The 53284-nt window shown below is 40.7% G+C and overlaps 7 protein-coding genes across 17 annotated transcripts; 5 read left to right on the top strand and 2 right to left on the bottom strand.

Moving 5' to 3' along the window:
- Positions 1 to 3029: 3029 nt before the first annotated feature.
- LOC120739052 lies at positions 3030 to 6103 on the top strand. Of its 3 annotated transcripts, XM_040040703.1 has the most exons (6): positions 3030 to 3613; positions 3684 to 3755; positions 4799 to 5131; positions 5271 to 5381; positions 5530 to 5564; positions 5660 to 6103. In XM_040040703.1, exons 2-6 carry the CDS (start codon positions 3734 to 3736, stop codon positions 5780 to 5782), a joined length of 624 nt encoding a protein of 207 aa, XP_039896637.1. In that variant the 5' UTR covers positions 3030 to 3613; positions 3684 to 3733; the 3' UTR covers positions 5783 to 6103. The 3 variants fall into 3 exon arrangements, with proteins under 3 accessions (XP_039896637.1, XP_039896638.1, XP_039896635.1); XM_040040704.1 differs by lacking the exon at positions 3030 to 3613 and having other exon boundaries at positions 3628 to 3755; XM_040040701.1 differs by lacking the exons at positions 3030 to 3613; positions 3684 to 3755 and adding an exon at positions 4536 to 4696.
- Positions 6104 to 13843: 7740 nt separating this feature from the next.
- On the top strand, positions 13844 to 16957 carry LOC120739055. Its single transcript, XM_040040706.1, has 5 exons — positions 13844 to 14174; positions 14277 to 14609; positions 14749 to 14859; positions 14987 to 15018; positions 15114 to 16957. The coding sequence occupies exons 1-5, from the start codon at positions 14129 to 14131 to the stop codon at positions 15225 to 15227; spliced, it is 636 nt and encodes a 211-aa protein (XP_039896640.1). The 5' UTR covers positions 13844 to 14128; the 3' UTR covers positions 15228 to 16957.
- A 6125-nt stretch (positions 16958 to 23082) lies between these two features.
- Positions 23083 to 29800, top strand: LOC120739060. Of its 2 annotated transcripts, none has more exons than XM_040040715.1 (5): positions 23083 to 23614; positions 27515 to 27859; positions 28046 to 28156; positions 28300 to 28334; positions 28427 to 29800. In XM_040040715.1, the coding sequence occupies exons 1-5, from the start codon at positions 23569 to 23571 to the stop codon at positions 28544 to 28546; spliced, it is 657 nt and encodes a 218-aa protein (XP_039896649.1). In that variant the 5' UTR covers positions 23083 to 23568; the 3' UTR covers positions 28547 to 29800. The 2 variants fall into 2 exon arrangements, with proteins under 2 accessions (XP_039896649.1, XP_039896648.1); XM_040040714.1 differs by lacking the exon at positions 23083 to 23614 and adding an exon at positions 27069 to 27381.
- A 2519-nt stretch (positions 29801 to 32319) lies between these two features.
- LOC120739063 (TRAF-interacting protein with FHA domain-containing protein A-like) lies at positions 32320 to 33551 on the top strand. The gene has a single exon (XM_040040718.1). It carries the CDS (start codon positions 32558 to 32560, stop codon positions 33029 to 33031), a length of 474 nt encoding a protein of 157 aa, XP_039896652.1. The 5' UTR covers positions 32320 to 32557; the 3' UTR covers positions 33032 to 33551.
- Positions 33552 to 37322: 3771 nt separating this feature from the next.
- Positions 37323 to 40332, bottom strand: LOC120739059 (RNA-binding protein 4B-like). The gene is made up of 4 exons (XM_040040713.1): positions 40202 to 40332; positions 39332 to 39750; positions 38590 to 39219; positions 37323 to 38263 (listed from the first exon to the last, which is right to left on the bottom strand). The coding sequence occupies exons 2-3, from the start codon at positions 39738 to 39740 to the stop codon at positions 38612 to 38614; spliced, it is 1017 nt and encodes a 338-aa protein (XP_039896647.1). The 5' UTR covers positions 39741 to 39750; positions 40202 to 40332; the 3' UTR covers positions 37323 to 38263; positions 38590 to 38611.
- A 1225-nt stretch (positions 40333 to 41557) lies between these two features.
- On the top strand, positions 41558 to 42863 carry LOC120739062 (TRAF-interacting protein with FHA domain-containing protein A-like). Of its 2 annotated transcripts, none has more exons than XM_040040717.1 (2): positions 41558 to 41849; positions 42015 to 42863. In XM_040040717.1, the coding sequence occupies exon 2, from the start codon at positions 42028 to 42030 to the stop codon at positions 42631 to 42633; it is 606 nt and encodes a 201-aa protein (XP_039896651.1). In that variant the 5' UTR covers positions 41558 to 41849; positions 42015 to 42027; the 3' UTR covers positions 42634 to 42863. The 2 variants fall into 2 exon arrangements, with proteins under 2 accessions (XP_039896651.1, XP_039896650.1); XM_040040716.1 differs by having other exon boundaries at positions 41600 to 41849; positions 41991 to 42863.
- Positions 42864 to 46512: 3649 nt separating this feature from the next.
- Positions 46513 to 52925, bottom strand: LOC120739058 (RNA-binding protein 4-like). 7 transcript variants are annotated; one of them, XR_005697105.1, is made up of 5 exons: positions 52796 to 52925; positions 49597 to 50024; positions 48865 to 49509; positions 47106 to 47180; positions 46513 to 46790 (listed from the first exon to the last, which is right to left on the bottom strand). XR_005697105.1 is itself a non-coding variant. In XM_040040710.1 (4 exons), the coding sequence occupies exons 2-3, from the start codon at positions 50003 to 50005 to the stop codon at positions 48887 to 48889; spliced, it is 1032 nt and encodes a 343-aa protein (XP_039896644.1). In that variant the 5' UTR covers positions 50006 to 50024; positions 52796 to 52925; the 3' UTR covers positions 47002 to 47180; positions 48865 to 48886. The 7 variants fall into 7 exon arrangements, 4 of the variants coding, with proteins under 4 accessions (XP_039896645.1, XP_039896644.1, XP_039896646.1 ...); XR_005697107.1 differs by lacking the exon at positions 48865 to 49509 and having other exon boundaries at positions 52796 to 52924; XR_005697106.1 differs by lacking the exons at positions 47106 to 47180; positions 48865 to 49509 and having other exon boundaries at positions 46513 to 46634; positions 46699 to 46790; positions 52796 to 52924.
- Positions 52926 to 53284: the final 359 nt, after the last annotated feature.

Below are 53284 nucleotides of genomic sequence, written 5' to 3'. Positions count from 1 at the left end.
AAAAAAAAAATTCCTATGTATTCGTAAGACTTATACGAGTAATATGGATAACATTTAAAGACTGAATTGCTAACCTTAACCCTGGCTCAACAGAAGACAATTCCTGAACTGTCAGCATTAGTAAATTTTGTGAAGGTGAGCAGCTTCGATCATCGTTTCAAAACTTGTCCTCTGGGTTTTAACTTTGAGGTCGAGGTTATTGTGTTCATTTATGTTTTTTGAGCAGTGTAAAAAAAAAAAAAAAAAAAATCATAAATAAACACCAAATTAAAGATGTCCTTTGTTTTAAACAGCATTCTATTTGTAAAGCTTCTCTCATACCTGTTTGCATCCATCCTATACATCACTGACATCTTGTGGCCCCAGTTGGCCACTGTCACTGGAATAGTTTCTGCTTGTCTTATTGTAAAAGTCACCACACACCACCGCAGCCACCAATCAAATCTAATCATTGAAATCTCTCCAGGGTAGTTGAATTAAACTGATTCTACAAAAAAATTTAAACTCAGGAAGGGGGCCAAAGACACATAAACACTGTTTACAACAGTATACCTTGAACTGGAAGCTAATGTTAAAGCTGAACTCATATGAAGGTCTTCAGAAATCTTCCTAATGAAGAAGTACATGCGATTAGTTTGTTTCTGCCACCAAAAACGAAACATTGCTATCCATAACTCTAAATATGTGACTTCTTTATTGCAGTAAGAGAAATAAGCTTCAATAGCAGGTTGATGCCATGAAGCAAAATAGAAAAAAAATCAGGATTATGAACATTTGAATAACTAAAAACCAAGATACATGTAACTGAAGGCAGAAAAAGATTCCTCTGCGTTAGTGCATTTGGTGAGATCTGTAGTTACAGGCAACAGCTCACTGTATCAATATATAATTTGTTTTAAATAGAAAGAATAAGAAAAACAAAAACCTTCACCCACATCGACTGTTAGCTTTGTCGTAATTCAGGGGCTGCACCTTCTGAAGGTGCCTTTGAAGGCTGATTGCGTCACAGCGAGGTGATGAGCCTTGGGAGAGCCTCCTTTTCCCCAGATTTGAAGGACAGTTAGGTGTATGCTTCATGGCCCAAACTATCCCAACTTTCATAGTGCGATGGTGGGTAATTTAAAATGATGGACAGCTCAAGGCCCTTTTACATTGGATGCAGCAGTCACCACAAATTTTGGGTCAGCACAGCGCATGCTGTGTCCTATGTGAAAAGGCCTCGAGGAATAATCGCGAAGAAATGCGATGAGCAGAATGTTTGTTGATTTTACGCTGCTTGTGTCAGGGCAGAGTCCGTGACCCAGCATTTTAAGTTCATTTTGTATTTTGTGATTTCTTACATTATATTGAATATATGCTTAGTTCTTGTGTTGACATTATTAGTTAGGGGTTGTTTCTCCTATAATTCCTGATTCATTATTAGTTTCTTGTCTTCTGTGTCAATATGTCATGTGTTCCTTGTCTGCGTGCTTCATGTTGTCAAGCTTGTGTGCCATGTCTAAGTCTCTAATTGTTTCCTGTTTTATTTTGAAAGTCTGGTGTTTCTGTTAAATGTGCTTATTTTTACTCTTCCTCTGTGGTGTCATTGGCTGTGTCTCAATTCAGTGACTACATCCTTCGGAGGCCGCATTTGAAGGTCGAATACGTTACAGCAACGCCTGTGTATAATTAGTCTGTGTGTGTCATTCAGTCTTTGTCAGATCGTCTGCTATCCTGCCACTTCATGCCATGTCCCAGGTCTTCATGTATTTATGCCAGGTAGCCACGTTTAAGGGTTTTTCATGTTTAAGATGTGTCATGTTTCCTGTGTAGTTTTCCCAGTTTTGGTTATTGTTTAGCTTCACCTTTTGTTTTGTAATGTTTTACCAGCCTTATTAAACTTGGGTCCTCTTCTTCACTCCACACAGTCAACTTTGCAGCCAGACTGTGACAGCTTGTTTCTAACTGTTAAATTCAAACCCGGTAAAACAATCCTACACACACACACACACACACACACACACACACACACACACACACACACACACACACACACACACACACAGTCATTAGAACCCAGCCTCACTGGATTTCATCCATTTATCATTTATTTATCTATATTGTCTACAGAGCTAGACTCACTGTGAAACTAAGGAAACAGGAGATATTCGAAGCAACATCTCAACTCAAAAATATCTTCCTTAAAAATTTGATTTATGTGACTCTGGCATATATTGTGACTGTAAACTTAACATATTTAAAGGTTCAAGAATGGTGTAACTTGTCATATAACAACACTAACAAAGATGATCGGATATATATCGTATTTTATCATAGATGGGTTATAAGACCGTATTGGGTCACATTTGATGAATTTTTACACAATATATAATTCATCAAATGTCAAGAAGCTGGTGGAACAACAAACTGGAAAAACTCTGATCCTGAGTGGTGTTCTAAGGTCATCTTTTCACTTGATGTCAAAATGAGGCTCCAGACAGTGACTGCTCAAGGACTCTCTCCTCTGTCTTTGTTTCTTTTCCTCTTTAAAGTTCATGAGTATGTCAATAACCAGCATGAGTTAAATTTAAAGGCAATAGAGGGGCTCTGATGACATGATTAGCAGTGACCTTCTGTCAAAGAGTGAAAACAGAAGTGTCACAGAGAGCTGATTCTACCACCACAGTGACTGACCTCTCCACTAGTGTCCCATTCAAGCCATTTGATATTCATTGTCTCACATTAATGAACAGATGCAATTTGTAGCAACACACTACTCTCTACAGTACAATACTGTTAAACTGAAGCTCACAGTTTAACTTCTATGTAGACAGAGGGGGGTTGTAAGTAATCCAGAAAAGGGTTTGATTATAAAAGTTGCTTACAGCTTTGTTAATTCTCTTTTGTTTTCTATTCTGTTCATTCATTCTTGTCGCTGCTTCGGTTTTGTCTCTCTGTGGGTGTCTTTCACGTTTCCCCATTTAGTTATCGGTTAATCAGTTTCATCTCTCCATTCAGTTATGTCTCACTGTTTTATTTTACTGACTGTTGCCCTGTGTTAGTTTGTGTTTAGTTTTACTTCCCCTTGAGTCATTATGCTAGCTTCCCTCAGCTGTGCTCCCACCTGTTTCCCCTTGTTATCTCGTGAGTGCTTATTGTCTGTGTCTCTTTCTGTCCTTTTAAGTTTATGTTCAGCCTCTTAAATTCTGCATTCAGGTCCAATTCCTGCCTGCCAGACTGCTGAATATTGGCATATTGTTCATGATAATGTGGATTTATTGTGATAACTGGGTCTGAGGATGATCTGTACTGTCAGAATGAGGTTACTGTAATAGTGTGCCTTTATAAATCTTCTGTAGATTCCAGTCATTTCACATTCTGAGTTTTTATGATGAAGTCTCAGATTTTTACTACCCTGACTTTGGGACCAGTCAGATGACTTCCTGATACTGTGAGAGACGAGGTTTGCAGTGGGACTGTATGCAGTCCAAAAAAAATCCTCTGTTCTATACGTGCTGTGCTATTTGGAAACCGAATTTCCCATAGGAAGAGGGAAGTGGCTTGAATAAATTTATTACCAAACAGGAATGAAACAAAGAGCTCCTCCAGAGAAGAGATGTTACGAATGGTCAAGGTGAGTTCAAAAAGTTCTTGAAATATTTGTGATTTGGTTCTGAGGCCTTACTTGTTTGCTTTTTAATCAGAGAATCTGGAGTAACTGGCGAGCAGACGAAATGCCGCTGCTCAGAGTGCAATGCAGAAGAATGGGCAAGCAGGTAAATTACTGGGAAGTACTTTCCTTTTCAGGTTCAGAAATCAGCTGGAAGGTTTAGTTAAGAATAGCTAGCAGTGGTTGTGAAAATCCTCAGGAGCACCAGGAGGCTAACAAAGTTACTGGCAAACAGCACTAGCATTAGCATGTTTCAGATGGGGCCTGCTTGCCACCATGGTGAGAAATAACAACCTTCAGAAAAAGGAACAAGGAATGATTGCCCACAGCTCCACCCGAGAATCCACACCAGGTCGATGCAGCCTGCAGCTAATGCAGCGTGTTCAGTGCTGTCCACACTTCATGTGCATTTTTGGCTACTTCTTCACTGCAGTTTTTGAATATAGCAGTGACAGAGTAACACCCCTAAAATAAACTGAAAGTTGGGAGCCAGGAGAGGAAAAGTGGCAGCATTTTATTTTTTTCTATTGACTGGTATAAAATGCCAGGAAACAATCACAAAATAATTAACACATAGCCAGCATAAGGTCAGCCACAAAGATCCTCCAGAAATATGTAGATCAGGCCTTAGAGAAATGGCTTTCAGAGGGAGAGGGAGACAGACAAAACCTCAAGCCTGTCAGGATCGCTTTGGTTGCTGTGTCCTTCAAGGTCATCTGTAACCCCAGTTCCAAGAGCGTTAATGTGGAGTTGTACTGGGACTCTCTGAGAGGTTTGTTTTTAATGAGCAGATAAACTACTTCAACAGTGGTTTGAGAGTCTACATGCGAACAATCACAATCTTTGTCTCTTGGTTCACTGTTAGGGTTAAACTTTTCTGGGGGGCGTGATTATTCTTTCACAGATGTATTGTACAGCACATACAGATACTAAAAACCACACCTCTTCAGACCACCCTATAAGAACTTGTAGAGCACCATTTCAGGGACATCGTGTGCACAATGAGGAACTTTGACTCTCTAACAGTTTTACTTGTCTGCAGCCTCAGTAAGTACAGCAACTCATTTACTCCACAGAACCAGCTGATTCTGTTGATCAAGATTCTGTTGCTTTAATGTTTGTGTTTGTTTATTTTCTTTTGTTTTTCAGGTTGGATCCCTGTATCACAACCTTTGGAGATTCAGTCTGGAAAAGAAGTCACGCTGCTGTGCTCCAACTTTTCCAGTTCTCCCACACAGATACTCTGGTTCAGAGTGACCAAGAGAGCCAAACTCACCTGTATCGCCTCCATGTTCGAACCTCATGAACCTGCTTCATTCTGCGCTGGATTTCAAAATGGAAAATTTGAAATGAGCACTAATTTATCCACTGTGTTTCTCAAAATTAAACAAGTGGATTTATTGGACTCTGGACTTTATTTCTGTGGATTTAAAATACACAGCAATCCGGTTATTGTTGAAACAACAGATTTAGTGGTCCAAGGTAAGAATGACCTCTTCATTTGGTTTTATTGAATTTCATGGAAATAAGAGTCAAAGTTTAAGATGTTAGATTCTGAACCACACATTTAATAAACTGCAGCTGCTGTCATTTCATTTATTATAATCTGTCTTTGTCACAGACACTTTTATCGGATTACCAAATATGATGAGTGTGATCCTCGGTGTTCTGACTGTTTTCCTCATCACAGTCATCGTTTGTCTGGCTGTTAAAATCAAAAAGCTTCAGAAAGGTATTTTTATTGTAAGAGATTTTTACATGTCTTTTATGATTACACTTAAAAAGGAACAACAACTATTTTCTATTTTAAAAATCCCCCAACAGGAATATTTTTAATATTATAATTCAACCAACCTCATAAATTGTACTTTTTGCTGTAGTTCACACTGAAGGAAAGAATCTACAACAAGAAGAGGTGAAGTGTTTCATTTTGTGTCCTTCACACTCTTTATCAGTTAATGTTAGTAGTTTTTTACTCAGCCGTGAGACTGACAGTTCTCTTATTCACAGAGGCAGAGCTCAGAGCACCTGCACTATGCAGCTGTGACATTTCATCCAAAAACAGAAAGTCCTCACAGGCCTGCATCAGCCACAGAAGTGGACCCAGATGTTATTTATTCATCTACTCGATAGACTCAGAAAGTGACCGAGCACTTCATGGAACCGAGGCGTCATTATTGATCTGCTGATGTTTGTTTGGTGGATATCGCCATGCTGTGAAATCACAAGTGAAAATGTACATGAATCCTATTGGTGTCTACAATTTGTAAAACAGTTTGTACAGCCTACAGAAAAAAACAGCAAAGTCATTGTGATATATAGATGTATCCTGTTTTTACACTTTTAGTGAAATGAAACTGTAAAAATGTAGGTCAAATTTTATGTAGGTCAAAACGTTAAGTTTATATGTAGGAATCCGGGGGGAATAAACTACTACATCACTGGAATCTTTATTGTGTTTTTTGTCCTATCTTCCTCCCCTCACCCCAACTGGTTGTGGCAGATGCCTTTTCCTCTTTGGAGGTTTCTTCTTGCTAAAAGGGAGTTTTTCCTTCCCACTGTTGCCGAGTACTTGGGATCGTGTCATTGTTGGGGTTTTCTCTGTATTATTGTAGGGTCTTTACCTTACAGCAGAAAGCACCTCGAGGCAACTGCTGTTGAGATGTGCGGCTGTATGAATTGAATTGATATTAGTGTCAGCCACTAATCAAAAACGTATCAATCACTCAGAATTATCAGTGCAAGAGGAAATAATTTGAACAAAGGTAACAGGAATGAATGTATTTCTGTCTGCTTCATATTATGCAATATAATATCAAGAGGTTATGAAGGTATTTTGTCGAGCCATATGTTTTTTGTAAGTATGGTTTTTAGTGTTTGTTGGAGCTTAGACAGTTTAGCCAACATTTTGCTGTGATCTTTAATTTGAGTTTCTAGTTATAATTTTCATTATTTTATGTTATAGTGTAATATACTGTGCTCCATAAATTGATCCTGCTTTGTTAGTCTTTTGTGTTGTTGTAAAGTGTTGGTAGGTGTCGTAAAGGGGGTGTGTTAAGCACGAGGGGGGATGAAAGGTTAGTCAAGTAAGCAGGACGTGGAGCAACAGTTTCCTGACCGGCGCCGTTCATTGTGCTTTCGTTGTAACATAAAAGGAATGTAAACGGAGCTCCCACCAGAGGCCTTTGTTTGTATTTTTCAGTTTGTATGGAGAATAAATGTTTTTTCCTTTTTTACATTCGCCTTGTTTTTGCTACCGAAAGGCATACAAGCGATTCAACAAGAGCACGAGTCAGAAACTTAAGTCCTGCAGAAGCGGCAAAGAAGGACCGAAGGTTGCCGCTACAGTGTTTGTGTTTTTTATTTTTGGTGCCAGCCTCAGGTGGCCATTGAAGGTACTGCACTTCTAAGCAGGCAAAGTTTTATTTTAGTCCTGGATGTTGCCAGTTGTTGGCTTTAATTCGGTATTAACAATTCTATAGCTATATCATGGCACAGAAAAATGGGACAGTGTTATGATACAGTGAGCATTTGTACAGTTATTTTGGTCTTATTCTCAGAATTCTTTTAACTGTAATCAATCTTAAATATCAGTACAAATACAAAGGCCTTTCATCATCTTAAATCTTCTCATGTCTCATATAGCTTCACAACATCTTACAATGTTAGTAAAGGCAGAGCATAAAAGATAAAAATAAATAATTAAGTCATCTGCTAAATGCCAAAAGAATAATAAGTTGATAATGACAGGTTAACAGCTGTTTTTCATTCTCATCTTGTCAAAGCCGTGCAACTGCTGACCGTTAACCACAACAGAGCTGACTCTATATCAAGTAGTGAATACTTCCTGTCAGACTGTGCAGAGTGTTTTCACAGACTAAACAGATCAGGGACATTAGCGTTATGCGCTGGTGGTTCCCATTAACAGTAAAAGTTCAAATGTATAACTTTTTATTTCTTTAGATTTGCAAGGGTTGCAACATGTATCATTTTTAACAAATTGTAAGCTTTTGTGCAGTGATTCAGTGATGTTCCATTTTAATTATTGCATGCTTTGGTGTTTTAGTGTTTTGTGTGTGATATAGGCCACACCCATGTGGGAGTGGAGATTCCACTCTCATCCAGCTGCCACCTATTTGGAGTTGAGAACAGGGACTGGTGATGATTTGAATCCTTCTCTATAAAGGGGAGAGAAAACAGGAAGGAAGGGGATTTTTCTGTAGGACACAGTTATAGTGGGGAAGATGGTTGAAATTTTTGACTCCAGTGAGAGCGTGTGAGGTAGCATAACTTAAACAGCAAGGAAGGTGATAAGTAAATAGCATCAGCAGACCATTTAAGTTCTTTTAAGTATCCTTTATTTCTGGCATCTCCATTCTACCATAAAACAATTAACCTGGTATGCAAAAATCCCACTTGCTTTATACAGGACTTTGCCCACACCTGACCTCGTTAGTCTCTACCATTGAAACAAATAGGTCAGACCAAACAATACAATTCTAAACAAAGAACAGGAATAAGATCATGCATGAAGTTGACCTCATGACCCTATATAAACAGGAAGTACTGGGGCGGCTCTTCCCATATACCTGTCTTAAATATAGGACCTGAATAAACAACATGGACAAACATGGTTAAAAAAACACATGCATGGATGTAATGGATGTAACTACTGCTACCACAAACAAAACCCGGGATAGTGTGTGTTAAGCAAAGTTACACCAGCAATGTCTAAATTAAAGCATTATAGCTGACTGTAAAATAACAAGGAAAGAAATTATCAATATGGTTAAGGGATAAGTGGTAAATGAGTTCATGCCTAACCACTTTGTCACAGAGAGGTGAGCATTTTAGAGCAAAACCCTCCAGGCCTGCAGGGTTTTGCGTTAAAGTGATCAAATGACAGTGGGTGGAGGATTTGTTTAAATTATTATTTACATGGATTTGTTGTGATAAAAAAAGACTGGATTGGAGACTGTTGGTGTGCTGGACTTGCATATTCTGGGAGTTCACAGAGGAAAAGCCTACTGCGAAATTAGAGGTAACCGATGAGAGGAAACTGTTCAAGACTTGGTGAGGAAGAGCAATACTGACATGTGCTTGGCTGTGTTTTCTCAGTGACCACCTTTTCCTGTTTTTAACCAGGCTAACAATTTTGACCATTGTGGCTTTGGACCTTGGATTGCAGGCCAAATCTGTGTCTGCAGCCACTAGTCTGCTTCAGAGGAAAATCTTGTATGCCCTAGTTTCACTTTGAATGTGGTGGTTTTCTACAGGTCACTATTAGAACGTATTCATTTCCTGTGATGAGGCCATTTTTGTGGCCCCTTTAGCATTGTCAACAGGATTGTGGCCAGTATATGAAACCACCTGCCTTAAAGTGATCAATATGGCAGATGAATTATCCAAAACTGTTAACGTGGTCTCAAAAGTGGTCTGTAGTACAGCAGTCTGATTTTCTGCTGTGTGCAAAACCGTGTGGGGATAAAACTGCTGTGGGTACCTTGCATGCCATGTTTTACAATTGCAGACAAAGGCCAGAAGAGCCTATTAGAAAGTTTACTTTACGATTAAGAAAAGTCACCGCCTGCAGATAAAAGAGCCACAAGACCCTTGGCGTGCTGACCTGCACATGCGTGATCAGTTTGCCTTAGGCCTCAGAGAAGGTGCGATATAAAATCTAAAGCATCTGTTAAAGCATTACCCTAATCTCCCATTCAAACAGGTGAGTAAAGAGGCCTTACAGTGGGAAGCAGGCACTTTGCACGGCTTGCATGAAAACTTTGCCTGTGAAATAGTAAAAGGAGATTTAAAGTGGGCATGACACCTTAAATTGGAAAGATTAATTTAAAGTGGAGATTCTCGCAGAAATGAACAAGCAAATCGTGGATCTTAAGAATACTCTTCAGGAGGAGCTGAGGAAATTTGCTCAACCAGCAGCAATTCCACAGACATGCCAAGTTCCCAAAGGGGAGAGAGAAAGGCAGGACTCTCGTCCTATCAGTACAGGACACATGGCGAGGGCTCAGAGCCATTCCCAGCGACAGAGCAAATTTCTCAGCCAGTGGAACGGCCACTGCATCAGTGGAATCAACAAGAGTGACCCATCTGTAGTTAGTGTGGAGTCAGTAGACAGATGGCAAGGGAGTTTCGGGGAACTCAATCCAAGATGGCTTTAAACTATTAATTCCAGGTGACTGGAAAGGATGATGGTGGTCAAGTCCAGATAAACCACTTTTAATTTTTAGGGACATGTCGTCAAGTAGAGGTATTGTTGATGGCAAGGATGTGATATTTTCATTAGATACTGATTCTAATGTAACACTAATGCCAAAAGCCTGTTTTAAGAGGTTGTTTGTAGATCAGGAACCAGGAAATCAATGTGATTTCAACTGGAAAAACGTTGAAGGCAGCAAATGGATTAGCAATTTCTTATGTGGGCTATGTTAATCCAAAATGCTCCAGCAAGAGTACTGCAGCAGATTGCCGCCCCTCCCTGAGCCTAACCCATTATCACTTTGATATCAAGTACCAGCCTGGCTGGTTTGGGGTCTTCACTCACCCCGGTTCTGTTAGCCGTCAGGGCTGGGGGGCTGGGAGGAGGTGCTGGCCGTCAGACTGGGGTCTGGGATGCGGGGCCTCCCTGCTACTGAAGATAAGGAGGTGGTCCGCTTGTCTCCACCCCAGAGAGAAGGGTTACATCTCCTGGGTCTAGGTGTGGCTTGCCCCTCTGAGGGCGGGGGTACCTGGACCTGGGATATAGAGTATGTTTGGGGAGTACGACTGTCTGTGTCTGTCTACACGTTGGGTGAGTGCCGAGTATTTGGTTGTGCATATGGGGTGGGAATGCACGTCTGTGTCCGCGTGTGCCTGTTCGTCTGTGTCTATATGTCAGGTTGGGTCTTAGACTCAACCTCTCTGGGAACATCTCAGGCCCTCTAAAGTACGGAGGCCTATCTCCCCTCACCACACTCCCTGCCGGTGGCTGATGCCCTCAGTCGTTGGTGTGTTGGTGGTCCTTGTCGTCTGGGGCTGGGCGCTCATGTATGTACCGGCTCACTCCTGCTGGCCGATTGGCGGGGCCGGGCGCCTGTGGCCCGGCTGGGCTCCTTCCGGGGGGTGGGATGCCCTCAGGCCTCTGGCCTCTGGGCCTGAAGCTCGGTCCTCTCTGGCACAGCTGGCTGCTGACAGAGCCCGCGGGCACGCCATTGCAACCCCCTCTGGCCTCTGCTCCATAGCTGCGGGGTGACCTCTCCTTTGGGGCTCTACTCAGCTCTTCCCAGGAGGGTGGCACGGTTCTCCCCCTTTTGGTGGTCCTCCTCGGGTCCTCGTACTCTGGGGCCTCTGGATATCTGGGGCCTGGATCTCCTCCATAGCTGCTTCATACCCTGGAGGACGGGGCTGTGGCTCCCCACACTCCCTAGCAGATCGTTACATGGAGAAACCTTTGGAATACAAGCATGCTGATCCACACAGGTGTGTACACACGGGTGTTCACAGACGCGGACTACACCTTTCTTGGCTGCTGCCTCAAAGCACATTGTGCGCTGTCTATCTTGCGTGCTGCACAATATCGTTTATTATTTAGTATCTACTGTTATCTACTGCTAGCTAGTTTATTGTGATGGTGCTGTTTTTATTATGTTGCTCTTTGTTGTTTGCTTTCTCTTCTGTTTTTTTTCTCCATACAGGTGATCCAGGTGTTTTGTTTGTTTGTTTGTTTGTCTTTCTTTCTTTCTTTCTTCCCCCCCTTCTCACCGTCTCTTCTCCCCTTTGGTTTTCTTTCTCTCCCTCTCTTTCTTTCATTCTTTCTCCCTGTCCTGTCCCCCAGTCATGTCTGTCCCGTTTGTAGCAACTGAAAATAAAATAAATTCACAATTATAATAAAGGTCAATCAAATGGACCAATATGGCAAGGCCATGATGATCCACTTGGTAAAATAAATCCGCTTGGCATCTTCCTTGGCCTTAAGACAACAATTCTGATGGCTAAAGATCCAAACAGGACAAAAAAAAAAAAAAAAAGTACCAGCCTGGCCAGGAAAATGTTAATGCTAAGTTGCCATTACAAGTGGTAATCTGGTATCTTCAGAGTACAGGCGAAGGAACACTTGTGGGGAACCATGAATGCTGACTGGGATCCAGGCCACTGGAAAAGCCTATAGGAGCAGGATCCCATCTTGTATAAGGTGAGACAGTATATGGCCTGAGAAATGAAGCCATCTGAAGAGGAGAGCCGTCGGGAGTCTACTACAGACTAGAGATGGACCGATCCGATATTACGTATCGGTATCGGTCCGATACTGACCTAAATTACTGGATCGGATATCGGAGAAAAATAAAAAATGTAATCCGATCCATTAAATATCACGAAAGCACCTCACAAAACTTGCAACACGCCATAACTCACCTCAGAACGTTAGCACGTCGGAGCATAGCATGTGGAGCTTCGCTAGCAACCCGGCATTTCATCTCCGACAAAGTTATCCCGAGAGAAGTAAAGCAAGTGTGTAAGTCCATCTCTGAATGTTTGTAAAGCATTCCTGCGTTAAGCTTAACGAGCGACTGCCTCTCGCTCTCCGGCTGCTACTTCAATCATGAAACTGCTTAACGATCAGCTGATCGGCTTTTCTGTCGTGACTCCGTCTCTCTTGTTTGCTTTTGGCCCACTTTGCACCAGAAAGAGGAAACCAGCGGCTGAACAACAGCAGCACGTTTAAGCTTGATCAGCTGTTGTTAGAATTTATTTAATATTACTTTCTACTCGAGGATCTTTTTCTACGTAGCTGACGCTGGTAACTGTGCAGGGGCGGATCTAGCAAAGTTTAGCCAGGGGGGGCCGATAGGGCATTAACAGGGAAAAGGGGGCACAAAGACATACTTTTCTTTCTTATTCTCATTTAAAATGTCTCGCTTTTAATTATTTAATATTTATCTGAATCTTACACCCAAAGTTTTAATCTGATGTAAAATGTATAGAAGTCCATTACTGCATATAGTAACTATTAAGTCTAATATATATATATATACCCTAGTAAGCTATAGTACTTTTTCCTTTGGGAAGGTACCATCTGTGCAGTCTGCAATTTTGTTGAAGAAAGATGTTGAATCTATTTAATATTTCTTGAAAAATAATTGATTTCTGTGCATTTTTTTTCACACTGCATCAAATTAAGGTTGATTACGTCGATTAAGCATCATGAGGTGGAGCGTGAGGGGTGGTTCCCTATTTTTTATTTATTTATTTTTATTGTTGCTGGGAGTTGGAACCCTATTAGTTAGGTTGCTTAATATTTATGCTAAGTACTCTTTAAAATACCAGAATAGGGAGGATGGTGTAGGTTTAAGTTTATCAGATTGATCAGTATTGCTGAACTATGAAATATTTTTTTTGCATACAGGTATAACAGAATAGCTTTAGTGTAGTTGTTGTTTTAAACTTGAGTATGAACTTATACAAAATGCAGCAAGATATTTAAAAAACAGTTTTGTTGATTAAAAAACACTATATCGGATTCATATCGGTATCGGCAGATATCCAAATTTATGATATCGGTATCGGTATCGGACATAAAAAAGTGGTATCGTGCCATCTCTACTACAGACTTGCACACATGGTCACAGCTGCAGCTTTTGGATGGTGTATTGGTCTGTAGACGAGTGTATTCCAATACATATGAGGTTTACCATCAAATTCTTGTTCCTTTGTAGCAACAAGTTCTGTGTTAATCACAAAATAATTGGCACATAGCCAGCTCAAGGTCAGCCACAAATAGGTTCTACAAAGATCCTCCAGATGTTTAAATCAGGCCTTAGAGAGATGGGTTTCAGAAAGAGAGAGAAAGATAAAACCTCAAACCTGTCAGGATCACTGAATACATTTTAATTTGGTTGCTGTATCCTTCAAGGTCATCTGGTGGTGCAGGCGGTGGGAGACAGAAGGACTCTGGCCAAAATAACATCTCTGATGGACAGAGTCTCCCACCCCATGCATGTAAATGTTGCTGAATTGCAGAGCTCCTTCAGTGACAGACTGCTGCATCCTATTGTCCTTAATGTAAATATGTAAGAAAAATTGTGTATGTTTCTGTTCTGTGTCCTGTATACTGTTTGTTTGTATATGTGTCTTTTTGGCTGCTGTTACAACCAAATTTCCCCTTGTTGGACAATTAAAGGATTATTCTATTCTATCTGTAACCCCAGTTCCAAGAGCGTTAATGTGGAGTTGTACTGGGACTCTCTGGGAGGTTTGTTTTTAATGAGCAGATGTGATAAACTATTTCAACAGTGGTTTGAGAGTCTACATGCGAACAATCACAATCTTTGTCTCTTGGTTCACTGTTAGGGTTAAACTTTCTGGGGGGCGTGATTATTCTTTCACAGATGTATTGTACAGCACATACAGATACTAAAAACCACACCTCTTCAGACCACCCTATAAGAACTTGTAGAGCACCATTTCAGGGACATCGTGTGCACAATGAGGAACTTTGACTCTCTAACAGTTTTACTTGTCTGCAGCCTCAGTAAGTACAGCAACTCATTTACTCCACAGAACCAGCTGATTCTGTTGATTAAGATTCTGTTGCTTTAATGTTTGTGTTTGTTTATTTTCTTTTGTTTTTCAGGTTGGATCCCTGTATCACAACCTTTGGAGATTCAGTCTGGAAAAGAAGTCACGCTGCTGTGCTCCAACTTTTCCAGTTCTCCCACACAGATACTCTGGTTCAGAGTGACCAAGAGAGCCAAACTCACCTGTATCGCCTCCATGTTCGAACCTCATGAACCTGCTTCATTCTGCGCTGGATTTCAAAATGGAAAATTTGAAATGAGCACCAACATATCAACTGTGTTTCTCAAAATTAAACAAGTGGATTTATTGGACTCTGGACTTTATTTCTGTGGATTTAAAATACACAGCAATCCAGTTATTGTTGAAACAACAGATTTAGTGGTCCAAGGTAAGAATGACCTCTTCATTTGGTTTTATTGAATTTCATGGAAATAAGAGTCAAAGTTTAAGATGTTAGATTCTGAACCACACATTTAATAAACTGCAGCTGCTGTCATTTCATTTATTATAATCTGTCTTTGTCACAGACACTTTTATCAGATTACCAAATATGATGAGTGTGATCCTCGGTGTTCTGACTGTTTTCCTCATCACAGTCATCGTTTGTCTGGCTGTTAAAATCAAAAAGCTTCAGAAAGGTATTTTTATTGTCATTTTTTTTTTCATGTCTGTTATTACCAGGTTTTTGTTGTTGTTTTTTAATCCTATAATGCAAATATTTTTAACATTATAATTCAAAAATAAATTTTCTATTTTTTGCCGTAGCTCACACTGGAGAAGACAATCTGAAACAACAGGTGAAGTTTTTAGTTTTGTGTCTTTCACTATTTATCAGTTAATGGTTGTTTACTTTTCTACTCAGCTGTGAGACTGACAGTTCTCTTATCGACAGAGGCAGATTTCAGAACTTCGGCACAATGGAGCTGTGACATTTTGGCCAGACACAGAAAGTCACCACAGCCCTGCATCAGTGGACACAAATGTTATTTATTCCTCTGCTCGATAGACTCAGAAAGTGACCGAGCTTTCTGGCTGGTGGCTGTTCTTCTTTATAGGTTTCTTCCTCCTCCTTCGGTATTAATAATTCTAGATGAATATCATGGCACAGAAAGATGGGACAGTGTTTTATCTTTTATCTGTAATCAATCTTAAATATCAGTACAAATATAAAGGCCTTTCATCTTAAATCTTCTCGTGTTTCATATAGCTTCACTGCATCTTACTATGTTAGTAAAGGCAGAGGAACTCATGTACCTGTTTCCTAATAAATAATAGGGGGTTGTGAGAATAAATTAAAAAATTAATGAAATCATATCAATATTGCAAAGAAATATATTTGACATGCCTAGAAAAGGCCTCCGCTAAATTCTAAAAGAGTAATAATTTGATAATGACAAGTTCACAACTTGTTTTTCATGCCCATCTTCTCAAAGCTGTGCAACTGCTGACCGTTAACCACAACAGAGTCAGTGGTTGCTTGACATGCATAGTCATGACAAATACGAGCGCCTTTAAAACTTGTGAAAACACTCTGCACAGGCTGACAGGAAGTATTCACTACTTGATACAGACTGAACAGATCAAGTACATTAGCGTTATGATGGTTCCCATTAACAGTAAGAGTTCAAATGTATAGCCTAGTTTTGTTTTTCCTTTAGATTTGCAAGGCTTGCAATATGTATAATTTTAAAAAATCTGAAGCTTTTGTGCAGTGATTTAACATGCACTTTTAAACCTCAGGGATATCATTCTGTCGATATAGGAAGCATAAATAATTGTGCAAAAAAAACCTAGTATAACACAATATGGTGTGCAGGAAATTGGAGAAGTGAAAGACAAAAGAAAACATGCCAAGTCTAAAACGCTGTTTAAAGCAGCAGAATGGTGTCTGAAAGACATGTACTTAAGAAAAAGTAAAAATCCAGCAAAGACATGACACATGAGATATACATCTGACGCTTCAGCTGAGTCAGCTATTGTTCACCTGAGGAGTCTTGGGAAATTATCTCAAAAGAGCAACTGTCCAAAAGCTATTCATAAGGAAGAAGGTACTCAAATTACTTTCCACTACAAGCTTCGTTTACCCAATCATACACACATGCAGATTTTGATGACGAGAGCCTTTATTAGTCCCAGAGATGGGAAATTCACATTGTTGCAGCAACAAAGTAATGCAGGAATAAATAAATATAAGCAGTATACTTAAGAACCATACTATAAAAGGATGGATACACTATACAAGGTAGAAAAAATATAAGGATAAATATAATTTAGATAAATGTACAATATAGATATAAATATAAGTCACAATACTACAGTATACTTGTAACATTAGAACAGAATCTTTCTTAGTGCAGCGGTTGGATGTTAATAGCATATTGAATATTGCAAAAATATGTACGGACCTTAGTGTCTGCACATGCGTTTCGACATGTGTGCATTCACTGCTGTTGTACATTTTAGAGACGCTGTAAGGAAAGACCTCAAATCTCTCACCCGCATTCTGTGGGTGCAGCAATGTGTTACTGAAGGAGCTGCCCAGCGCTGTCTGTGTGTGTCTGCACGTGTGGTCGTCCGCAAGGTCTTTGTTGTAGAGTCTGCCAGCAGATGGAAAGAAAGACCTGCGGAATCGCTCCGTCCCACATCGTGGGTGCCGCAGCCTGCCACTGAAAGAGCTGCTCAGTGCTGTCAGAGTCTCCTGCATGGGGTGGGAGATGTTGTCCAATAGGGATGACAGCTTAGCCACCATCATACGGTGGCCCCTAGAGACAAAGCACGTACAAACTCCAAAACACTTGCAAAATCCAAAACACTTACAAACTCCAAAACACATGCAAGCTCCAAAACACTTACAAACTCCAAAACACGTGCAAAATCCAAAACACGTGCAAAATCCAAAACACGTGCAAAATCCAAAACACGTGCAAAATCCAAAACACGTGCAAAATACAGAACACGTACAAAATACAAAACACGTGCAAACCCCAAAACACGCGCAAACTCCAAAACACATGCAAAATCCAAAACACACGCATACTCCAAAACACGTGCAAATTCCAAAACACAACGGAAGTGCTCCAGGACGCTAGGGGCAGTGTTGAGCTATTGTTACCTAGTAACTACACAAGACAGGAAGTACCAATGACCGGATTTGGGGTCTGCAGCCTTAAAGGCCGCATTTTAAGGCCGATTATGTCACAGCGACACGACGAAGACTGTCCCAATTCAAAGGCTGCTCGAAATGCGGCCCTCAAATGCGTCCTTAATTTCCCTGAATTTTAAGGATGGGTCGGTGTAGCCTTCATGGCCCAACATATCCCAGACTTCATAGCGCGGCGGTGGTGTGGATAATTTTGCCGAAAAAAAAACGGCGGAAGCGGAGCGGACGAAGAGTAAACTTTCAGAAGTAAGTACTGAATATTATGTCACTTATTTATGCGCAAATGTTTTTATAATGAAGAACATTAAAACATTACTGTTGGCAACATGTCGGGAAAGTTATGTGACATTAGCGACGTTTGTACTAACTTGGTTTTAAAGCCTTTACTTCAAAATATTCGCCGTTCAATAGCTGACTTTAATCTTACAGAGAATGTGATGATTTTATGCGTAATTAAAGTCAGTCATGTCAGTCAGCTGACGGTTCACTCGTTAAGCTGAAAGAAAGATGCTTTAATCACAGGAGTCACACATGTGTCCACTGTACCATCTGGGAACTCTTCTTGTTTAGCACTCGTAATGACACAAACACTAAATCCTCCTTCTCTGGTGCTGTTTTGTAGCAGTGTGTACACCTGAGACTGTCACCTGTCTGTCTGTCCTGCACTCTCTCTCTGTTTCTTTCTCTCTGATTGTGGAATAAAAGTATGAACATGTATTTATAAGTCACACTTGTGTTTGAATCCTGCAGCTTATCACACATTTGATTTCTATGTGTGACACGTGCAAGTGTCCAGAGTGAGGACAGACTGAGGGACCCACTGCTGCACATCATCTGTGAGGCTTTGCACCCCTGATGATCCACCAGGACAATCTCAGCAGTATGTGAGGAAGAGGAGGAGGAAGAGCCAGCAGCGGCTGACAGATGGAGAGAATAGACAGACTGTTCCCTGTTTGTGAAGGACTGCTAGAAAAGTTTAAAATAACTAATTGCCTGTCCTGAATCAGTCTTATTAGGTAATGTTCAAATAATTTTTATCATTCCCGTGTTTTCAGTGTGGGAGAAAGTACTCAGGGCATTCAGGTTACACACTATGAAAGGCAGCAACAAGTTTAATGTTCAGAAACCTAAAGTATGTATCAGCAGCAGAATGGAACTAAAAATAAATGTTTGTTTCAGTTCTATGAAGCTTTGAGTATTTTGGATTAGTAGCACTGCTGTGTTTGTTGCATCATATTGCTGTAATTGTTTATATGCTTTATATATTCTGAGGTAAGTTGATCTATAGTGTTACATCATATTCTATAAGGATGTTATGTGTTTGTATACTTTCTGCCCAGTTTGACCCATTTAGCAGAAGTCAGCCTGTTTAAGGCTCTGATATCTATTCTGTATGACTTAAAGCAGTTATGACATGGTCTGATTTTCTCACCCAATAAAGGAATATTTAATACATCAGTCTACTCTTCATTTTATCAGAAATGGTTATCACAGCTCGTACATTTTCTTTTTACACATGTATGTAAGCATTGAGCCAAATTTAGTAATGCCAACATACTGAAGGAACAACATTTGTCTCTTATATATGATACACCTATATATGCACTGTCAATATACATTTTGAACCAGCTGCAGATGTCAGAGTAACAACTGACTGACCCCCACATAAAGTGCGTTACAGTAGTCCACAGGGGAAGAAATAAAAGCATGGATCACGGTTTCAAAGTGCTGCCTAGAAAGAAAAGATTTCACTCTTGCCAGTCGCCTTAAATGATAAAAATGGATTGGTCCAACTTAAAACCTTGGGCAGTAACAACAGGTTTAAAATATACCTCCAGGGGTTCCAAATGAAAAGAAGAGGACTCACAGGGGCCACTGGGTCCAAACACCAACAAATCTGTTTTCTTTTCATTCAAATTTAAAAAGTTTAGAGCCAACCAAGCTTTAATGTCATCTAGGCATGTCAAGAGAGGTTTTATTCAGATGCCATCCTTCGGCTTCAGTGGCAAATAAATTTGGCAGTCATTCCTATATACTTGTCTTTGAGTGAAGATTTAAGGTGGTAAGACATGTAAATAACTGCAACTTGAATCTGTACTGAAGCTCAGTATTTGACACAGAGTTCATGTTCACTGCTGTAATAGCTAATAATGACTAATATAATAACCATAATATTGGCCATATTATATTTACATTACCAAAGTGATATGACTTTAGTCTTATGAACAACATTAGCTAATTGTTATTTACTAGCTAATCTTAAATGACTGTTCAGTACAGAAATGAAGCCCAAAAATCATGTTTTACTGTCCTGTGGTCTCAGCCTCAGATACTTATCAAATCACACAAAGCTCTTGTAGAAACAAACAAATGAAAAAAATATGTTCTCCTTCATTTCTGTCAAAAAAAGTTGTATGACACGTTTCCAGCTGTTAGTATCATGGTTGCTAGGCAACCTGGGAAGCGCGACGGAGACTAGAGCCCATGTGTTTGCAACAAACTTGCCGTTTATTTTGCAAATCGAGCTCAACACTGCCCCTAGCGTCCTGGAGCACTTCCGTTGTGATTTGGAGTTTGCACGTGATTTGGAGTTTGCACGCGTTTTGGATTTTGCACGCGTTTTGGATTTTGTAGATGTTTTGGATTTTGTACCTGTCTTGGTGTTTGCACGTGTTTTGGATTTTGTACCTGTTTTGGATTTTGTACCTGTCTCGGTGTTTGCACGTGTCTTGGATTTTGTACGTGTTTTGGATTTTGTACGTGTTTTGGATTTTGCACGTGTTTTGGATTTTGTACGTGTTGAGGAGTTTGTGCGTGCTATTTGGAATTTGTAAGTGTTTTGGAGTTTATACATGCTTTGTCTCTAGGGGCCACCGTACCATCATCCTGTCACTCACCAGCTCCACTGGCTCCAGGGGGCTCCTAAAGTTGGCCCTCCGGATCAGCCTGTTCAGTCTCTTCCTGTCCCCAGCAAAGATGCTGCTGCCCAGCAGACCACACCATGAAATATGACTGAGGCCACCAGAGTCATAGAAGGTCTTCAGGTGTAGGCCTTTCACTCCAAAAGACCTGAGCCACTTGCAGCTATCCACAGTCTCAATGTCCATGCCTTGGATGTTTAGTGGTTGCAGTGGAGGATGTTTGTGCCTGCGGAAGTCTACCAACAGCTCCTTTGTTTTTCCAGTGTTGATCTGGAGGTAGCTCTGCTGGCACCAGTTCACAAAGTGATCTGTCACACAACACAATCTGAAAAGTGTTTGATTCGCACATTTATTTGTCCTCAAAAATAAAGCAGTTGCCAAACATATGATAATGGTCCCAAACACACTGCTGATGCAGTAAAAGCATGTCTGGATTTAAAAAAAAAAAAAAAAAAAAAAAAAAAAAAACCACCAACACATAAACTGGAACCCTACCTATCATTTGGCCTCCCCAAACTTTAACATTGTTGAAGAAGTGTGGGTACCAAAGATGGTAAACATCCAAAGAAGAGTTCTGAATATCGTTCAGGAAGGCTGGAAAATTATTCCTCAAACACAAGAAAGCTGCCCAACAGATTGCAGGCTGTGTTGAAGAATACAAGTAATCATACCAAATATTGGCTTTCAAGCTTGTTAAAACTGGACAAACTCTTCTTTAGTATCTCTTATGTTTGCCTTACATACACATTTCCCCCCCACTTTATGTTTCCATTTGTTTCATTAAGACAAATGTGAACAAGACTTACAAACGATTTCCTTTACAGTACTGTGTGAAAGCTGAGCAGGTTACTAATGGCATACAGAAGATAGTCAGCTTACTCACAGTATGATGTATGCTGTATTCTAAACAGGAAAGAGTATTCAGCCACATTTCCTCTGTCTAACTTTCACAATTTACTCTGCAGCAGCATCATCATCATCAGATAAAGCCGTAACCAGCTGTACATGTGTTGCTTTCTCAGTTATAGTCGTCTGTTTGTCGTGCAGAATGTGTACAGACTTTAGGATGAGTAAGGCATGCATCTGTTAACCCATCCAACAGAGCACAAAAAGAAAATGTCTAATGTCATTTCATGCTAAAGTCAACATCTTTGCCCCTCTAGTTTATACCTACAGTGGGGCAAAAAAGTATTTAGTCAGCCACCGATTGTGCAAGTTCCCCCACCTAAAATGATGACAGAGGTCAGTAATTTGCACCAGAGGTACACTTCAACTGTGAGAGACAGAATGTGGAAGAAAGAGAAAAAAAAAAAAAAAAAAAAAAAAAAAAACCCATGAATTCACATGGTAGGATTTGTAAAGAATTTATTCGTAAATCAGGGTGGAAAATAAGTATTTGGTCAATAACAAAAATACAACTCAGTACTTTGTAACACAACCTTTGTTGGCAATAACAGAGGTCAAACGTTTACTATAGGTCTTTACCAGGTTTGCACACACAGTAGCTGGTATTTTGGCCCATTCCTCCATGCAGATCTTCTCGAGAGCAGTGATGTTTTGGGGCTGTCGCCGAGCAACACGGACTTTCAACTCCCGCCACAGATTTTCTATGGGGTTGAGGTCTGGAGACTGGCTAGGCCACTCCAGGACTTTCAAATGCTTCTTACGGAGCCACTCCTTTGTTGCCCGGGCGGTGTGTTTTGGATCATTGTCATGTTGGAAGACCCAGCCTCGTTTCATCTTCAAAGTTCTCACTGATGGAAGGAGGTTTTGGCTCAAAATCTCACGATACATGGCCCCATTCGTCCTGTCCCCTTGGCAGAAAAACAGCCCCATAGCATGATGTTTCCACCCCCATGCTTCACAGTAGGTATGGTGTTCTTGGGATGCAACTCAGTATTCTTCTTCCTCCAAACACGACGAGTTGAGTTTATACCAAAAAGTTCTACTTTGGTTTCATCTGACCACATGACATTCTCCCAATCCTCTGCTGTATCATCCATGTGCTCTCTGGCAAACTTCAGACGGGCCTGGACATGCACTGGCTTCAGCAGCGGAACACGTCTGGCACTGCGGGATTTGATTCCCTGCCGTTGTAGTGTGTTACTGATGGTGACCTTTGTTACTTTGGTCCCAGCTCTCTGCAGGTCATTCACCAGGTCCCCCCGTGTGGTTCTGGGATCTTTGCTCACCGTTCTCATGATCATTTTGACCCCACGGGATGAGATCTTGCGTGGAGCCCCAGATCGAGGGAGATTATCAGTGGTCTTGTATGTCTTCCATTTTCTGATGATTGCTCCCACAGTTGATTTTTTCACACCAAGCTGCTTGCCTATTGTAGATTCACTCTTCCCAGTCTGGTGCAGGTCTACAATACTTTTCCTGGTGTCCTTCGAAAGCTCTTTGGTCTTGGCCATGGCGGAGTTTGGAGTCTGACTGTTTGAGGCTGTGGACAGGTGTCTTTTATACAGATGAGTTCAAACAGGTGCCATTCATACAGGTAACGAGTGGGGGACAGAAAAGCTTCTTACAGAAGACGTTACAGGTCTGTGAGAGCCAGAGATTTTCCTTGTTCGAGGTGACCAAATACTTATTTTCCACCCTAATTTACGAATAAATTCTTTACAAATCCTACCATGTGAATTCATGGATTTTTTTTTTCACATTCTGTCTCTCACAGTTGAAGTGTACCTCTGGTGCAAATTACTGACCTCTGTCATCATTTTAAGTGGGGGAACTTGCACAATCGGTGGCTGACTAAATACTTTTTTGCCCCACTGCAAATCTGTAGGTTTCCTTTAACCTGGCTGCATAAGAGAACCTCTTTCCTGTTGAGGCCATCTAGTCAAAACGTAGGGTCAAGAAAAGCTCACAATAATCATTTATGTCCAACAAATGAGTCCCAAATTAACAAAAATATGTGATAAAATATGTTTCATCACAGCGCTTTGGTGACATTTTGTGGAGGTAATGCCAAATTATCTATGTAGGAAAATTAACTTTCACCTTTAATCTTAATTATGCAAATTCTCATGACCATGAGTGACGAGACGTTTCTCCCACAAAACGCTACGTCCAGATGAACAGAATCAACTTTTGGAGATTTACTTTCCTGGATGATTGAGAATGCATCAAGACACTTCTGCTCAAACATTTATGTACCCGGTTTGAATGAAGAAATAAACATGTACAGTACTCCACCTCTTTAAAGCAAAAGACAGAAGATCTCAGAGATAAAGTGTCATAGCAGTGAGGCAACGCACACAATGAGGAGCTTCATCTGGATACCAGCTTTACTTCCCTGCAGCCAGAGTAAGTACTGAATTAGGAATTGTTTAATATTAGCTGTCCCCTTCTCAGCTAAAAAAAATAAATCAAATCTGAACAGTTTCTTTTAGACTGGATTTCTGTTTCAACCTCTGAGTCTGAGACTGGAGGAGCCTTGTCATGCCACTGATATTTAAGGGCTCTTAAATGCGTTTGCCTTGAGGAGAATTTGTGTAAAATGTAAACATTTTAAATTCATAAAGTTTTGTCTCCTTTATTGATCATGTAGAGCAGTGTTCCAGTTTAATAACTAAGCTGGCATGTTTGATGATGGCTACTTTGGCTGCTGTATTTCTAGTGATCACCATCAGTAGGTAGTAAACGAATCGCTGCACTGATCCTACTTTGGTCTCTACATGATGTTACGTAGTTCATGAACAACAACACATTCACCAAGAGCAGAATCCTTGCATTTTTTGAGGATCTTGTGTTCAGTAGGAGTATCTGAGATGAGTTTTCTTGAAACACTGTTTCTGTGGCTTTCAAACCATAAAACACACTACTCCAAAACTTGGTTCACTCCAAAGACCAGTCTAAGGAACTTGGAAAGAAAAGTGTCTGGACATCTTTAGGTTTCTTGAAGATGTCACCTCTCATCTGAGAAACTTTTCAGTTCTAAGAGCAATTGGTGGAGAGTGCAGAACCTTCACAGACATATTGCCTTCCAAGGACCAGGTTCCCCAGCACAAACAGTAGTACAGTACACAAGGTGCAAGGACCATTGCCATAAACGTGTAGATTGGGGAAACCAAACAACCCCTGGCTAAGCAGATGACACGACAAATAAGAGCTGCTTCCTCAGGCCAGGACTCTGCAGTCTATTTACACCAACAGAGGACAAGCCACTCTTTCAGTGATCAGGTTGTGCACTTCATTGATAGGGAGGGACGATCCATCCTGTGAGCATTGCAGAGGAACATTAAGTACTCAGTGATGGACAGGAAGGTGTTGCATCCACCAGGATCAGTTGGACAACAAGACTTGGGGAGGAGGGGAAAAAAAAAAAAAAAAAAAAAAAAAAGACCAAATGACAGAAATCAATGAGCTACAACTCTTAATACACAGCGCATTGTTGCGTTTCTGAAAAGTGTTTCAAGTTCTGTATGTTGGGACCCATTCTTCAGACAGACAGAGATCCCATAACAAGCAATTCATCATTTGCTGAAAGTCTACAAGGAAGTTTGCCGCTTAAATTATGTTTATCTGTCTCTCTAACCAAGTCTAACTTACCCTTAAATTAAGGGTAAGTTAGTTAATTATTCACCAATTAAGGTGAATAATAATGGACTTGATCTTTCACCTCACGTATTTGTTTAGTGATTTTTCCTCACTACACTGAGGAAATAAAACTGAATCGAATCGTCCCTCCACTGGGCTCGTCACATCCCATCCCAGCCTAGCTCACACTCTTCACTGGAGTCTGTCGCTCTGTGTTACTGCAGCTCCCCTCGTGGCATCACCCTGAAAGTAAACAAATATTGGCCAGAACCATCGTCCCAGAAGCTGGCATGGCTAATAGCCGTGGCGACCCTCTCCCAGCACAGCTGCACCTGGTGAACAACAGTGGAGACACTACTCACAGATGTACTTCTGCCGTGCTGTCAATCACACGCATTGTCTCCTACTGTCAGGACTGGGTTGCCACGTTACACTGACTAGTCAGTCTCCAAATGAGCTGCCACACTTCACAATCAGGCAGGAGGTCCCTCTTTTTCACACTGTCATTAGTACTCAGCCAGCTCCCTTTTAATAGGTCCATTAACAGCTGATAGGTCACCTCAGGACACATGGCCTCAGCAGGTGATCGCTATCAGCCAATTTGTCAGGACCAGAGGAGTTTCCCGCCTTCAGGCTCGCACACCTGGTGGCAATAACACACTTGCTCTGATGATTTCATTTGGGCAGCTTAATAAGGAAGCAGCGGTGGATCAGGCTTTGTTCGACTGTTGGCCTGAAAGCAGTTCAATAAGAACAGATCATTAGAATGAAAGCAACATGATTTATTGATGTACAGAATTTTGAATTTTGGCGGTTAGAGTCCAACAGCCCGTCTCGACACAACAGAACCCCAGCGGTGATAAGCATTAGAGTCGGACCTCTCAGAGTCTAGACGCTGGTGGTGGTAGAGATGAAGATGGAGGCTGAGCGATGAGGCGGGTTGCACAAAGGCATCTCCAAAGGAGAGTGACAGATAGACAAAGACTGGCTTGATAGTCTATTCCTGTAATGCATTTTATAAAGTTAATTTTTGAGAACGCAGCTTCACAGGTGTATGTTGAGCCAAACATGGTGAGCACATATATGGCCAACGTGTATCATACTCTTGGGGACAAGCCACCCAAACGGTGCTCAAGCTTTCAGATAGCCGATAGCCGATAGTGGAGTCCAGGTCTCTTGGTCATTCTGAACCAGAACATCTCTGGAGAGCAGCCTTCATGTCACTAGTGGCCTGGATGTCAATCAGTTCACTTCAAACAGCTGCCTCGTCAAGGCCAGTATATGGCTTGTTGTGCTTGGAGAAAACCCAGGCAGCCTGCTGAGACGTGGTTATTTTCCCTCTCTTGTTCAGTTGAATCTCTGCATTCGTTTCAAAGCATCATTTTTTTTCTCTGATGGGTCTCTGACTGTTCAGGATATAACTCTTTGAGGTTTGAATACTTTGTGGTGTTGTGGTAGCTCAATTTATATTCTTCAGCAACAGCGACAGTTTCACTGCAAATGAGGTTTACAGGTACAGCGTTTCTAAAGGTTGCCCTATGAATACATATCGGTTCAGTCTTCATTATAGCAGCGGTTTTCTGCATCAACTTTCCGCTTGAGGTTGTGTTCTTGAGGTAAAGGTTAAGGTTAGGTTTTCTTTGCAAACCATGACATTGCATGTGACAGTGATGGACAACATGACAGGCCTCACAAGTATGAAGCTTAACATATCACAGTCGCCCTCTTGTGGCTTGTTGCAGTACCGATAATGAGTCCATCAACACTGACCAGGTGAAGAAATAACATCAACTTGGGAGGAAAAATATAATGAAATAATCACATATTACCAATGATACTGTATTATTTTATTGTACAACAGCATCTGCCCCTCAATGTCTGCCAAGAAAAATTCAGGCCCTTGGACAAATGTAGTTGCCGACCCCTGCCATAAGCTCATTCAAAAGTCATTAAACTGTTTTCCTGTAGACTTCTACAGGACCAAAGTCTTTCTTTGCAACAGCATCTATTGCCATCTGGTGGCTTTCTGAGAGAATACAGGCAATGGACTTACACATTGGCTTAATTTTTCCAACCCAGAAGCTGACATCCATATTTTATACTGTCTATGACCCAAACCGATTCGGTTGGCACTCACAATCCATAGCCAAAATTAAGTGCAATTAACTGTTTTTTGCTTTTAATGGAAAGCTTGATGAATTATTAAACATGGTGTGTACAACATACTTTCAAGGTTGAAGATTTATTTTTAATTTGGTTAATTTGTTTATATGTGGACAATCATGTAATTTGTCTCTTACATCTAATTTTCTCAAAGCAAACGGTAACATTTATACAAACAACTTGAAGAAAGCAGCACTGGAGACTAATTAGCAAATCATCGGTGTTAAACTGTGTGTAGGCGTGTTCATATGTGTCTGCTTATAGTAGAAACCACACCTTTTCAGACCTTTGTGTAGAGCTCCATTTCAGGGGCATCGTATGCACAATGTGGAGCTGTCCCTCTCTCACAGTTTTATTTCTCCTCAGCCTCAGTGAGTGGAATCCATTTACACAGAATTGATTGTATTTTCTATACGATTCTGTTAATTCATTTGCCAAAACATTATCTTGCATGTCCAGTTTTTTGGAGTTTTTTTTTTTTAATTTATGTTTTGTTATTTTCAGGTTGGATCTCCGTCGCTGTTTCTGATTCTCAGACTTTGGAGGTTCAGTCTGGAGAAGAAGTCACGCTGCTGTGCTCCAACTATTCCAGTTCTCCCACAGAGATATTCTGGTTCAGAGTGACCAAGAGATCTGAACTCCACTGTATCTGCTCTATGTCCCAGCCTCATGAACCTGCTTCATTCTGCACAGGAATTCAAAGTGGAGAATTTGAAATGAGCACCAACATATCCACGGTGTTTCTTAAAATCAAACAAGTGGATTTATTGGACTCGGGGCTGTATTTCTGTGGAACATACTTAAGCAATTATGCAGTTATTGTTCATGCAACAAATGTAGAGGTCCAAGGTAGGGATTTTATATTGATTTCCTTTTGATGAATGCCATGAAAACATGGATCTAAGTTTTAGATTCGGAATGTTGAAGTTGGAAAATCTTCCTTGCATTAAAACTTAACAACACTAAACTTAGCATTTAATTTATAACTGTAGCACACTGTGTCACTGTTATTTAATTCACTTATGTTTCTCATAGACGTGTTCGATAGATTACCAAAGATGATGAGTGTGGTCCTGGGTGCTCTGACAGTTTTTCTCATTATGGCCGTCATCTATCTGGCTGCTAAAATCAAACATCTCCAGAAAGGTATTTTTGTTTCCACAGACTTTTACATATACTGTTGCTATATAAGAGAAACATTTTTCTTCTTGTTTAAAAAATCCTTCAATAGCATTAGTTAGAAACATTGCAACTAAAATGACTATACAATTTATTTCTGTGCTTTGCAGTACCTCACACTGGAGAACAGAATCTACAGGAAGAGGTGATGCGTTTCATTTTGTGTCCTTCCTAGATTACGATGTTTCTTTTTCTTTACCCGCTTAGTTATGAGACTGACAGTCCTTTTATTCACAGAGCCAGAGCTCAGACCCGGATTATGCTGCTGTGACATTTCATCCAAAAACAGAAAGTCACCACAGGCTGGCATCAGTCAGAGAAGTGGACTCAGATGTTATTTATTCCTCCACTAGATAGAATCAGAAAACATCTGGAACTGTGTGGAACTGAGGTTTTATTATTGATTTTCTGATGTTTGTTTGGTGGATTTCCATAGCTGAAAAAAAATTATGAATAAAAGTTGGACAAAAATGAACAAAAAGAAAAATTGTTTTTTAATTTCTCACTATGTGCTATTATTTTAATTGCATGTTTTTTCTTTATAATTCTAGTAATGGCATCTCACTGGCAGAACATGTCTTTCTTTCATATAGTCCTGTAAACCTGATTGATTACTTTTTGCCACTGTTCTTCACTGCCGTTAGCATGAGACAAGGCCTGGGTATTCTCCTGATAAGATAACACATGATGTCACAGGAGATCTCCTCCCAGATTCAGATAGAGGTGATGAGTGATCTCCTGAACAGTGTGTGTATTGGCAGCATTGGATATGTGATATGTAACATCCCAGATTCTTTCAATTTTAGGTCTAAAGAAATTAAGACCCAGTTGATGTCTCTGCACTGCCCACCCAGCTGGTCACATATGACCAGGCACTGTCCTCGGTCAAAAGGAATTCAGAGTCAGCTGCCCCACATGAGGTCTGAAAAAAGCTCTACGGCCTGAGGAACCACTCAGTACCACCCAGTCAGGGTACCAGTGGGTAGCAGGTCGGGGTCTGTATGTCCCTTCATGGATGTGTCTCCCCAAATCATGACTGCCCCACTGCCAAACTGGTGCAGGTGACATTTACTACAATTCTGTAACGGAAACTCTTTTTAAACTGCACAGATTACTAAGAGCCAAATATTCAGGCACACATACACAATTTGCAGTAGTTTACCCACAGTGTGTGGTTTGGTCTATGCTGTATTCTAAACAACAGGAAGAAGAGTGTTCACCAGCATGCTAGCATTTCCTGCATCTTTCACAATTTAGCCACAAAGGACAGTAGATAAAGTAATAACTGACTGTGCTCATGCTGTTTTCTCAAGCATGGTGTTCCATTAGTTCTGGAGAAAGTGTTAAAGATCAGACATGCAACACTTTCACGTCCTGCAGGTTTTTAATATTGTTTACTGAATGGATTTTACTCCAATATAACCAACAGTACACAAAAAGAAAAGGTTCTAAAGTCACAGTCATCTTCCTTACTGTTCTGTGCCCATGGCAGATAACTTGTCTCTACAGATATTCTAAACTTACAATCCCTCTTTGTCACAAAGCATGCAGACTGCAGTCATGTTATCTGTACTGTTGTTTGAAGCCTTTACAGAATTAAATAACATTCACAAAGTGTGTGTGACTCAATTTATTTCAAATTTCAGCGAATGGCTGCATGACATTGTCTCCATATAGGAAAATAGACCTTACCCTATAAAATGCATTCAGAAATCAAGTTGCATTACAATTAAACACTGTTACCTTTTTGCATTCTTTTTTAAACCAGTGTTATCAGTTGACTTAATCATTGTACTGTGGGGACCACGGTCTATGTCCACCTAGAACACCAGGGTAGGTAAAGCTTGTTAATTCACTGGTTAAGACTGAACTGAAGTGTCCAGTTTGAGTAAACAAATTAACATGTACAGGATCTCAAAGATAGTCCCAGGCAAACTGAATTACTGTACTGCAACTGTTGGATTATTTACCGGAATGATAACTGCTCTTTTTCCCAGCTCAAATAATAAAAATAGTAATTAAACTGTTTGTTTCAGACTGTTTTGACCTCTGAGTCTCAGACTGTGGAGGTCCAGCCTGATTAAGAGGTCACCTTGAGGTGCTCCAACATCTCCAGAGTTATACCTTACACATTGTGGTCCAAAATAGATGTTAACAGAAACAAGATCAGAGCATCGCCTCTATGCACTGGTCTAGTGGTGATGCAGCATTCTGTCGTGGATTTCAAAACGGAAAATTTGACATGAGCGCCAACATCTCCTTTCTTAAGAGCTTTCTTAAGTTTTGTCCACTTTATTGATCGAGCAGAGCAATGTTCTAGTTTAATAACTGAGCTGGCATGTTTAATAATAACTGCTTTGACTGCTGTTCTTGTAGTGATGATCGTGGATCTCCTGGTGAAAATCTTCATCCTTCAAACAGATCAGGTCAATCAGACGAGTGACCGAACAATCGCAAACGTCTTTTTTTGCCAGAAAGTAAATGAGCCACTGCCCTGACCCTACTGTGTTTTACTTGTCATCAAACAGCTCGTCATCGGATACCTTCTCTGCATTCGTGACACTCAGTTTCACCAAGCCTCGGTTTTTCCCATGACTGAGTTTTGACGGCTTTGTTTGGCAGACTTACAGAGGGCAAAGTTTTGGATGATGGTGCATTCTGTGATTGTGCCATACTTGCTAAAGAGTGTCCTGAATTCTTCCTCATCTGCCTTTTGGGGCACATTTCCCACAAAAGTATCTTCACCATTGTTAAATATCTGAATAAAAAGCGTTTATAGACAAAAAGGAGATCAAATAAATAGTATTGATGAAAATAAATGAAAGCAACAGTCGTCCTGATGTCTTAGAACAGCAGCAGGATCGCATATTACTTTTTTATATTTGTCTTGTAAATTACTGCACTCTTGTGGCCACAAGCAGGTACTGCATCCGAAAGCTTTTTGGGGGGAGGTAGTTGTGATCAGATGACAAAGATGGAGCTTGTGAAACAGAGGGGAGAGCAGCATTTTTGGACAGCTCTGGCTTTGATGGGTGACTAGTTATAGCTGTGAACCCGAATCTACAGCGTGGTAAATACACTTTGAAAGCGTACAAGCGTCTAAAACAGTCTGCTAGCAAGCAAAGCTAAGCTAACACTCAACAGCGCTGCAGAGGTGAAAAGCGGCGGAAAAACACTGAGGTTAGGAACTATCCCGCCTTTAAAATGCAAACATAAATATCGTCACAAGACGATATACATGCTCTGCTTCTTTTAGCCGCCACAGCGATTTAAAACCCGTGGAGACATTTCCTTTTACCGACTTACAGTGCTTTTTTGCCTGCCTGCCACGATACAAGCTAGATTCGATGACAAACACAGCGCCACCCTGTGTATAGGAGGGCGCATTGATCTACTGAAGGACTGATTAATTTAAAGAAAAGTGAACCAGTACTTTAGACCTTTCAAGCCAATGATAACTAATAACTCTATGGTACATATAATCTACTTTCTATTCAATATGCCCAGTACAGTTAAAAATTATAATACTGCACTATTTTCTGTCTGAACAGCCTTAAACAAACTTCCTGTATCATACCGTGGCCCTTAAGTAAGTGACTTCATAAGCTGTGGTATGAAATGGTTTGTACATGTTTGGTCATATCCACCTCTCCTTCGACATTTATTAACATTAGCTTTTCTCTGCTTGACTCATATCGTGGCAGAGGATTAGTTAATGTGTAACAGTTGAATATTGCAGAGTTCCTTCTTCCCGCTCTAGTTTTAGATACTGTGAAACAGATGCTGTGCCTTCATGTCAACTTTAAGGTTCATCCATGGACTCCAGGTGGAGATTTCACCAGTGTAGTGTGACGTTCATACGCTCATCCACAGAGTGTGTGTTAGACTACTCACCAAGCTATGAGAATATACTGTGTCAATAGTAGCCATGCAGTCACAGAGTCCTCTCTTAAGTATTTCTTCACTAAACACGTTTTTCAGGGAAATTCTATTTTCCTGACTTGTCTTACAGACACCTACCCTAAATTCTACACTGTTAACAAAATCAAATCAAATAAACTTTTTTTTTCTTTTCCAATAACGTGAACTTTACTTCATCCAGAACAGTCTTTGTGGTATTTTCAAATTTGCACTTGAAACCAGCAGGGTTACTGCGGAGCCAATGAGGAAACTTCCTTGAAACAAAGACAGCCGCTTGTAAAGAGCAGTATAGTCATAAAGACTCATTCATATTTTTCTCTGGCGGCGACGGCACAGTTAGTTGAATCTTTTTACTGAGATACTTTGCATTTCTTGTTTTCCATTTTACCAGTTAAAAGCAGCGATCTTCTACAATTTGAAAACTAAGTCACACTCTTACCTACGATTATGTTTTTGCCTTGCCTCCAAATCAAGCTTTACCATCCTCAGCAGAGCTGTAAGGGCTTTTATGGTCGTCTTCCTCTGGGAGCCAGAAGAAGACACACTGCCGACGACCCTCTCAGGCTGGGCCGTGACACCGAAACCTGTGCCTACATCCTGCTTGATCCCCGGGTGTCCCGTAAGCAGCTGGCGCTCTATGCCTACCACATTCCCCAGAGCTCAGAGATGCTGTTTACCATCCAGAATCTGAGCCAGAGGGGGAAAATGTCTGTGAACACCTCAGCACTGGGATACCTGGAGAGAATGGATCTGCCAGACAAAGCTCTGATCCAGTTCAGAGAGTATGAGATCCTGATCATCTATGAGTCTGGTGAGGCCAAGGCCAACTTTGAGGTAGAGTTTGAGGTGCTGGCAGCACCTCCTTCCAGAGAGACATCCCATGAGCACAGAGTCAAGTATGATGAACAACTTCTCAGCTGAGCTCAGTGTACGCAACCCTCTGGAGAGTGATGAGATGCACTATCCTTACTGACATGTATTCTGTTTATGTTAATGACTTAGTGAACTTACAGGCAAATTGCTGTGGTGTTGTTACATTAGAGTTCAAGCTGGCTGAGAAAAATCTGCCCTCTTTGTACCCTGTAGATATTAAAAAACTCTTATCATAATATGACTACAGCTACATTTAAAGTGTTTTAAATGCAAATGTTTTAGAACCTTAAAGCTACTTGTTTCTATATTTTCAGTGTAAGAAATTAAACTGTTTTTCTGCACATGGTTTTAGATAATGTTTGATGTGACTGACAATTATACACACTTTGAGTTTATGAAAATGGTTTATAGAGGCCTTTACCTTGAACACAAACCAATTTGGCTTATTGAGACAGGTTTATCAAGAGATCAGATAAAACAGCTACAGTTATAAAGTGATCTACATACACGACAAAGTGCAAACCCGAATAGTTTCAGACACAGCATTCTGACATTTTGTCAGATGAATATAATTAAATATAATTTATAATTCTAATTTCCTTTGTGTGTCTTCAGTGTAACAGTTACAACATGGTTTTCCAGCTCAGGGTCATGCAAGGAAATAAAAGTGACATCCGTAGCTGCAGGTACTGCAAAAGTCTCAGATAAGTCCACATAAACTCCTCAAAGTGTCAACAAGAAGTTGTTTAGCCATCAGACTGTTTGGTGAAGCAACATACTGCATTCTAGTTTCAGTCTGACAAACACCGGTTACACAAGTGTAAATAGGAAAAAGACCCACAGTATATGGCTTGAAATGAAGCAAAATGCATCCTAATTTTACTGCAGAACAGTTCACTTCACCTTTCATTTTGCTCTTGCACATATTTCTGTAAGCTTCGCAAAGCCTGTTTCAGCTTCAGCTTGGCCAAAATGCTCTCTTTAGACCGTCTGCCTTCAGCATCAACTTTGTGTGTCAGCTGGCTAGTGTCCAGTTTCAGTGTGTGTGTGCCGGTATGCTTGGTGTTTGGTGAAACATATCAAGGAAGGTCAAAACAGAAAAAATACTTTGGGGAATGTAGGCTACTGTTGTTGCATCATTACTAGCCAGTATGGCAGGTTCAGACAAAAACAACATTTTTGTTGCCATAGTGAGAAAATATAATTTGAATTAGGTAAGCCAGCCATAGAGACACACAGGTCATCTGTTACCTCTGGGTCAGGTCCAAAAACTAGTTCTTATTGTCGTAGAGCAAAGTCTAAAGGTTCATGTTCCTACATTACTGAATTTACAAAGGGGGAACTCCGCTGAAGCTGTATCAGATTGTTATCTTATCTCGTGCTACATGAGATGAGCTGGAGATGCTCCAGCACGCCTATGACTAAATGACATTTCCCAGAAAAAGCAGATAAAATTATGTTTCTCATTCTTTGGCTAAACTTGATATTTTACTTTCTGTTTTACTATGAATGATTCTCCTTTGTGTTCTGCTGGGAAAATCAGTATTACACACACACACACACACACACTATATATATACACACTATATAGAAATTAAAAGTTAAAGTCACTTTTTAAGATATATGTACTATGCTGCTCTATACAGCATTATATGTTTTTAAAAATACCTTAACTTCATTAAGATGAGGAGTTAAATTAATAAGAATCAAACCTAAATACACAATATGATTAAGACAAAGTTGCGGGGGCTCTTTCTCCCCATCACTGCGTCACTTGTGTCAGGTTTACAACAGGGAAACATCCTCTGATGAGTTTGAAGTTGCTGGTTACTCAGTGACTATTGAATGCAGCTTCCACACTCTGGTGATAGAAGAGTATTTATTGTATCATTGCAACTTTCTGCAGATATTGTTTTACCGCTGTTTGGAATTTATTAGTCAAGATGGGGAAGTATCAGGACGCTGTTACTGCTCTGAACACTTACTATACATAACATCACACAACATAAGTTTGCCTTCAGGAACTTTGCCAGAAATGCTCACTAAAATATTAATATTGTTGCTGAAAGGGTTAATGGTAACCTAAAGCCTTGTCCTGACAGCAAACATCACCCACTAAGGTTTGCTGGCATAGTGAAACTACAACTTTTTAAACGGATCAATTTACGCCCAATCCTGCCACATGAAGTTAGTTGTGCACTTATGTATTTATATCAAAAGTAGGAATTAATGTACACAAACTGTCCTAAAGTATAATTTTTTTATAGCAAAATTGAAATCCTTATTTTTAACTGATTTTGGTTATGGGACAGAAAAGAAAAAAAAAAAAAGTGTTTCCCCATTCCATGACAATAAGCCTGAATTTAGTTTTGTAGTATAAAATCTATGTTAGATTTACTTCCCCATAAAAAAAAAAATTGAGCAAAGAGCTCTCTCCATGATATAAAAACACCTCCTCAGGTATCATAGCTCTGCTACTGTTCAATTAAAAACCAGGATGTTAAGAAATTGCTTCTTGTGCACGTGTTTGAAGACAAATTTGGACAGGGCCAATGTGCAGTAGCAAACAGAACTAAAACAATGCAGTGAAAACAGTGACTCAAATGGCAACCAGCCAAGTAACTAGACACACAGCATGTAAGTTAACAGAGTCCATGTTGTTGTTTTTAAATATTTTATTGATATTTGCAAAAATCCAAAAACTAACAATACATTAAAGAAATTATTACTGTGAAATTCCCACACACTGTTAACCAACTTCATGTTTACAAGGGTTTAAAATCTATATTTATAATATATAGAAATATCACATCTTCAAGTCCAAATGTAGTGTTCTGTGGTAAATCCTTCACGTTCATTCAATCAAAAAGAAAAAACTGTAAAAATAAATTATTCAAATTTCCAATTTTAAAAAGACCTCGACTTTCCCTAAAAGCTGCCATCATTTTTTTAAAATTCAGATGCATTTGAAACCCTACAGCTGGCATCCAATCTGTCAGCAGCAAAGCGTACCGCTCACAGTCTGTACAGTGTACATAAAGAACAGCCGGACAGTTTTGCTAACACCTCTGAACCTCAGATTTCCCTAAAATAGATGGAGAGAACCCAAATAAATAAGTGATCCAGTATTAGCCATCTATGAGCGATGGAATGACACAAACCAAAGCACCACTGTTCTTATTTAACCTCACTACCCCCTGCCCCAGTAGCCTTCTCACTTGTCCCTATTATCATTAGCAAACTGCAGACAGGCAGACAGTCGAGTTCTTCTCCATGCTGTGATGTCACACATATTTGTTCAACATTAGAGAATGTGACAGATGTCTGATTACTTAAAAATGACCCGTTCTTTCAACTGCTGGCCCATGGCCCAAATCCACACTAGCACTGGTTACTCATTGGAGTGGAGGGTGAGATATACCGAGTGCTGATCCATACTACCTAAGTGGAAGTGGGTTACGAATCCCTAAACCACAGGTGTCGAACTCCAGGCCTCGAGGGCCGCGATCCTGCTTCTTTTCAAACTAACCAGCCCTTGTAGCTTCTTATTGGCAAAGCACACCTGATCCAGGTAATCAGCAGCAGGTAGTGCAGGGATAAACAAGCAGGATACTGGCCCTCGAGGCCTGGAGTTTGAGACCCCTGCCCTAAACGGTCTACACCATGGGTGTCGAACTCCAGGCCTCGAGGGCCAGTGTCCTGCAGATTTTAGATAACATCTTGGGTCAACATACCTGACATTTTGAAGAGGTAATTTAGCCATTTAAATCTGCCGCCCTCAAGGCCTGGAGTTCAACGCCTGTGGTCTACACCGAAGCAGGCGTCCTAACCAACAATTACACTCACAAGCCAAGTTTTCACAAAGTGGTGAAACTATTACACACACCGGATAGCTATAGAAACCACAGATGACAGTGGAAGTTCATTTAACCTTCAGAGAAGCACAAGGGCCTTAACAGACTCCACAAAACCAAACTGAGTTAACGTTTGTTCTCAACTTTCCTTCACCTGTTCAATCTAGCTTAAGACATTTGTGTAAGATTTTCCAGCATGACGATGTTTTTCCCCAAAAGATGCATAAGAGTGGATCATTCCATCACTAAATAACTGACCACACCTGATGGTTTTCTCTTATTCATGTTCTCTGTATCTACCTTTGGTACTTTCAGGACTTTTTTGGCATAAAGAGCCTAAAGAAATCCCCAACTTTTTTCTGGCTACTATAAAAAACTCTTGAATGAAAGTAATAATTCACCTAAAAGAATCATACAAATGTGGAATGTGTTTCAGCACTACATCAGCATTCTTTCCAATCCAGTAACCTGTCACTTACCTTTTCACTGCGAAGGTGTCCAGAAGTTGTTGAGGTAATACCCCCCTCCCCCTCCCCAATATGACTCAAGGTAAACCAGTCTCACCTATCAAAACCAGTGTGGGTTCAGTAGGTTTAGAGAGCGCTAGCTTTTCTTTACTTGCCTTCAACTTTGGCACTGAGGAAAGACGTCAGACGCCCTGCTGAGGAATAAAAGCTGCAGCATTTCAGACAAGACCAGTGAGGAAAGTTTGGGCGTGTTTTTTTTAATCAGCGTGACGATTTTAACAAGCTTGTCTCACGGTATTTCATCGCTAACAAACGGATAACTTTTAAAATAATGATATTTCCGGTGACCCTACAACAATATTTGAATCAGGTTAATTAGAAGTGTTTGACAATGCACATATAAACGCTCTGAGGAGGCTTCCGATTGACATTTATTTTCTGTAAGTTAACAGTTACTTCCTGCATGCATCGAACTCCTACATTTGAGCAGTTTAAGTTTTTCACAGCGGTTTGTTGTGCGGTGTAAAAGTTTTACATGATGGAGTCAACGTGCAGATTAGATTTTATACCAAACAAAGTTAAGTTCAGTTAAATCTACAGTCACAAGTATCGCCTAGAAACTGTTGCTGAACTCATTCAGCTTCTCTAAGGTCACAAACAACATCAGTATTACTCAAACGAAAAAGTACAAAAAAAATAAAATAAAAAATAAACACCTACTCCAGACGGCAAGCAGTAAAAGTACTACAGCACAATTACATATTAAAACAACCAGGAGGAAAAATACGAGTGTAAAAATTGCCTCAAAGTAATAAAAACAGAAAGAGACGTGGACGTCGGCTATTCGGTTCCTCCTGTCAGCATCGCAGGGGAACGTTACGCGCTCAGCCACTGACAGGGAGAGGATAGAGTCACGTGCATCAGGAGGCGCCGAGCGGCGACGCAGTCGGACGACAATCCTGAAAAAAAGAGCAAATGACAGAAATGAACGATCTGCAACTCTTGAATACAGGACGTTGTTCCAGGTTAATTTCTAATTCGACTTGTTTTTCCCGAAATTCAGAGATTCCATCCTCAACAGTGCATCTTTGTCGTATTATAACACACTTAGTACTATTTTATTATCTGAAAAGCCATGTTAAATGGATCGACGTGCATTACCAACGAATTTACTTGTGGAACAGCACCTTGTACGCATGCTTTTCAAATCCCCGGCTGCCTCTGCCGTTACAGGAACGCTGTTTTAGGAAAGAGCAACACCAGTCTACCTCAGACCTATCCTCACCTTCAAAATGCGCCGCCCTTGCTTAATAAGCGTAGCGTGCAGGCGGTGGCGGAGGCAGCCGATCTGCGTAGGGGTCCCTTGCACGTGGAACTCCGTATGCGGAGCGATCATAGGAGTAGCCGTTACTGGCAGGGGGCACTGGTGTGGTAGGCGGTCTCCTAAGCGGACTTCGATCTCGGGCGTAGTATGAGGACGGAGGAGGTGGAGGAAGGGGCCGACGCTCATATGGGTCGAGCGACGAGTTCGGAAGACGGTCTCGGACGACGGCTGACGGGGGAGGGGGAGGAGGAGGCACGCCGGGACGCTGGTCGTCGTAGGTGGCCATGCCATACGGACGGGCTCGATACTTCTCATAGTAATCTACCACGCCATATCTGTCCCTCTCAGCATCGTAAGGGCGATCTGGATAAACTGCTCGTCTAGGGGGAGGGGGAGGCAGAGGAGGGGCAGGGTAACCTGGGGGTATGTGGCTAAGACGACCCCTCATGTAGCCAGGTGGAGGAGGCTCGGGCCACTCTCCTGGATAGCGTGGGGGCCAATAGCCACCCCTGTCTGGGGGAGGAGGGGGGTAATCATCCCGTTCTTCATGTCTGGGACGACTCTTGGAAATCTGGACATGGATGCGTTTGCCTACATTAAAAAATAAAAAGTAAAAACACAGGTTATGTGGGCTGGTTTATAATAAGGCAACACTTTAAGGTTTCTTCTTGACCTCCTTATAAATGTTGGTAATCTCTCTTACCTTGAAATTCTGTGTTGTCCAGTCCCTTGATGGCATCCATGGCCTCGTCAGAGTTGGACATGTGTACAAAAGCAAAATTCTTAACAACAGCACACTCTGTGACCGTGCCGTACTCCTCGAACAAAGCACGCAGCTCATCATCAGATCCTTTCTCTACATTTGCTACATGCAGTTTGACTGAGCCCTGGTTCTTTCCGTGACTGGCCTCCACGTTGATTGGCGTGCCGTGTAGCTTGTAGAGGTGCAGATTCTTGATGGCTTTGGTGGCAGCCTTGCGGTCGTCCATGTGGACGAAGGCAAAGTTTTTGATGATGGCACATTCTGTCACAGTGCCATACTCGGTAAAGAGTGCCTTGATTTCATCCTCGTTTGTCGCTCTGGGCAGATTTCCCACGAAAATCTTCACCATGATTACAAATCTGTTTCGAGGTAATGCAGAGTGTTAAGAGAGAGAAAAAACATACGGTTACAATTTTTTAGTACATACTATTGAAGAGTACGTTTGACCCTTTCTGAGTCTATAAAAACAGCAGCGTTGTTAACAGGCCCGCGCATAGTAAAAACCTAGCGTCGTTCACGGCGGCACAAGTACCAACAATTTAACAATTTTAAATCATTATTATCAATAAATCGTTTCTTTCATATCTGTATATGTCTACAAAAAGAACAAATGAGCAGAGTTTAAACGCCGCTCGTGTAGCCTGTTAGCCCCGGTTAGCCACGCTAACAGACAAAGCAGCGCAGTCGATATTCTCGCGCAACGAGGCTAGCGGGCGAACAAAGGAACCGAGGTTAACAGGGTACTCCACACATACCTATGCGCCACACAAGTACGTTTATATAAAGACGTAAATTTTCTATTTTCATTACCTTTTAGTCGGCGCTCACAAAAAGGAATTGAAGTCCCCTTCGAGAGGTTTCCTTTTGCTAATTTCCGGTTGTGTCTTGCCTGTGGCATACAAAAAGCCAGCTGCACCGCCCCCTCCGCCCGGGCGTGCGCAGTAATCTAAAGTCTTCGGGTAAAACAACAATTTTACAACTTTACAACTTTTATCCGCATTAAATGTTACACATTATACACCCAGTAGTCTACAATATATCTATTTTTCTACTTTGTATGTCTAATAAAAATAATAACAATATAAAAAAACTAGCTATAGCACTGTGCTTTGTTATAAATACCCTACATTATCTTACGGTACACTTTTGTCCATGTTTTGTAAGTCACCCCGTTTCGTATTTATTAACCAGTAACATTTCACAACTACATTTATATGGTGAAGAAAAGAGAGTTAAGTACGTTTTAAACGTACTTGGTTAATGTGTAACGGTCTATTTTACGAGGTTGCTTCTTCCCGTTATAGTTGTAAATACCGCAGGGTGGGAAGATGGGAAGCAGTGTCTTTAGTTGAGTCTGTTTACAGTAACTGGTTGTGACACTTCTGATGACATTATTATTATTTTTCACTAACCCCAGCCACCCCAGTAATGAAGAGCGACTTTTCATTCTGAAATAAGTAGCTAAATTTTGACATACATAAAATTACATTCCTTAACAGATTACCCTGTCATACTGCGTTTAAAGAAACAGATCTCATTTTGTATTTTAAAACATTGTTGCTTCTGAAAAACCCCTATAAGTAATTTGTTAAGACTGCCGAGATATGCAAAACATAAAAATTATCACTAGTTAATCAATCCTCTTGTAAAAATTCTTTTTTTTTTTTTTTTGGTTCATTTACTTTTTTTATGTCCTCTGTTTCACATCTAATTGTTTCTTCTGAATGTTTGCATGTCTGTATTTTATTTCTCTGCTTTGTTTACATAAAAAGTATTGTAAATAATCATAATACACGGCTCTAAATGAAGTTTTAAAAGCGTTTCTGTCTACTCTGGGTTGCGTCATCATGGAATTTTCAGTGTTGTAATGCTACATTCAGGTGCTCGCGTTAAAAATCGCACAGTACAGCAAACCAGCGGAAAAGAATTTAAATTGTAACAAAGACTCCGGTGAATTATGTTGAATTAGTATTTTTCTTATTAGCATTTTGTTTCATTTTCTTTAATTTCACGTGGCAAACTGTTTGCATTGACTTAGCAATCAAACATACATAAATATTTCAGATCTGGGTAACGCCATTACTGTCCAGTCTCCTGATTTAACAGTAGACATACTTTTACTTTAATAACTGTACTGTGTATTGTAGTGTCTAATTCTTGGATGCTATGTTTTTCAGCTTTTGAATGAAAATTTGTATTTTTTTTTATTTTTTATGTTGCATTCACAAAATTTAATTCAACCTGAGAGTGACATTTCCGGATTTGCACTTGAAAGCAACACTGTTGGACCAACAGGAAAACTTGCTGAATAAAAGGCAACAGCTCGCAAAGCGCAGCAATCAGTCTTCCTGTTTTCGCAGCAATAACACCGTTAGATTCTTCTAACTCAGTTTCTTTCTTTCTTTCTCGTGAATGGAATAAAAACCTCGTTCTTTAATTAAGAAAGTTTCACATTCAGGTAAGGCATCTAAAAAATAATGTTTGTTGATTATATGCAGTACGATTTAACCCTGCTTTACAGATAAGATGGTCTATTTTCACTGTATGACTATTTTTTTTTTGTTTGGTTTTTATTTTTTGTCCTTTCTTTAACTATCAGCTGTCTTCTTCTTTTCATCTGGAGTTATTCTTTCACAATGAATGTGTCTCTGACGATGGAGACGGAGGAGGACCTCCTGACTTGCCTCCAAATCAAGCTTTACCATCCTCAGCAGAGCTGTAAAGGCTTTTATGGTCGGCTTCCTCTGGGGACCAGAAGAAGACATGCTGCCGATGACCCTCTCAGGCTGGGCCGTGACGACCAGGCCTGTGCCTACATCCTGGTTGATCCCCGGGTGTCCCGTAAGCAGCTGGCACTCTACGCCTACCACATTCCCCAGAGCTCAGAGATGCTGTTTATCATCCAGAATCTGAGCCAGAGGGGGAAACTGTCAGTGAACACCTCAGCGCTGGGATACCTGGAGAGAATGGATCTGCCAGACAAAGCTCTGATCCGGTTCGGAGAGTATGAGATCCTGATCATCCGTGAGTCTGGTGAGGCCATGGCCAACTTTGAGGTAGAGTTTGAGGTGCTGGCAGTACCTCCTTCCAGAGAGACATCCACGTCTCTCTGGAAGGAGCAGACATCCATGTCTCTTCCTCCAGTCATGGAGACATGTTCAGATAGTAGGATTAGTTTGTCACCCAAAGATAGCTCCTTTGGCCCCCAGGAGAGTGATGAGACTCTTCCTTGTTATTCATAACCAACCATTACTGCTTATTCACGTGTGACTGTTTTTTTGTTGTTATTTACTCGACTTAATGCTCAGTGCATTTATTACATTAGACAAGAAATCCCTCTTTGTATATGTGAAATCAATATTTTGCACCCTTTTCGTATCCTGTCTACATAAGCTGCATTGTTAATTTTGCAAATACTGTTAAAGTGCAAAGTTTGAAAGTTATGACTGAGAAATAAACAGTTTATCTGGAATACAGTTGTCTGCATGTTGATTATTTTGTTTTTGTTTTTTGGTGGAACCTTTTACTCTAAGGCAATCATTAATCAAAGAATGAAAAAAGTGTGGCTTTGCATTGAAGACAGAAACAGGTTTTTCTAGAAATCATTGAGATGAAGCGGTAACCTTTCAAGCCTGTAGAAATCTCCACACAACCATGGCAGCTTAGGGGAAAACACAGCACTATTCTAGAAACAACACACATTTATAGAGTTGAGAAAAGCCATTCCTAGTCTGGAATGTGGTCACTGTCGCTGCCATGCAGGCGGTAGTTGTACGAGTTTCACATACTCTAAATGATATCTAGCAATGTATTTTTGTGCTCTGTGGAGGACGTAATTGTGTGAGACCACTACTTAAAACATAATTTATGCAATCTATACGAGTCCTACTATACTGTCAGGAGAAATCAGTTGAGCAGAATGAATAGATTTCTTCTTCCCCCTGTTGATTTATTTAATTACTGTTCTAAAAGTACATTTAACTGTATCTCTCCTGTCTTTATCAAATCAGTTCAAATTATTCAGAATTCGGGTTGAAATGGTTTTTCACCATGAAACATGAAAACAGGAAAAAATCTGCCCACAACTACCAAGACAGCTGGTCCTCTAATTATGTCAAACAGAAAAGATGCATCCAGGTTTCAGAGAAACGTAAAGGTCAGAGCACACAAACCAGAGGGATGTCCTCAACTACGAACATAGCATTAGACATGAAAACATTGTACGTCTGATCTATGTATGTTGATAACCTCAGATCTGAATTTACAGGTTTCTGGTTGTAGCTATGAGTCGAGGCAGATTCTTCAAGATTAGGCAGCCCATCAAAGTAACGATCTTGATATCTCTGAAAGAACGTCCTCTGGGAGGTGAGAACTCTCTCAAACAGCGCTGTCATGGAAAGACAATTCCCTTCATTGGCTGGTGTCCTGTATGGCAACTAAGAAACCAAACCCCACAACTTCAAAGCCTTAGCTTCCATAAAGGACTTTGGGTGTTGTTATTTTGCCCCTTTCAAGTTCCTCAAACCCTGGCCTGAACTTTCACCTTCCAGCTCTAATGTCTGTCCCCCTTCAACAGTTTGAGGAAAATGCTTCACTCAGAACTCTGTCATACCAGCTATGATCATGGAAGTGCCACTGGTGACATGACCTAACCAGTTTTCAGTATTCCAATATGTTTCATTGATCTGTTGTAATTCACGTGAAATAAACTAAAAATTTAACTTTGCCATAAATCCACATAAAAATGAGACAAAATATAATTCTGTGATCAAATAAGACTTGATGTCCACTACAAAAGACTGAAGATAAAGAATAACAAGTAAAGAAATAACAATTCAAAATCTAAGTATTAAAAAAAAATTTCTTCTTGGATGAGCGCTCACGATTTCCAAGTATTTGTTTGATTTAGGGGAAAGTGACTTAGGGACTAGAGGAAATGATACTTCGCTCTTTAGCAGATCCAATGAACTCACTTCCAGTTTCACTGTTCATTGATTAGGCAACTATAGTATCCATCTATGCATTCTGCCCCTCACTCAGTGGAAACATCTGTTTAAAACCTGGATTCAACACTCCTCTGCTTTAACTGTCTGGTTTCTCACAAATGAATAACATCATGTTGCTGGTTTCTCACAAATAACATCATGTTGCTGGTTTCTCACAAATGAATAACATCATGTTAGTGAGTGCTGAATAAGCACAGCTGTGGAATCGTGCAAATAAAATCACACTGACTCATTGTGCTTTAGGTTTTTGGGGAGGAAGTATGTGATGACTGTATGTTGTAATGCTGCAGGCAGTTCCACACCCCTCCGGTGAAGATAACACTTTGTAGCTCAAAAACTACACTTTTGCACTCGGCCTGAAACCAAAGCAGCATCAGTCTAAGTCAGTTTATATGCTGAAGTCTGACTTTTATAGATGCTTTGCGCTCAAATCAATCAACCACTTGTAATTAATGATATGTGACATTTAAAGATCTCATAATAATGCCCCGAAAGAACACATTGCTGTCACATAGCTGGGTTCTTGTGGTTCCTGGGATATTTAAAAGTAAAATTGAAGGAAGAGCCTTCTGGTTTAAGATCCGTTTTATGTTTAACTAACTCTCAGTTTAGATTCAGGGGAAGATACCCTCTCTACTTTTAAGATTAGGCTTAAAACTTTCCTTTTTTATAAAGTTCTTCCTCTCCTCATCTCCAGCCAGACATCTCAGATGGCCCCCGTCCCTGAGCCTGGTTCTGCTGGAGATTTCTTCCCTTTAAAGGGAAAGTTTTTCCTTCCCACCGTCACTAAGTGGTTGTTTGATTGTTGGGGTTTTCTCCATATTATTGTAGACCTTACAATATAAAGCTCCTTGAGGCAACCGCTGTTGTGATTTGGCACAAATATATAGTCATCTGACAATTTATTAGATATACCTTACTAGTACGAGTTTTGCCTTCAGAACCATAATTCTTTATGGCATAGATTCAGACATTTTGGTCCATATTGACGTACTCATAGCATCACACATTTGCTGCAAATGTATGCTGTAAAAATCCGGTTCCACCACATTCCAACGGTGTCCTTATAGACTGAGACCTGGTGACTGACGACCACTGGAGCACAGCAAACTCACTGTCACGTTCAAGAAACCAGTTTGAGATAATCTGAGCTTTGAGGCATGAAATGTTATCCTGCTACAAGCAGCCATCAGAAGATGGCTACTACCATAAATGGATGGTCAACAATACTTGGGCAGCTGTGGCATATAAGCAATTCTCACTTGGTACTCAAGGGCCCAAAGTGTGCCAAGAAAATATTCTCCACATGCTCGCAGCATCAGAAGCAGCATGAACCTTTGACATGAGGCAGGGTGGATCCACACTTTCATGTTGTTTACACCAATATTTGGTTACAGCAGAAATTAAGAATTATCAGACTAGGCAACATTTTTCCAGTCTTTTATCGTCATACTTTGATGACCCTGTGCAAACTGCAGCCCGAGCTTCCTGTTATGACCCCTGGTGTGGTCTGCTACTGTAGCCCATCTGCTTTATAGTTCAACATGTTGAGAATTCAGAGATGCTCTTCTGCATACTTTAATTCTCATCTGACACTGGACACCAACAAAAATATTTATTTATAATACAAAGAACTGGGTATTTTCTTTTTTCTTTTTTTTTTTATGTCTTACACTCTAGAGATAGTTGCCTGGAAAAAGGTTTTGTTTTAAATCCCAGTAGATCAGAACAACCCATGCTAGCAGGCTGTCTTAACCAGTTCCACATGCGTAAATGCATTGAGTCGCTGCCATGTGATTGGCTGCTTAGGAGCAGTTGAATTTATGCAACTTAAAAAAAGATAATTAAAAACTTCACTATCATATAACCCTAACGTACTGTATGATGTATGATGCTAACTTTTAAAAAAGAAATAAAGAAATCACAACATTTTCAAATGTAAATTGTTTATTTCATAATAGCTAAAATTCAAAAGGTAGAAAATGGGAGTTAAAAAAAAAAAAAAGACAAAAAGTAGGTCCTTGTAGTCAATTGCAACATACAATAACTTTCAATTACATTTAAAAGAGGGAAATAGGAAAACCTCTTAGTTTTCCTATTTCCCTCTTTCCCACATTTTTTTTTACCCTCCAATCAAAGCAGAGATGTAGCGACACAGCTGTCCCATCGCCCATGATGTTCACTCCAACTCATCAACCAATCATTCAAACTTTCAGTGAGGGACAAAAATCCATACCCTGTAAGAGCAGACACTTTAAACAAGGTTCACAAATTGAACTGATCAAAGAAGAATCCCTTTACCTTAAACTGCATTCTAACCAGGTCCTTCCCAGCTTGTAATCCCCTTTGAATTCACTTCTAGACCCGGAGCAAGTGCCAGAGGAAAGACAGGTCTGTGAACAAAGACACAGATTCAAAGACTCCATAACATGCCTTCAATCTACATGAATCAATTCTAACAAAGAGAGACAGTGTTGCTAAAATGTTATTAAGTAAAATGTTATTTATATGGCACCTTTTAAGATTAATATTAAAGTGCTTTGCAACAAAATACCACAGCATTTTTTTAAAAGTTATTACCATTATTGTAAGTGCCAGGGTTTGTTTTTTTTTTTTTAAACTTTCAAAACTGCAACAGCAGAAAAAGTATGAATCCAAGAAAACAGTGTGATCATTTATTGCAATACCACAGTTTAAGCAGCATGTACCTGTTTTAATCTGGGCGCTGGACATCTTCTGAGGACTTACCATGAGCTGGCATCTCCTGCACTGAATCTAACAACCTATAAAGAGCACACAGGCTAAGAATATCACACGCGCATTTCATGTGTTACATATATTAATTTAGAAATAGTAGAAAAATGACTAAAATGTATGAAATGAAGGATGATACAAATAAATAAATAAACTTTGGACAGAAGCATGGGGCCATCGATGAAAAACCCAAGGTAGGCAATGGGAGATGACTGACGAAATGTGACTTCAAAACACGGAGAAGCCGGTGTACACAGCTTTAAAAAAAAAAAATCTTTGTGTAGCCACAGAGTGGAACGGAAGTTTAAGTTGCCTATTTTTTTGCGACTTTTGGGAGTGGACATTTCCGTACTTCATTAACTGCGCTGGATTTGAGCTTTAAAGTTAAATCAACTTTTGGTTTCTTTTTGCAGTGTAACCTGGCAAGAGTTCAAGAAGGCAGTGGTAAGTCTCGGGTGTGTCACAAAAAGGGGGGAGAGGGGCAGGGGGTTAATAAGCATTATAGTTTTTCACACTTTACATGGAAAACCAGTCTGGCAGGTTTTCTAGTAGTGAGCTGAGGATTAAAAAAAAATAAACACCTACCATGTGTCATGCTGATAATATCAGGACTGAAGAGTGAAACTGAAAGTGTTTCAAGAGTAAAGAAAGCTAAATCTTATCTGACGAATTGGTTTTCGTCCTAAGAGGCCAACGCAACGAGGAATAATTTCACAGTTAAAATGGGTTTTTTTTGTTTTATTCATTTATTAAAAAGCTTTCAAAAAAAGCAATCTGTAAAGTAAATAAAAATCATACATAAATGGTGGCTAAGGAGTCTACTGTCGCATGAAAAGAACACAAAGTGTAAAAAGAACAAAACCACACTGAAACTTCATGCTAACATGTGTCGCAAATCTTAAAGATTGCTGTACAACCTCCCACAGCAGGTGTTGTATTTAAGAACTACTATGCTGAAATTTCTTTAAAACTTGGATCAATAAGCATTTTGTAATCAACCAACAACCTTAAAATAAACAATTTTTGCTTACAAAGCCTACACGTTTTTGTATCTAAATGAATCCCTTGTTCTAAAAAGAAGAAATAGGTCACAGTTTCCCAGATTACATTTTCCACTTAGAAAAATTGAAAAGCAGAGTGTCCAGTTTTGGTCACACTGGAAGTCCAAGCACCTATTCTGCAAAACATTTTGAAAGCTTTTAACAGTAAAACAAAGAGAGGAGGAGAAAAAGGCATGATCAGCTCAGAAGAACTGCAGACAAAGAAATCGTATATTTTTAAATACGGGGCTGTCCGCAATACAGTATCTTCCAGTAAGTCTCAGCAAACGCAACGCAATCCGCCATAGACATGGGAGGGGGGAGGGGTGCGTATAGCGCCACGTGCATCAGCAGACGACGACGATCTTGTCATATTCTAAACCTGGAAAAAGAGCACACCACACATGTCAAGGAGCGCGTTTTACTTAGGATTCGCGCAACACTGATCTGAGAAGTTCAAGCAATAATATTTTAGGATTCTAGCAGCACCGTTTAAATTCCTTTATTATTAATCTGAAGGAAATTTTGAGTTTTGGCTGATGGTTTAAAGCGTGATTCTACCTCAATTAACGGATTCAGCTCTCATGTTTATTATAACTTTTGTTTCCGTGTCATTTCTGCTTGTTATCAATGTGATTAATGAGTTCATGAAGCATCCACTCTTTGTTCTCACCTTGTATTACACTCGAGGTGTCTTAATAGCCTGCATAGCGAGGCGGCGGCGGTGGTGGCGGCGGCGGCACTCTCTCCGAGTAGGCTTCCCGGGGACGGGGAACTGCGTACATTGGCGTCCTTGACATTGGAGACAATCGAGAACGCTCGTAGGAGTAACCATTACCAGCTGCAGGAGCAGGCGGAGGGGGGGCTCTTCTGATAGGGCTTCGATCCCTCGCCATGTAACCTGCAGGAGCGGGCAGTGGACGCCGCTCATACGGATCAAGAGAGCCCATTCCGAGACGCTCCCTAACCAATGCAGAGGGAGGAGGGGGTGGAGGGGGGATGGCACTGGGACGCCTGTCATCGAAGTTCGGGGCGTAAGGACGGGCTCTGTATTTCTCATAGAAATCGACCACCCCATAAGACTCTCGATCGCCATAGCCACGATCAGGATACGCTGCTCGTCTCGGAGGAGGGGGAGGTGGCGGGGGCGGAGGAGGAGGAGGGTAAGCGGACATGCGGCCTCTGTAGGGAGGCTCGGGTCTCTCCCCTGGAAAGGGAGGAGGAAAATAGCCTCCTCTCACAGGCGGAGGTGGATACTCCTCCTCCTCTGGTTCCCCTCTCGGTCTGCTTTTTGATATTTGAACGTGTATGCGTTTCCCTGCGAGAGAGAAAAACATTGTCCCTCAAATCTAAAAAGTAAGGAACCCCTGAAAAACCCCTTATAGACCCAAACATTTACGCTTACCTTGAAACTCTGTATTATCCAGGCCCTGCAAGGCATCCATGGCCTCGTCAGAATTAGGCATATGCACAAAGGCAAAGTTTTTGACGATGGAGCACTCCGTGACATTGCCATACTCCAAAAACAGGTCACGGAGCTCTTTGTCAAAGCCCTTCTCCACATTGGCCACGTGAAGCTTCACGGGGCCCTGGTTCTTGCTTCTGCTTGGCTCTACGTTGATGGGTCTGCCATTCAGCTTATGAAGATGCAGTTCACGGATTGCTTTGGTGGCAGATTTGCGGTCTTCCATGTGAACAAACGCATAGTTTTTGTACTTGGCACATTCTGTTACTGTGCCGTACTGAGTAAACAGAGCTTCAATCTCATCCTTCTCAGTGTTCTGAGAGAGGTTACCGATAAAGATCTTTACCATTGTTGCTCCAGTGTAGTACCTACAAAAGGTAAACACAGGATGTGTCATCAGAATCCACAATAGAATAAAATAAGCCTCTGTCCTGATCTCCACCACAGTACCGTTTACTGAAGAGTTTGGGTGGGTGTTTTTGCTTTTTAGGAATCAGAAGTAACAAAACAAATGGGTTGATGATTAATGTGGCAGAACACCTTAAAGGATGTTAACACTAGTCTTGAGAAGGATATATGTATGTCACTTTTCCAATGCAAATAAAGACTGTGTCGCTCGTCTACAACAGGTAGCAAACTAACACGACATGCACATGTTCTGTAAGTGCTGCCACTCACAACAGCAGAGGGCGGAGACAAAAAGCAGCAGTAAGCTAGACAGCTTCCAACAGCCTTCTGTGTGTAAAGAAAATTCTGCTTCATCCAGTAAGTCATCAGACAGTGCCCCTCAGTGACAATAAACCCTGTTTGTTTGCTTTGTTTTAAATCAACTTTCTTACACTTCACCCTGATTCACTGCATACGCAACAAAACAAGGAACCACAACAAGTTATTCTGGTTTGACAAGACCAACAAGCAGGGCGCCTGCTCCAAAAAAAAAAAAAAGACTAATATTTGGTGTTCCAGTATGAGGGATTAACTCGTATACATGTTTATTAAGACTTTCATAAATACACAAATAGAGAGAAAGAAATAGAAGAACTCAAATGCTGCCTTGTTGACTGCATTTTTTACCCAGACTGATTTTTCCCCCCCCCCAATTTACACCAAGCAACTGTGTTTGCAAGGCAAACTATTATAGAAGAAAAGGGTGTCTGTCAGAAAATAGCCCCACCTCCACGTGATGTCACATCAAGTGAAGATGAGTCGTGCAGGGACCCTGTTATTGACTCTTGCTGACTGCAGTCAAGTGAGCCCTCACATGCGAAGAGACAGTCAAGCAAGCTGCACCACCAGCCGTACCTACAATGTTGTTGCACTTTTCTTATAGATATTACGGTACGGGTGCCAACTGGCTTATATACACAAGAGTCAAATCAAGAGTTTTGAAATATTTGCAATTTTCTCACTGTACTGTACATTTCTATTCAACTTGATCTTATCCCCAATTTAATAAAATTGCAAAACTGTATTTTTGATATTGTGTATTTTTTTTTTAGCATTTATTACAGGAAAACTATTACAGATGATGCAAATATTTCACTGGATTCTTACTCTGGATCACCCTCACTTTTCCGCCTCACAGCTGTCTGAATTGTACGGTTTCTGAGAAATTTCTGTACTGTACTTTGAATAATTTCATTTTTTAGCTGATATTACAGGGAACCCGTATGAGGTGACACAAATATTTCACTGGATTCTAACCCTAGGTCACCCTGACTCTTCCTCCTAATGAACTGTACGGTTTGACAGAAAACTAAACATAAACAGATACCATATTGAAAAGTTAGTGTACACTTTTACAGAGAGAACACTGGGAATGATTTCCTTTAGTGTTCTTCAGGGCTGAAATGTTGGATCAGTTAGAAGGAGCTCTGCTGCTTCACAAGGGTGAAATGGAGCAAGTGTAATGGATTGTCCATGATGGAGAGCAGTTTTTTCAGTGACCTATGTCATCCAGTCTAGTCTGTCATTCAGGTGAACCCCATAATACCTGTAGCTGTCCAGTGTTTTGACCTCCACAACCATGTCGTCGATGGGCATAGTCCCAGTTTTTTCCTTCAGAAGTCAGCCAGCATCTTTTTTGTCTTACTGACATTCAGATGGAAGAGGTGATTTCATGCAGACCACTCAAAAAAGTTCCTCACCAGATTCCTGTGCTCCGATTTCTGCCCACCCTCAGTACACCCAACCAATACAGTGTTGTCAGTGTCAACCCTCTTCAGTTTGCTTACCAGCCTTGTGGGAGTGGAGCAACAGGTGCAACCGGTAGATAACTCTGACAACACTGCACTGTTACAGAATTTGTACTTTTTGTTGTTGTTATTTTCAATGTGTAGTGTAAGAATTATAATTTATGATTAGCTAATATTTCAAAGCTAGAAGTGGAATGAGTTGTGAAATAGTGACAAATGAATAAGAAGACTCTTGTGTTTCTAAGCCTGTCGGCACCTGTACCGTAATATCCGTAAGAAAAGTGCAACAACATCGTAGGCGCGGCTGACTGTGCGGCTAGCTTGACTGTCACTTCGCATGTGAGGCTCACTTGACCGCGGTCCTAAACAAGCGCACGAGCTCATACTGACTTTCGGTTCCTCGCTGGTCCCACCCTCCACACAGGTCGTTGCTGTACATGTTTAAAAGCGAGGTGAGGTAGAATAAAGGCGCGGTTCATAGTGGTTTTACAAAAAGGGAGCTTAGAGAAAGCTTTCTGAGTCCCAATAGTGAATGTACAACGTCATTATGAGGAAATAGAAAGCTTGTAATGGAGTCGAGCGAGGAGGGCCACCACAGTAAAGCGATGACTCAATTTATCGTCATCGCCCATATTTAGCTTTGATTGCATTCGTATTTAAAATTAGCCACCAGCGTTAGCCTAAAGCGGTCAAATTCGGGGGACTTCAGCAAAACCTAAGTTCAGTAAGTTTCGTGTTTGCACTTCCTGGCCGTAAAGCTGCTAGCCAGGTTGCTGTTAGCAAGCTAATATTCGTTACCGACACTCACGCGAACTGGCTAGCAAAATAAAAAATAACTTTAACAACTGAAAATGTCTGACGTTGCAATTGTGAGTCTGTAAAAGTAAAATGATGACACCTTAGGAAAAGGACAGGAGAACAACACCAAAAACTACCATACTCACTGACTGTGAACTGTGCAACAGCGAGGTCGAAACTCCAAAGATGAGTAGTAGATATCTGCTGGCGGTAGAAGCGCACGTAAGAATCTGATTGGTGGGAAGGTGTGTCTCTCAATAAGTCCGGGCTGCCATTGGGTGACGGGTTTAGTTTTATTCTGAAAGCGCTTCCGTTGCACTAGCGTGACGGGGTGTAGCGCGAACTAGTGTTTTGTAACGAGCGCCTTTAGCTTGTCGAAAACCGAAACCAAGTTTGTTTTCTATATCTAAATCGGACACTAAAAATACCCTAAAAATAAATGCTTAAAAAAAGACGGCCTTAACCTCTCGCTGTATTGCTCACAGTAAACGCAGTGAGTGAATAGTGACAACTTATAGAACTTATTTCTAAGTTAAAAGTTTAATATATGAGAGTAAAAATGTCGTAAACTGCGCAGAATCGATGTCTCACAACCCGACATAAGTGAGCAGCAAAGGAGAACAACAAGTACGCAA

Source organism: Simochromis diagramma, unplaced genomic scaffold (assembly GCF_900408965.1).
Source record: "Simochromis diagramma unplaced genomic scaffold, fSimDia1.1 OVJJ01000317.1, whole genome shotgun sequence".
NCBI lineage: Eukaryota > Metazoa > Chordata > Actinopteri > Cichliformes > Cichlidae > Simochromis > Simochromis diagramma.
The sequence above is the reverse complement of the archived record's forward strand: the minus strand, read 5'-3'. Positions and strand labels throughout refer to the sequence as shown.

Coding starts and splice junctions, on each gene's coding strand:
- LOC120739052 (XM_040040701.1), top strand. CDS start 4,651: ATGAGGAACTTTGACTCTCTAACAGTTTTACTTGTCTGCAGCCTCA. Junction 4,697..4,798: donor TTTACTTGTCTGCAGCCTCA/GTAAGTACAGCA, acceptor TTTGTTTTTCAG/GTTGGATCCCTGTATCACAA. Junction 5,132..5,270: donor AACAGATTTAGTGGTCCAAG/GTAAGAATGACC, acceptor TCTTTGTCACAG/ACACTTTTATCGGATTACCA.
- LOC120739055 (XM_040040706.1), top strand. CDS start 14,129: ATGAGGAACTTTGACTCTCTAACAGTTTTACTTGTCTGCAGCCTCA. Junction 14,610..14,748: donor AACAGATTTAGTGGTCCAAG/GTAAGAATGACC, acceptor TCTTTGTCACAG/ACACTTTTATCAGATTACCA. Junction 15,019..15,113: donor AAGACAATCTGAAACAACAG/GTGAAGTTTTTA, acceptor TCTTATCGACAG/AGGCAGATTTCAGAACTTCG.
- LOC120739060 (XM_040040715.1), top strand. CDS start 23,569: ATGAGGAGCTTCATCTGGATACCAGCTTTACTTCCCTGCAGCCAGA. Junction 28,157..28,299: donor AATCAAACATCTCCAGAAAG/GTATTTTTGTTT, acceptor TGTGCTTTGCAG/TACCTCACACTGGAGAACAG. Junction 28,335..28,426: donor AACAGAATCTACAGGAAGAG/GTGATGCGTTTC, acceptor TTTTATTCACAG/AGCCAGAGCTCAGACCCGGA.
- LOC120739063 (XM_040040718.1), top strand. CDS start 32,558: ATGTTTTTGCCTTGCCTCCAAATCAAGCTTTACCATCCTCAGCAGAGC.
- LOC120739059 (XM_040040713.1), bottom strand. CDS start 39,740: ATGGTGAAGATTTTCGTGGGAAATCTGCCCAGAGCGACAAACGAGGAT. Junction 39,220..39,331: donor GGACAACACAGAATTTCAAG/GTAAGAGAGATT, acceptor TTTTTAATGTAG/GCAAACGCATCCATGTCCAG.
- LOC120739062 (XM_040040717.1), top strand. CDS start 42,028: ATGAATGTGTCTCTGACGATGGAGACGGAGGAGGACCTCCTGACTTGC.
- LOC120739058 (XM_040040710.1), bottom strand. CDS start 50,005: ATGGTAAAGATCTTTATCGGTAACCTCTCTCAGAACACTGAGAAGGAT. Junction 49,510..49,596: donor GGATAATACAGAGTTTCAAG/GTAAGCGTAAAT, acceptor TCTCTCTCGCAG/GGAAACGCATACACGTTCAA.